The following is a 72,089-nucleotide window of genomic DNA, read 5'->3' on the forward strand; positions in this document are numbered from 1 at the left end:
GAAAATTTTTCCATTTTTAAACTTTTCATGGCTCTTGAGTTGCTTTCCTTGCCTCAAATGCTTGGAGATCATGCAAACTGTCTTGGAACTCAAATCCTTTATAATAAGGGATGCAACTGAACCTGTTGTTCGAAACCTCATGGCCTTAGAGCAGTGTCATTATCCACGGGAAGCTTACGTATGTAATTATATTGTATTGTTGGATCATCTTATCAACACTAGAGAAGATGTGGATCTACTTGTTGAGAAAAACATTATCGTTAACTGGCTAGGCAACAATAAGGCAGTGGCAGTTCTGATCAACCGCCTTTGCCTACAAATTACAGAAGGTAATCATTCCTGTTACTTTGACCTCAGTGAAAAGATTAATGATCACTATACCAGCCGTTGGAGCAAACTCATGGCATCATTAACAAATCTATATTTCAAAGATTTTTGGAGAGGAACAGCAACTGTTGTTGGAATCATGGTCCTGCTTTTCGCTGTCTGGAATTTCGTTAAGCCTTTTGTCTTTCACACTTGAACTTCTGTGTGCTTCAGCGTTTGTTGGAGACTTGGTGCTTTGCTTCTGCTTATTTAGATGCATTCTGAACTTTGTAATAATGCTTTGCTTCTAGCTTAGCAAATGTTTTGTTGTAAGTTTGTGGTGTTTCGACATCTATAAACTGGTGTGGTGAGTCTGTAGTTTAGCAAATGAAGCTATATGCTATGTTAATGAATCTTGTGACATGCATCTACGCTAATATCATTAATTATTCTTGTTTTGCTCCAAAAATCTTTTATTTCACATGTAAAATTTCTTTTGCTGAATTTTTTCCCCTTAGAATTTTATATATAGCCACTTTAATTGTTGGGCAGTTTGGTTCACAAAAAAATTGCAACCATTACAACATTACACAAATGTGACGTACGGTTCGTTTATATACGTACATCTTACATTACGGAATATAAAATTATCAAGAGATTTGCATTACAATAGTTTATCGTAATTAATGTGATTATCTATTGAGATGATGATAATCTTATATACAATGTAATAATGTATTTTTATCAAAAAGAAAAATGTCCATGCTTTAACTTGTAATGACAAAATTATCTTCGGATAAAATGACAAAAATGTTGGGTGCCGACACCCCCATGTCCAGCCCACTCTTTTGCTTAGCTCATTAAATCATTGTTATTAATTCCATTCCATTCCGGCCAGAATGGCCGGAAAATTTCGTACCGGCATGTAAACCGGAATAATAGTCCCCCTGTTTCACCTCGGATCAAATTTTGGCCTGCTCCGGTGAGTTTCGTGTGTTCCGGGCTATTTCGGTCAATTTCGGCCGAAATACAAGATTCGGCCGGCATGAGTTGAAGTTATGGGTCTGAATATAGAGAGAGTAAGAGAGAGGTTTTGAGGTATAGGTGTGATGTGAGAGAGTGCTTTGTGTGAGATAGAGAGAAAACAAAAGGGGAAAACAAGTTTAATACATGCTTATCTGCATTCAGCATCAAGACAGAAGCAACGAGCAAAAGGAGTGCTGTAGCTGTTTCGGTCTGTTCTCCATTGTTCTTCAAAGTTTTGAGAGAGATAAGATTTTGAACTTGAAATATGCAGAACGGGTTGTGGGGTAGGTAGGGTAATAAATGGGGGAAGATATTTAAACAATTTTATTACTCCCTCCGTCCCACTTTGTTTGTCCTGTATTCCATTTTGAGATATCCCAAAATATTGTCATGTTTCTAAAAATAAAAGTTATTAGTTTACTAATATTCCTATTATACCCCTAAGCCTCATTAAGAATAACTCTTTTTAAAAAAAGTTGATAAATTTATTTAAGGATAGTTTTGTAAACTTATACATTTTTATAAGACAGACAAGACAATAAATGATGTTCCCTTAAAATATTTGACTTTTCAAACAGGACAAACAAAGTGGGACGGAGGGAGTACTTTTTTATTCGACCAACTGTTACTTTAAGTGCTTTTATCTATTTTTTTATTTATATAATTGGGATACGTATGGAACACGTGATAGGTAGCTTAAGTTTCACACAATCTCAACGATGAATGTAGCACTAATGGGTTATTCAGGGGAAAAAAAATTAAGGCTGTGTTTGGTTGCTGTAAAACGTTTTCTGGAAAATACATATTTTTTGGAAATGCTAATTTCCGGAAAAGGAAAATATTTTCATGGTGTTTGGTTGCACTTCAAAAAATTTTCCGGAAAATATTTTCTGGTATTTGGAAAAGAAGAAGGAAAACACAAATTCAGAAAAACACAAGCCACAACCCAGAAAAAAATCATCCACGACGACAAATTCAGTCCAACGACCGCGCCGTCGATCGCGATCCGAGATCGTGATCTCGCCTTCTTCGCGAGATCGCGATCCACGGCACGATCGCGATTCGAGATCGCGATCTCGTTGCGTCGATTGCGATCTCCGCGATCGCGATCCGAGATCACGATCGACGCAGCGAGATCGCGATCGCGATCCGAGATCGCGATCGCGATCCGAGATCGCGATCGACGCGGCGAGATCGCAATCTCGCGAAGCACGGTACGATCGCGATCGACGCTTAGCAATCGGCGGCGCGGACTGGAGCTCGACTGGGTTCGCCGGCAATCATCAGACTGGACTGGAGCTCGCCTTCCTCACGCGCGCTCGCTCTCTCCCTTTTTCCGGAATTCATTTGAAGTGAACATAGGAACGGAAATTCATTTCCGTGGTCAAAGCCTTTTTTTTTTAGTCAACGGATTTCAATTTCCGAAAAATAGAATTTTTCGGACCAACCAAACACACCTATTTTCCGGAAAATCATTTCCGGAATCACTTTGAAATCGATTCAAACGCAGCCTAAATCTGAAAAAAGAGAGAAGAATAAGGAAAAAAAAAAAACTAATAAGATGGTTCTAATTAGTTAATTAAGCACTTTTTTAATATTTATTTCATTAACTTGTATTATTATTATTTAACTAAATAAAAATAAAAATATGTAATACATTTTTTTGATGTTAAGACTTCAGACTAAATAATTTGTATTATTTGATATTTAGTTATTTACTTCTTTGAATTGCTAATTTTATATTGAATAACAATATATATATTTATTTATTTTAGGCAATCTGAAACACTTTGAAATGGTACGTTAAAATAGGCCGATACTGAAATATTTCATTCTACTGGACAAACCAAAACAAGGTCTGAAATGATATTAATAACAATGCATTAAATGAGCTTGTTGGACAAGAGTGCTGAGAAGTCAGCAAAGTGAAGTGAATTTGCTGGAGAAGTTTGCCAAAAAGAGGAGTTGAAGTCATCTTTGTTATGTACAAAAGTGAAGGTGCATTTATTGTGACTTGAGGTGAAGAGTGTGGAAGGAAGAAAAAATGGAAAATGTGAAGAAATAAAAGGATTGGTCATTCGGCCATTTGAGAGAGAGAGAGAGAGGACAGTGTAGCCTGGGAGAATTGTGTGAGTGAAAGCAAGCAAAAGGAAAGAGAAAAATATAGAGAGCAGGAGAAAATTGTGAGGGACATACAATAAGAAAAAAAGTAAAGAGTGAAAATTTTTTTTTTTCTTTTTTTCTCAATAAGTTATATCTCTAAGGGTTGTTTTCTCTATTTAATATAATAAAATTTTTTGGAGTTTATCCCATAGTTTTTCCCTTCAATGATAAAAGGTTTCCACATTAATTTTTTTATTCTTATGTGGTTGTACTTTCACCGTACTTGTTGAAATTTATTCCCATTTATATATAATTTTTCCCAACAAAAAATGAACTCAAAACATTGAAAAATGTCCAAATAACTTTGAAATCTTCAAGGCCTGTTTGGTAACGTTGTTTGAACAGCAGTTTTCGTTGTTTAAACAACACAACACGTATTTCCACAACACTTTTTCACCCACACGTATTTCCATAATATTTAAACAATGTTATTAGAAAAATATTACCAAACGAACCCTCAACATGACCAAAATACATTCAATATCTCTAAACTAACCAATAATAAAAACACCCCAAAAAAAACCAATAATAAAATACATAAATATCTTTAAAATGACAAAAAAATTCCTAAAATCTCTAAAGTGACCAAAATACCATATTAACTCCAAAATCACCTAAAATACCATCGTGACCTCCAAAAGAACCAAATTAACCCTAAAAATTTAAAATGACCGAATATCCTTATATCTCTCAAAAATTATATTAAAAATGAAAACCCAAAAAATAACAAAAATGATAAAATAGCATCTAAACTCTCCAAAATGACTAAATAAATACCCCTAAAACCTCCAAAACTACCACTATGAATCTAAAAAATAACTAAAATACCCTATAAACCTCCAAAATTACCAAGAATAGCATCAAAACCTCCAAAATGACAAAATACATAAGAAACCAACACCCCCCCCCCCCCAAAATTGACCAAAATACCCCTAAAGTATTAAAAAAATTGTCAAAATATGCTCAAAACCTCCAAATTGACCATAATATCTCCAAAATATTGAAAATGACCAATATACCTACCAAAACCTCCAAAATTCCTGAAATACCTCCAGTAACTCTGAAATATAGAAAATACCCTAAATTTTCTAAAATGTTGTATGAAGAAAAAATGAATAATATAGTATCACTATATAGATATGTCAAGTTTGATTGGATTTGAGGTATTTTTCAACTCAACCAATTTAGGTTTATTTGATTGTTGCATTGAGGCGATTTTGTAGTGTGTGACAAAAAAAGGACTCTCATTGAAACATTTAAGTATGATTTTCAGATCCGGATCATTTAATGTACTGTAAAATAAAGAGATTCAAGATTTTTTAGGTCAAACCGAAGTTGAACCGTAATGACATCATAATTGATTTAATAATTATTTAAATATAAATAAATATATTAAATTAGTATAAATAGAAAAATTAAATAAAATTATCCCATTAAATATAGAAATCTATCTTTCAAATGTATTTTTTCATATTATAACTTTCACTGGACAAATAAGAATTATTAAATCCTAAACATACATAGATATAATATTTCTTTATTTATTTATATGTTGACTAGTTAAACTTGTGATGAAAATAATAATAGTAATATTATAATAATATAGGAATTATAAGGACACTTACATTAAGTAAAATAGAAAATTTAAATTACTTAGTAATTTTAAATTAAAATAATTATTTAATAATTATTATATACTGAATTGTATTTGCTGCCTTAAAAAAAAAAAAAAAAATTAGTTCACGCTATTTTATAATAGAGACTAAATTCAAAAAGAATGAAGTGTAAACTTTTTGATTTATACCAGTAAATAAAGGCATGCCACATCAAACGATACATCTTAATATACCTAAAAATAGGGATGGCCATGGGTAGGGTATGGATCGGGTATACACATACCCGACCCGAAAAGTTTACCCATGAATACCCGATTATCAATACCCGATAATATCCATACCCAAATCTTACCCGAACATATTATCCATGGATATCCATACCCTACCCGAAACCCGAAACCCTTTTTTTTTTTTTTTTGGTATTCGAAACATTATAACATAAAAAGTAACCAATCTTAAAACACATTCATATATCAAAACATAAAGATTGCAAATAAGAGAAGAAAGCATAAGAAGCTTATAACTTTGAGTTGACAAATAGCTCCTTCACCATATAAGATATCTCATCATCTCACATTTTTAAGACATATAAGAATCTAGCCAAATATGATCACTTCCATAACCATCTCAGTAAGATTCTGTTAAGAGAAACAGAGAGAGAATGGAGCAAATAGGTTGAAAAATAAATCAATCCAAAGAAAACAACGAGAAAAGAAATGGAGCAACACAATTAATTAGCATCTTAAGGTGCTTGAAATGGACTATATCATTTGTAGTCTAACACCATCCGAACAAGATACATATATTAATTCAATGCTCCAATTCGAACCATACCTTAACTAATACTCTGTAATTACACAACAGAACAGATGCTAGCTTAATGTGAAGATATGCTAAAAGATCTGTTAGCGTTACATGCATCCAATTTCACTTGCAAAAAGTACTAGAGTTATGTCTTTCTTTCTTTTTTTGTTGAGAAATTACTAGAGTTATGTCTTTGGTAACTCATTATACTATTTATCTTCAAACACGAACAAACAATAATCTTCCCAGATAACCAAAGTCTCCATTTCCGATAAAGAATACAAGCATTAAGAAGAATAACTAAAGTTTTATCTTGCTCAACTCGCAACTTACTTATTTAAGAATGCATCCCTTTTAAGTGGTTGGTTATTTAGTTGGGCTGTGATTCCATAATGAATCAGAGGATTAGTGGAAATGAGCTTCAGCAAAACTCATATCCTAAGTGACAGACTCATATCGTATTTACTTCAATGTATATGGGTCCACGTCATTTCTTTAAAATCTAAACTACAACTGCAAAAGCCAATACACGGACAGTGATTCAAAAACTCAGTTGCTACTAAATTAAACTGCAAAAACAAGCATAAAAGTTGAATATATACTCTAATAGGACAAAAAGATAGTTTTATAAATGCAAAGCTACACATGAATAATCTAAAGAATCGTATTTACTTCAATGTATATGGGTCCACGTCATTTCTTTAAAATCTAAACTACAACTGCAAAAGCCAATACACGGACAGTGATTCAAAAACTCAGTTGCTACTAAATTAAACTGCAAAAACAAGCATAAAAGTTGAATATATACTCTAATAGGTTTCTTTCAACCTTTCATATTTAACAAACAAAAAGATAGTTTTATAAATGCAAAGCTACACATGAATAATCTAAAGAATAACAAAATTTTATATAAAAAAAAAATGTTGTCTTTTACATGCATATCAGCCACTCAGGGTCTAAGAACATAAAAGTAGAAAACCAGTATCCCTAAGCTAGATTTTTTTTTTTTTTTTTTTTTTTAATAAAAGGCCTAAACTCAGAATACCCAGGTGCACACCCATCTGCACCATGAAAATCAAATTCAAAAGCACCCAGATGCTAGCCAAAACCCAAAAAGCAACAATAATCAAAGAACCCAGAAACCCAAAGGAAAAGATGGGAAATTTTGAACCCATATGCAGAAATCAAGACTAAATAGTGAAACAGTTTCATATTCACATACACAAACACAAATCATTTCATGAAAATCTTACAATTACGCCTCTCTCTACTTAGCATATCATTCTAACTCTACCGTGGAGGAGGTCGTAAACGCGATCGGCGATTTGGAGGAAGGTAGGGGCGGAAACGACGGCGAGGAGAGGCGGAGACTGGAGAGAGTGACAGTGAGGAGAGGAGGAGATTGGAGAGCTCTGAGACAGAGAGAGAGTGACGGTGAGGACTGAGTGACCTTTTTACACAAATATTGGCAGAGAGAGTCTGAGACTGAGCGACGGTGAGAGCACTGAGATAGGTTTAGGGAATTTTTTTTTTTTTTTTTTTTGTGGGTCGGGTATGGATAATATCCATACCCTACCGATTAAGCTCTACCCATTAAAAACCGAGTATTATCCGAAATATTTGAATCGGATAGAATTGGATATCCATTACCCAATGGGTATGGCCATCCCTACCTAAAAACATCTATACACACACACACTCTGTCGCTGAGCTTCACTTCAATTACCTTCCCACTGACATCGCGCTTCACCTCGATTGACATGCAAAAAGATCAATTTTAGATTGTTGCCTCAGTCCCACAAGATGGAATTGATTGACAAAAAAACAATTTTGACTGTTACTCTTTTTTTTTTTTTACTTAATTTGTTGTTTTCTGAAATGAATTCTCTTTCTCTTTGGATATAAATCAAAGAAAAGAATAAAAACTAAGAGAGTGTGGTTCATGGCTATGAATCTGCAGGTGGACTTGATGAGTTTGGATATTTCTCTCTGGCATTAAAATTGAAGAAAAATGTTGATATTTTCAGCTATCTAGATGACTCAGGAATCAAGCCATAGTCCAAGGTACTGTACAAAAGCAGTGAGATCAGTGAAATAGGTTTTTTTTTTTTTTTAAAAAAATGATATTAGGTGTATTAGGATGTATTCATTTGACAATGAGTTTAAGTAAAAATTTGATGTGACATGTCTTTATTAGTTGGTGTAAACTAAAGGGTTTACACTCCATCCTTCTTAAATTTAATTTTTTTATAATATTTTGTTATAATTATGACATGACCTACTATTTTTCCTCTACCGTTCACACTTTGCTACACTATAATTGTGACAAAAAAGTTGTGAAATATTTTGTAACACTAAATTTTCTAGTTAAAAAAATGGTAAATATTAATTAAAAGTACTTATAATATTTTATTTGTTACATATCAATCTATCAATATAAGTCACATAGGCTCAAAGTTGCAAAAATCTTACAACTGAAACATTTTGCCATCTTTAATTCAAAAATAAAAAAATTTCTTCCTACAAGTCACGTGAAGGGCTTTGGAAACATAAAAAAGAATACAAAACAAATAGAGGGAAGGTGAGAAACCACAGCAGTGGAGATGGAAAGAAGAAAGAGAAGAGGGGGAAAAAGAAGAAATAGAAGCTCAAGACGAAGATAAAGGCCATGACTGTCAATCTGTGCTAGGTTGCTAGCTTGCTGCTTCAACTTCAGATAGCCCTTACTTTATCGTCTTCTTCTTCTCAGTTTTTTTTTTTTTTCCTCACAAATCTTTTGGTTCCAAATTTGAAAAAAGTCCAAAGCGCATGCCGGCCGAATCTTTAATTTCGGATGGTATTTGCTAAAAAGAAAAAAAAAAAAAAAAACCGTGAAAACCATTCACAGTTTTAAGAACCATGCGGTTCAACCGTGGTTCACACAAATCCATCCTTTTCTTGCATAGAAAGGGTCTTAAGGCTAAAAGAACTACAAAGAAGAGGGGTTCATGATTAACCGGGTTAGACTGTATGGTCTGGTCAAGATTTCAAAACCATGCATTTAAGCACATTATTCTATAAGAGATTACAAATTTACATGATTTAATATGAAAATTTTACCAATCTAATCATGACCCAAGTTTTAAAAAGAAATTACAACCCAACCCATCAATTCACAAAAAACCAACCTATGGTATCTAAAACAGTCAAGTTTGTTAGATTGGTGGGTTGAATACACACTCCTAGAGTAAATAAATCTATTAAGCATTAGGTCCCGAACATAAAAAGAAAGAAATTGTAACCTGAAAGTTCAAATATGTGTATAAACACCCCTGAACGTTTAGACCCCCAATTTACAAATTAACCAATTCAAGCTATATGTCAAACAACTAGTGTGCGGAAAATGAATATAAGCTATAATATAGAATTGGAAAAACTATCTAAACCAAATTAAAATCACAACTCACAGCAGATAATAAAAAGCAAAGATAAAAGGGAAGGAAGATGCAAACACAAAGACAACACACGATGTGTTATCGAAGAGGAAACCGAAGCCCTCAGCGTAAAACCTCTCCGCCGCCCTCCAAGCGATAAACAGTCCACTAGAAAATGTAGTTGGGATACATGGACAACAATAGACCCTCCAAGCCTAATCTACTCAGTGCACCTAAGCCCTCCAAGCTTCTTGCTCCAACGAGGTTGCGCCGAACCTTTTTCTTTTCTAGCTTTCTGGATTCCGCTACTAGACCGTAGCATTAACCAATGTAGATTGGTTCCTTCCTAACTGCTTCCCAAAACACCAAACAGCCCTCTTACAGTGATGAATATGATGAAAACAAGGTTTTGGTAAAGTGCCTCTCAAGGGTTTGACAATGGAGAGGAAGAGAGTTGAGGAATTTGAAGAGACTCTAATGTATAGATTGTAGGTGAATCAATCTTGTTTTTTTTTAGGGTTTCTCTCTCAAAATTCTCTCTGGAAGCTCTTTTTCATTTGTGGGTATAAGGGGTATTTATACTGAGGTTAGAGGAGAATGTGAAACGTCAGGTTTTACAAAACAGGGGTGGCTCGCGGCTTGGCCTCGCGACTTGACTGAGTCGCAAGATCTAGTCGCGAGATAACCGTATAGCCAGTTGTCCTGTTTTGTCCTGTAGTGCTCCAGCTAGCATAACTGTTCACCTTCTGGCATGCTTGGCACATGTGCTTCGTTTGACGGCTTGCAGCCACTAGCCACCCGCGAGATCAAGCTGCGAGTCTTTGTTTTCTTGCATACTCTTGAGTAATTAACACTCTATCTCACTCACTACCCTTACAACAAACCTACCTAAATACAGGGTTACTAAATGCTGAAATACAAGTAAATTTGGCATGGAATAAAGCCAATAAGATGGTTGATTAAATTCAACCTTACATAACCCAATTAGAAATTTATATAAGTTGCCAGCTCAATTCTTGGAAGGTTGTTTCTTTTACAAAGTATAAATGATGTCATTATCTTACCCTATAGGGTGAAAGCCCAATAAGAGCACATAGTTGAAAGCCTAACAAAATGACAGATCCCCATGTAGGTAGAAAGCCCAATTTAAGCCCATACAAAGAATGGGAAAAGAAAGAATGTACAACAATTTTGGATAGCTGTGGGAAGAGCAAGAGAGCAGAGTTGGGATTAGCCATATTTTTCTGACATCCACAAGTTCCGCCTCTCTCTCTCTCTCTCTCTCTCTCTCTCTCTCTCTCTCTCTCTCTCTCTCTCTCTCTCTCTCTCTCTCTCTCTCTCTCTCTCAGGGATTTTTAGTCTTTTCTGAAAGAACTCAAGGCTGTCTAATTTTTTTATTTATTTTTTTATAAACTAGAAATTTTATTAAGAGAGAAAACAAACTACACAGGCATACAAGCCCCACCTTGAATAATAGAAACAAAAGAAGAGGTGTTGCTGCAACTTAAATAATGCTTCCAAGTGCTGGATTGTCGCGAAGTAATAACTTGGTAAGTCCGAGGTTGAATCCATAGGGAAAAGGGAATTAATTAGCAAACCACAAGAGAATAAAACTAAAATAATAAAATTTAATTGAAGATATTTTTGATCGTTTAGTAAAGTTAATTTAAATTGAGAGAAAATAACAATATATTAAGGTGTTAAGGTTTAGGGATCCACACACAACACATATATTGGTAGTCTTAAGTTCTTAACAACATTTATTTTATAACTCAACTAAAATTCATATGAAGGATGATCTTAGTTGGATGATTTAACAATAAAAACCCAAGAATTAATTGTCTAAGGTAGTTTTATGAAATTGATTGATTTTAGGCAAAACAAAACTAATGAATTAGTTTGCACCCAGACTCTACGATAAATTAAAGGATTATATAGAACTAAACACTTTTCTAAATGAGTAATACAATAAAAGATATAAATACATAAGAATTAAAGTCATAAAATAATTGTTAAGAACATACCAATAAATGGTTGGGTTTCACCCCTTGGCTTAGTAAGGCTTCTAGCAAGCCATAACATGAATAAAATTCTAAAATTGTACATAAACCTTAAGAAAACCTAAATTATGTTCTACAGCAGCTCTCCTGAATTTTTTCCTAAGGAGCCTTTAAATTGGTCAAGGAATCCTATTACAAGTTGAATTCCCATTTGGAGAAAATCTCAGGTTTTTAGGCTTCACTTAACCGACATTTATGGCCAATTTAACTTCATAATTCAGACTTTTGGTAAACTACAAAGTTGTAGCCCGTTAAGTTAGCTTTCCATCCCAACTTGAATCATCTTGATTGGATATCTGAAGCAAAAGTTATGCTCCGAATACTAACTGGTGCACAGGCTGGAATCCTAATCCGAATTGGACTTGGATTTGGTATAAATTTCCTTTGATTCCTTGCTTCAATTGGACTCGAATTTAATCGGGTTGGCTTTCTTTGACTTCATCATGGCCCCTGTAAAAGTGAAGTCCATTAGTTTTCTTATTTGCACAAATCCACTTATTTAATTTCATTATCCTACAAAAAACAAATTCACGCATTAAAATTCAATTAAGCACAAAATTGATTATTCAGCACTATTCCAAAACCAACTATAAAATGTATGAATTAATTCAAAATAAGTATGATAAGGCTTTCTAATCATGATATTAAATATGCAAAATTAAGCTATTATCAGGTGTTGTTACTAATATCAAAAGAACCAAAAAGACCACTTTACAAGCCACATTGCACAACCTAGGCACCCAACAAATAGAAACCTTAGGAGAAGATGCCAAGAGAGCTCGAGAGTCAGTACAAATAGATTTGATTCTCCGAAAGGGGGGGGGGGGGGGCTGATTCCCAATTAGAAAGAAGTTTGGAACAAACTAGGGAGTCTGATTCTATGATAATCCTCAAACTCCAAGTTAGCTGCTAAGGATAGAGCCCATTTATAATAGCTTCAACTTCTGCCTGAAGAGGGAATATGGTATTCACTCTCTTAGAACAAGCAAAAATTAGCTCTCCTCTCCAGTCTCTAGCGACAAATGCAATGGAAGAATAGCGAGAGCCCACAACAGCATCAACATTAATCTTAATTGAAGAAATGGAGGGGTCCATTGCTATGAAGGAGCCAAGGTAGCCTATCTTGAGACTAGGGACAAATGTTATTTTAATTTTTATTTTATACTAGACTTAGTCCACATAATTTTTGGTGCATGAAATTCGTAATTTTTAGTCTATACTAGACTTTAATTTATTTTATTTACTTTTGAGTTTAAGCTTAGCTTATTAGGATTGTTGTTTCGTACCAGCCAAATGGCCAAAAAAATTAACTTATTGTCACATATATTAAATTTAGTTTTTAATTTTACAAGCAACTCACTAAATTCTTCATTGAACCTACCAATCTGGATTTTGGAAGTAAACCCTTGAGGTGAGTTTTTTCTCTATTTTTTTTTTCCCCGTATATTTGATTGTCTGGAAGTAACATCTTTAGCTCAGCTCTATCCAAAATGATTAATATTCAAGTCTTCTAAGCTTGATATAGCATTTGAAGACACACAAAACTGTCACCAAGAGTAAAGTCATTGAATAAAATGATAGCCATATTACAACTTACGTAGGATAAAGCTAGGTTTAATCCCTTTTTCTATTTTTATTTTTTTATAAATGAATTGAGTGAGAATTTCATTGATCAACAAACATGTAAAGAGAGCAACAATTGTTGCAGCCAAGAGCAGCTAACAAGAATTAATCAAACACCGAAATATGGATTTTGAAAAATTGGGAAAGAGTCCTATTATTAATTAATTTTCATAATTCACATAAGACTTGGTTGAGTTCCAACAAGTGGTATCAAAGCTTGGTTAATTTAGTGAATGATTTATAAGCGTGAATTAATATTTATTTTTTATTTTTTATTTTTTTTTGAGAATAAAGTATGAATTAAAATGGATGAGACGTCTAGAACTATTATATAATTGGTTTGTCCTAGTGGAATCTCGGAGAGGATTATGTTTCATACAAGTTTGCAATCTAGACATACAAGAGTATAATAAATTAAGTTATGGAAGTAATTTATATTACTTCATATATCCACCTTCCAGTAGAAAGTAAAATAATAATAAAATAGAATAGTCTTTGGGAATGGGAGGTGGTATAGCGATTGATATCTCTATTCTTTTTTTTTTCTTTTTTTTTCCCAGTAAAAGTTTGATTTGATTGTGGTAGAACCATACCTTTTTTTTGTGTAGAATAAAAAATTAATTTGATTTTTTTTTTTTTTGGTGGAACAAAATGCTTTTTTTTTTGGAGTGGGATGTAAATCAATTAATTGCCAAATAAGTAATGTATTTCTTGTCTACAATGGAATTGGAATTGAATTATTATAAATAGACCATGCTTTAATAAATTTAAAAGACAAAGGAATAAATTAAGCAGATTTAAAATTACATTACTAAATTAAATTTTAGCCGAAATTATAAGGTGTAATTTGTAATTTACTTATATTTTATTTACAATTTAAGTGTGTGACTGTATTCAACTTATCAACCAAACCAATCTTCTAAATCCAGTGCCAAAACAAAGTTTGAAATTAAGGAAAAAAATATTGTTGAACATTCCTTGCATTCTCTTTCTTTGTATGGGCATAACTTGGGCTTTATAGCGGTGGGGGATGAGTCTGTCTTTTTGTTGGGTTTTCAATGGTGCATTAATGGGCTTTACATGGATTAATTAATTTATGGGTTTGACAATGTCACCACTACTTTGTAAAACAACCAACCCATCAACCACGTAACAATTTTCGGGTTTTTTATAATATAAATTTTTAGAACTAAATACACTCATCCTTTAAAGTTTAGCTTATAAGTAATTTATTTTATTTTATTTTATTTTTTATTTTTATACAAGATAGAATTTCTACTTTAACATAATCTAAGTGTATATATGTGTGAATCCTAGTCTTTGCTCCCCACACCTCACAAACACTCATACTTGTGGAGTGATCATCACACCAACGGTGTGGGGTGATGCCTATAAGTGATTTTTAATCCCTATAAGATGATGGCATATCAATTTTCATTTTGACTCTAGCATTTATGGCACTGAAACTGATCGTTTTAACTATGTGGCATCATCTTATAGGGACTAAAACTGATTTTTTTTTTTTTTTTTTGGATTGCTCTATTATGGAAGCAAAGACTCCAAGCTTTTCTTCACATGCTTGGAAAAGTATTACGAAAGGGAGAGATGTTATTAGAGAAGGTGGGCTTTGGAGAATTGGAGATGGAAGAGCAATCAGTTTTTGGGGAGATAATTTGATTCTTGTCAAGCATAGGCCAAAGATTGTATCAATCCAAAATATGGACATAGGAATGAAGGTATGGCAGTTTATAGACCAGGAAAATGGGGTATGGAAGGACGAGTTGCTTGACCAATGCCTACTAGATTTTGAAGCAGCTGCGTTGAGAAAAATACCTGTCTGTCGCACTCAATAGAGTGACATCTTAACCTGGACTTTTAATGCAGATGGGGAGTAAACCGTGAAGTTTGGATACCAATTTTTATTAGCAAGAATTCACAGGCAACAACCGGGTCCCTCAAGTTTCGATTCATTAAAACCATTGTGGCAGGCTATATGGCAACTGAAAGTACTTGGCAAAGTAAAAAATCTGGTTTGGAGAGCATGCCAAAACTCCCTTCCAACAAAGATGAATCTGGTGAAATGACGGGTTATCACGGATGACAGATGTGATCTATGCAAAGATGGAAGATGTTCATCATGCCCTGCACCTCTGTTTGAAACTCGCTGAATTATGGCAAGATGTCCCCCTATGGAATCATAGTAGATTGAAACAGTGTGATAACTTTATTGATTTACTTGGCCGCATATTGATTGAAAATCGGGATCCCACTCTCTTCTCAATGGTCATCTATGCAGTGTGGAACCGAAGAAACAATATACGCCTAGATAAACAAACTATTACACCGAGACAGCTTCTTCAACAAGCCAAGGATTGGTTTCAGGAGTTCTCGGCATTACTAGCAAACCCAGCTCCACAGTGGATCCCCCCAGCAGCTTCTTGGTGACCTCCAAACGCTTCATGGTATAAAATTAATTCTAATGGCATCGCTAAAGAAAACTGTGCAGGAATCAGGGCAGTGACAAGAAATGAGCAAGGCTTGGTGATGGCATCTCTCTCCCAAAAAGTTCCTTTGCCATTCACGATTGTAAAGGTGGAAGCACTCATAGGTTGAAGGGCAGTGGAATTTGCAGCAGAATTTGATTTGGATCGGATTATATTGGAAGGGGACTCCCTGATTCTCATCAACGCCCTATGAAGTGGCTGTAGATCCCTTGCACAGTTTAGTCACATAGCAATTGATGTGCAACACATTGTCTCCCAATCTTTCATTAATTTTAATTTTTCTCATGTAAGCAGACTTTGTAATACTGAAGCACATTCACATTCACTTGCACGAAGAGCTATTTGTTCTTCCCATATGATTGTCTTGATGGATGATGTTCCATTTGATGTTATTCCTATTCTTCAAGTTGATTTCAACAGCCTCCTTTATTAATAATATGCAAGGTCTTTCTTCTCAAAACAACAAAAAAAAGAAAAAAAGAAAAAAGAATTCTAGGTCTTAAAAAAATGTTCCCTTGAATTAGGTTTGTTAGGCACTAAAAAAGCCACAACTTTAAATTGCAGGAACTAATATTGATTATGTGTTAATTTTAGGGACAATGGTATATTTTAGTAATTTTTTTAGCATTTACAACTCAGTCCTTATGTTAATCTTACACTCAAATAAATATATTTTTTCAGCAAAAAAAAAAAAAAAAAAGGAATATATATATATATATATAGTGTAAGTGGGAATTGAACCCCAGATCTCTTCTTCAGAGCATTCACATCAAGAATGCTAAAAAATATCGGGGGTGTTTGGATTTGCTGTTTCTATAATTCATAACTCTGTTTCCATAACTCATAACTCAAAAATGGTGGGACCCATGACTCAAAAGGTTGTTTGGATTTCAATAATTCTGTTTCCATAATTTTGTTTCCATCATTCAATGGCATTTTGTAATTAAAATTACATATGGGTCCCACGGTCAGACTTTTTGCACTGACTTTATCTTTTTTTTTTTTTTTTTTTTTTTTTTTTTTTTTTCACAGATCTGTCTCTCTCTATTCCTCTCTTCTTCTTCTTCTTCTTTTTTTCTTCTTTTCTTTTCACTTTCTGGGTTTGGTTCTTCCTTTTTTCTTCTTTTCTTTTCTATTCTCCTTTTCTTTTTTTCTTCTTTTCTTTTCTTTTCACATTGGTTTCTGGGCTTGGGTTTTTTTTTTTTTTTTTTTTTTTTTTTTTTTTTTTCTTTTCTCTTTTCTCTTGTTTTCTTTCTTTTCTTTTCATGTGGTTTCTGGTTTGGTTTATGGGCTTGGGTTTTTTTTTTTTTTTTCTTCTTCTTCTTTTCTTTTTCTTTTCACGCTGGTTTCTGGGTTTGGTTTCTAGACTTGGATTTTTATTTTTTTTATTTTTTTTTTCACTGGGTTTCCATTCCTTTTTTTTCTTCTCGAGTTCGTCGAAGTTGTCACCAGTGTTGATGTCGAAGTTGTCATTGCTATTGATGTTGATGTTGTTGCTGTTGTCACTATAGGTTGTAGCGGCGGTTGCGGCAGTGGTTTTTTTTTTTTTTTTTTTGGTTTTTGGAAAAGAAAAATACTGGATAGCCTAATAAATTACTGGATAGCCATTTGGTTATATTATAGATCTAGGAAAAGTATGAAAATAAAGATCATGGTGGGCTTGATTAAAATATGTGTTAACATGGATGAAGAGAAAAGCAAAGAAAAATAGGGGAAAATGAAGAGAAAAACGAAGGGAAGAGGCAAGGAAAAAAGAGAGAGAGAGAGAAGTCAACTGACATTGGGTTAGTAGGTGGGTCCCACAAACAGTTGAAAAATATTGAGTGAGGACAAGTGAGTGATGGTGCCAAACGGGGTAGGGTGTTTTAAGTGATGAGTGACGGAAATTGAGTGAGGAGTGATGAGTGATCAAAAAAAAAAAAACTCCAAACAAGGCCATAGCTTTTAGCATCTCAAAATACTATTTTATCTATTTTAACACTCCACTTTATAATAAACCCAACATCAAAGGTTTTATTTTTTTTAACACTTCATTAAAATATTATTTATTAATGATTTATAATTCTTTTTTATTCTTACCACCCACTCACCTTTACCACCCAAGCCACCACAAACCTAGAATCAACAACCTCAATTGATCGGGCTCAACCCACGACACAACCAACTACCATTCTCACCCACAGCACAACCCATGACACAACCAACTTGAAAGTTCAAATATGTGTATAAAACACTCTTGAACGTTTAGACCCCCAACTACAAAACAACCAATTCAAGCTTTATGACAAACACAAAGTGTGCGGAAAATGAACACAAGCTTTAAACAGAATTGGTAAACAATCTAAGACAATTAAAATCACATCCACAGTAGAAAATAAAAGGCAAAGATTAAGGGAAGAGAGATGCAAACACAAGGACAACACACGATGTGTTATCGAAGAGGAAACCGAAGCGCTCGACGTAAAACCTCTCCGCCGTCCTCCAAGCGGTCAATAATCCACTAGAAAATGTAGTTGGGATACATGAACAGCAATAGACCCTCCAAGCCTAATCTACCCGATGTACCTAAGCCCTCCAAGCTTCTTACTCCAATGAGGTTGCGCCGAAACTTTTTCTTTTCTAGTTTACCGGATTCCGCTATAATCCATAGCATCTTCCAATGCTTCCCAAAACTCCAAAAACATTCAACACTCTAAATGGGTGTGGATAGTGTTTGGATAGAAATCTCCTCTCAATAGGTATGACAGTGAGAGAGGGAATGAGAAGAGACTACAAAAATTTCTCTCTAAGAATGAGTAGCTCTCTCTAATTGGGTGAGTGTTTTGAAGAAACCTCTCTTAGGATTTTTCTTTCTCAATAGCCACACATATTTTGTGGGAAAGAGGGGTATTTATACTAGTGTGAGAATAGAATGCGAAGAGTCAGTCTAGATTTTTGTCCTGTAGTGCTCCAGCTGGCATGACTGTTCAGCTCCTCTGCATGCTCTGCGTGTGTGCAACTTTTGGCGGCTTGCAAGCCGCGAGCCTCTCACGAGATCCAGCCGCGAGTCCCTGCTTCACTGCACAGTCTTGAGCATTTCTTCACACTCTCTCACACACGACCCTTACATGATTCCCACCTAAATATAGGGTTTCTAAGTGCCGTATTACAAGCAAATTTGTCATGGAATAAAGCCAACACATAGTTGATTAAATTCAACCTTACACAACTCAACCCACTCACCCTCACCACCCAAGCCACCACAAACCCATAACCAACAGCCTCAGCCCACCTTAACCCATCGACCTCAACTCATAGCACAACCCACAACACAACCAACCACGGCACCATCGAGACCCATTGGGCAACGCAACAACCCACTGCCGTTGAGAAACACCATTAAGCCAAAAACAACTAAGACCCACCAAATTAGACCCACAAAACCCACCAAATCAAACTCACGAACCACCGAACCACAATCAACGAACCACAATTGACGAACCTAGGCACGAGAGAGAGAGAGAGAGAAAAGAGAAGTAATTTTGTAGAGAGATGAGAGAAGTGAGACACATGTCAAAGAGAAATAAATAAATTAATTAAAAAACATAGCAACTTGCTATAGTAAATTGCTACTACTAACAAGTTTGTAAAAAATTTTAGGTTTAGTAACATTGGTGTAGAGGGTTTTGCCAAAATAGGAAATTGGCACCGTTTGCCAAACATTATAATTAGTAGGTCACATTTTCAAACTATATTTTTTACTAGCATCTTGAGTCTAGAAGACTCGATTTAGGGTTTATAAATCGAGTCTCAAATACTCGATTTTCATGGTCTAATCATGTCTGATGTGGTATTTTTTCCCATGTGGCGACCATCTGGAAATCGAGTCTTAGAGACTCAATTTATAAGAGCAATTTTTCTTTAGCCTTGACCATGAAATAAAACACCAAGAGTGTTGTTCATCCAAATTACACAAAATCTAAACCTTCGTTAGTGCATTCATTGGTAGAAAACCTCATGAGAATTCTTTGAAGCACCAGACCACGCCATCATCGCACCATCATGCGAGACCTAGGCCGCAGCGTGACCAAGACCCAGGTTGCGTGAGACCTAGGCTGCAGCGCAACCCAGGCCGCGAGAGACCCATGTCTCTTTCTGGGATTTCTTTTTTTTTTTGGGTATTTTTGGGAATGGCAAGATGAGAGACTTGAGACTTAAAATTTTTTTGGTTTGTAAATCGAGTCTTAGAGACTCGATTTTCAAGTGTACACAATGTGAAAAAAATACAACATCAGACGTGATTAAACTATAAAAATTGAGTCTCTTAAACTCAAGATATTAGTAAAAAATATTAGTTTAAAAATAATACTTACTGATGATATTGTTTGGCAAAAAGGTGTTAATTTCCTATTTTGACTTTTTTTTTTTTTTTTTTTTTTGGTGCTAAAATAGCTTTTTAGCATTTTTCATATTTTTAATGTAAATACTCTTAAACTCATCCCAAACTCTTGAAGATATCTCTCTCTCTCTCTACTCCAGTATCTCCATGGCTACTGTCAAGGGGCGGCGGCCACAGCAGGCCAACGTTAGCCACTTCTCATGGTGTCTCTTTTGGGTTCTCTCTTCTCAGTGAAGTCTAGCCCAGGCCTGAAAGGCTGAAAGCCCATGAGCTCTGCCACAATCGTAGGCAACAAAGCACACCGCTCCTCCTCTTCCTCCTCCTCTGTTTGTTCTTTAGTTTCCTTTGATTTATCTTTTCTCCTCTCCTCGTTTTTGATTTTATGTGGGTTTGGGGATTGGGTTCTAAACATGGGGTTTTGGGGTTCCAAACATATGAAATTGTTCATTGGTTGTCATGAAATTGTTCATTGTCTCACAGATAGAAACTGAAAACAAAAGTGAAGATAGAAAGAAAAAGATAAACAGACGGTAACTGTACATAGATATACACAACAAAACCACAGTACCACACCTCTCAACCAGCTTAAACCCTAATCTTAAACCCCCAGAGAAGGACCAAACCAAACCAAACCCACCACTTCTTCTTCTCCGGTCGTCCTCGGTTCCAACAAGCAAAATCCAAGGTACCCTTTTTCTCTTTCGGTTTTCCTTTACCCAAAATTGGATTGTTTTTATTATGTGCCATGATGAAATGTGTGTGAAATTTTGGGTAATGGATGATGGGGTATGATGCTCTGTTTTGTGTGTGTGTTCTAAGTGTATTTGTTGATATTTATGTTTGAATTGGGTAATTGCCATTTGCTTGTGTTGTGCCACCTCTTACTAAAATTGTTCAAGGATTCATTATCATACATGTCTTGCGCTTCTGTTTTTGCTTCTTTGGATGTTATGATATGTGTGTTTATGTTAGTTTAGTTCTCTTTCAACTTGGGTTTATTTTATTTATGGTTTAGCAATATTTTCCTGTAAGTGTCTCTTTGGTACAACTCATTTCTCCGTTTTTTTTTTTTTTTTTTGATTGCAAAAGTGGTACTTTACCAAATTTATTGAATTCAAACACAGCGATATTGAATTTTATTGTCCTTAGAAATGATAATTTTTCTTCATTAGTCAAGGGCAACCATGTGTTTGATTATAATTGGGATTCTAATATATTGCACATAAAGAACTGTACTTAAGTATTACTTGTTTGAAAAAGGTGTACCTAGAAAAAAAAAAAAAAACAGAGGTTTTCAAAAGATTAATCTTGTGCTTATTAGTGTTAGTTGGTACAACTTATTTTTTAGCTTTTTGCAAAAGTCATGTTTGAAAAAGGTGTACCCAGAAAAATGTGAGTTTTTATAAAGATTAATCTTTGGCTAATTAAGTGCCAGCTTGGTACAAATTTTTTTTTCAGTACCCTTTTGGAAAAATGGTATTTGAAACAGTTGTATCTAGAAAATAGTGAGGTTTTAAATAGCTATTGTTTGAAAGAACAGAAACAAATAGACCTAGTTGGTTGATTTGATATTATTGCCCTTTTATTTTTGTCTGTGTATGTTGCAGATGGCCAGGTGGGACGAGATTCTATCCCTTCCTGTACAAAATCCTCCAACCTTGGAATTTTCTGTGGCTGACCTTGTGTGGTCAAAGGTGGAAGGTTGGTGTGACAAAATCGATAGAGTTGCTCTAAATTCCCTTTGCTAGAGTGAATGATTTTGTAAAGGGTGAATCAGAAAATAAAGACTGTTCATCAAGAATTCATGTAGAAGCAAGGCGATGACGACGACGTCCAGAGATGACATGCAAGCCAAAGGTTGATGGCATTCTTGAATATATTCTGTAAGTTCAAACTTGTTCCTTTAGAGGAGTTCCTGGTAACTAGTACATCATGAGTTTTCACATAGCTTGTTGATTGTGAAGGTATTGGTGTTCCTTTGGTACTGATGACTGCCGTAAGGGTGGCATTGTACGACCTTAGTAGGACAACTTATGTCCCAAAGAAGAAAAATGCTGGCCAACCAAATACTAAGAGAGGGTGCACATGCCACTTTATCGTGAAGCGCTTAATTGCTGAACCATCAGTAGCACTAATCATATATACTGAAGATAAGCATGTAGATAAGAAGGGGTTGCCATGCCATGGTCCACAGGATACTAAGGCTGCTAGAACGCGTGCTATGTTTGCTCCATACATATCAGAGAATCTCCGTCTGCGGGTCTTATCTCTACTACATTTTGGGGTTTCTGTGGAGACAATAATGCAAAGACACAGTGAATCAGTAGTAAGACAAGGTGGGCCAAGTAACCGTGATGACCAGTTAAGCCATCAGTATATTTGAAGACAGGAGAGGAGCATCCGATGTTCTACATATGAACTTGATGCAGATGATGTAGTCAGCATCAGCATGTGGGTTGCAAGCCATCAGAATCATGTTTTCTTTTATGAAGATTTCTCTGATTCAGAACCTTTCACTTTGGGCTACATCATGAACTTGATGCAGATGATGCAAATGTCAGCATCAGCATGTGGGTTGCAAGCCATCAGAATCATGTTTTCTTTTATGAAGATTTCTCTGATTCAGAACCTTTCACTTTGGGCATTCAAACAGAGTGGCAGTTACAGCAAATGATTCAGTTTGGCAATTGCAGCCTTCTGGTTTATGATTCAAGGTTTGGAACAAACAAATTGAAGGTCTGATTTTATTTCATTATTTTATTTTTTAATTTTATGTAGACTAAGTCCTTATTATCCTTAGAAACTAAGTGTGTGCTTTTTGCAAATTCATCTAGTATGCGATTCACAGTCTTGTTGTATTCAACTTGGATAAGAAGGCAATCCCTGTAGCTTGGATTATTGCACCAAGTTTTGCAAGTTCAGATGTGCATAGATGGATGAGGGCTCTTTACAATAGAGTTTGCACAAAAGATCCTTCTTGGAAATTGGCTGGGTTCATTGTTGATGATCCTCTAGTTGATGTCCTATCAATCAGGTTGGTTGGGAAGTTGACCACTCACATTCCAAACTGTATATTAATAACTATATGATTTAATAAACATTTGGTAGAAAATTGTTCCATGGATCATATTGGCTTATAGGGGAGAAATTATTCAGTCATCTAAGAGGACCAGTTCAGCAATGCCTATTGGTCCTTTCACTCAATAATAAAATGCCCTGTTTTTACCTGTCCAAAAACTAAAATAAAATAAAATTCCATGTGTTCAAACTAATTAAGTCAAATCCTAATCACAACGTTTACTAAGTAAAAATAAATAAATAAATAAATAAAAATCCACGGCAATACCTACTATCACCGCTGCCTCCTTCAACTTTCACACCTGCAAGTTCGTTACACCACAATGCTGGTGTGGGTTGGCTTTTAGTTTGCTTTATCCGAGTGTTCTTGTGTAAGGAATCTGCAAACACCAGAGTTGAAGAAGGCAACAATGATGTTAGCTGTTCTCGTGAAAGGTTTTTATTTATTTATTTTAATTCAATTTCGTGATTAGGGTTGTGATTAAGATACACATGAAATTTTATTATTGGATGGGAGGACCATTAGGCATTGCTAACATGGTCCTCTAGGAGGACTTAATAATTTCTCCATATAGAGGTGGTGGTGTAGACACCAAATATGCCCATTAACCTGATTGATCACAGTTAACATAGATTGATGCTAATGGATGGTAACACTTTTTAACATTTAATTTAAAAAAAAAAATTTAAGGTAATCAATTTCAATTTATTTCCTTTCCTTCTATGATGTAGTTTGGGAGGCCTATTATAAGGCTTTGAAAATGCAGTTGATCCTAAATTAATGAAATTTGTTTTGGAAGATTACTTCTAGTGCTTGGTGATGATTCCAAGGAAGCCTAGATTCCTAGGTTCCTACCTTTATCTCTCCATTATGTTTTGGAAACATGCATCCTCTCCCTCACAAGAGGGTGGACCCCACAAGTATACTCTCTCCTTAATCTCATGTTTGGTGATGATTCCAAGTAACCCTAGGTGTCGATTCATACTTCTCTATTTTCTACTTTCATCACTTAATGGTGATTTCAAGCAAACCCTATGCGGTGATTCCTAGGGTCCTACCTATCCTTTTGTTCTTTTGTTTCCTAAAGCACCAGGTCCCCTTTTGAGAGTTCATTGTCCTGCATCAATGGGAAGTTGGTTACACAATAACTTGATTCGCATGTTTATAAAGCACTTGCTTGAGTTTTATCATAAATATAGGTAGGGTTTTGGTACACAAAATCAAAATCAGTGACCAACCCTTAACATTCCCATTTCAAAGCTCCTAAATATAGGATGTACATGCTTATTGATTCAGACCATCTTGTTGATGCTCCATCTCTTATTGTATTCTATGGCTCAAAAGTAGCTTTAGTAATGTGTTTCTAACCATTGGAACTATTATATTTCATATAAAGTTGCATATGACAAAAGATTTGCATTGATCAAGCTGAAAGGTCAAATTAACAATAATTTTTGGGGGTTCTAATCCAATATATGAGTTTGGCTTGGGTAGCCTGGATTAATAAGCATGCGAAAATTTACTGTAGTGGAGCCAGACCTTTTAGCGTGGTGGCTGTGATTTCTTCTATATTCTTAATGAATTGGACATGCTTGAATTGTTGAATTTATATATGCTTTATGCATTTTTATCAGGGATGTGTTTGAGTGCTGTGTACTGATATGCTTCTGGCGGGTCTGTCATGTGTGGCATAAAAACTTAGTAAAGAAATGTTTGGAAACTAAGATGCGAGTCGAGATATCAAGATAGCTTGAGCAGGCAGTGGATAACATCTGCCGAGGACAAGGAACTGTTAATTTGTTTGAGGATTTATTGCAAGATTTTATTGATGAGTCAGATTTTACTTTAAGGCGATATGGTATCCTAGAATAGGTTGGTCACTGTCTTTTCTAAATGGAGGAATTCTTTCCCTTGTGTGAGGGAAGTGAAAAAATATGTCGTTTTGCAGTCTTCCACATTCACTGCCAAACTGCTAATTCACACTGTTGAATAGGTGACCATTTCTTAGAATGGACCACTAACCTCCAATTATTGATCAAGATTTGTTTTATGTATGAGTGTGTATGTGTAGGTATGCATTTATGTATGTTTGTACTTGGTTTGGGGTTCCTAAGATTTGGTCACCCGATGAATTAGTAATCTTAATTATTAAAGATCAACTTGATCATATGAGGTGAAAGATATGAAGTCTTGCTCTGAAATAGTATGGAGTCCATTGGCTTTTCTATGTGAGTCTGTTTTCTTTTATTAAGAAATTACTGACTTGAGACTTTGTTCTGACTCAGAAGCATGGACTGTGGCACTAAAATCTCTTCCACTTGCCAGCCAGGAGACATGTGCAGCAATGGAGTTTTACCACGGACCTTGGTGTTTATCAACGTGCTGATTGGTTGGTTGATAAGTTGGGTACAAAAGTGTATTCTTACTTCTGGCTTAATGAGTACTCGGGGAAGGATGATTTTGCACGATATTGGAAAGATGAGAGGATGAGTGGCTTAACATCTTGGTGCAATGCATTGAAGATTCCAGACTCTGATGTTGTCATACAAGGTAGATGTGCAAAAGTTGCCGACCAGCTTGTTAAGGATAAAGTATATGTTTTCTGGAATCCTGGTTCACAGTTTGGTATTTGGAATTGCACTTGGCAGAAATGGGCAATATGTGTGAGCATATGTTCAGAGTTACTAATCTTTGCCGTAAACGAGGGTCTACTATGCCATCTATCGGCATATTCCAGTACCACAAGGCATTGATTGACATGCTACACTGCCCACCCCATGATTCTTTGATTCATGATCATGCTATTTCTTTAGCAGTTTGTGTACAGAAACAGTTAAATGTACTTGTTGATTTAGATAGCAGTCAGACTGCTTTAGATCCCATTCAGAGTCAAACTGTAGATAACATCGAGCAATAAACTGTTGAGATGGTTCTTACTAACCAAGATACAGAATTAGTAAATGAAAAGTAACTGTATGAATGAGGATGTAACAGCTCATGATGAGAATTGTGGGGCTGTAAATGATGCTCCTCGCGTTATTAACGGTGATGTGTGTGATGAACTGAATGATTTAGCTACTAGTGGAAATTGCATCTCTGGTGAGAATGTTGGAGAAGAAATTCGTTGTGCCAAGATGGATGTTGAGCCATCGTCCGTATATATATCCCCGCCTGGACTAAATTCTGTTGATGAGGTTGTTGCAAGCAATGTCTTTTCAGGGAATGGAAACAGAGGTTTGGACAATACAAGAAGCAAGCATCTCCCATCCAAATTTGATTCCAGTGATGTAAATGAGTTTCAAGATAAAGATTGCGATGAAAATATGATGGATGTGGAGCCACTATCTATTGATTTTCCTCCATCAACTAGGGAGTTTCTGGAGCAATGCATAGTGACCCATCAAGATGGTCTTGCAGATAATGAAAAGTGGGAACGAAGGAATGGAATTGAAAAGTGGGAATGACAGCATGGAAGAAAACCTACTCTCCGCGGATAATGATGTCCAAGATGATGGTAACATTTCAGATGATTCTGGTAATGGTCATGATGCAAAGGCAGTTGACAGCATGATGACTGAATAGTCAGAATTGCCGCTAAGATGCTTATGGACAGCACATTGCATTGAGGACAACAACCTCCACAGATTTCAGCTCATGAAACCGGTTTTTGTGAGAAACCCTTTTTAATTGCCGGCTCTTTTTAGATTAGATGTAAATCTCAGAAGGGTGCTGGAAATAGAGACTCTGAAAATGAGGTAATTTGTCAGCAATTAGTTGCTATTGGTGTCAATGGCACTGCTGGAGAGAACTATTTCATGGGGGACTTGATGCATGCCTCTCCGGCAAGTACAGGGTCCATCAAACACTACAGGGTCCATCAAACACTACGGGGATTCTGGTGTTGCAGTTAGTAATGGCTGAAATTGGTGCTCCATCTCACACATTTACTTGATGTAAATATTTGTCAATCAATCCAATTGTTTCAATTTTGCTGATTTACCTGAGTATTTTTTTTCTAATTTATATCTTAATAGTTACACATGATCTCCAGAAGTTGTCTATAATGGCCAACATATTATGATCTTCCATATGGATGGGGCAAGAAAATGCCTCAGTTTTGACAAGATTGGGAAATATGACCACATTATTAATATTGGCCTAAACTTATGATTGACCACAATTTTTTAATACTAATTTCTTGGATATCTTGTATCATTTCTGCCTTTTAACACAAAATCCATTGTTGTCAAACAAGCATATTTCCTGTACCGGGAAGAAATAATTTCGTTGCCATCTTTGCTAGTTTATTTACACACTGCTTTGCTTTTCTGTAGATAAACACTAGAAATTGTACATTGCCCAACTGGAAAATTGTTTTGTCTTTGGAAAAGTCGAAGGGTGTACTCAAGTTATTTGGAATAATAACCAGTCAACCACAGGAAACGTTGATATATATATAAATCTAGTAAGTGCTAGTTCTCTTAGCAACCTCATTTAGGAGGAAGGAGTAAAATGGAAAGAAATAAAGAGAATAATTTTAAAATATTCTTTACATCCTTTGTTCGGGAATTTTAATGGAATGAATAGAAAATTCATTCTTTTATTTGAGAGTTTAAATAGGAGAGAATGAAATGACTAAAAGGGAATATCAATTCCTCTCTATTTCATTAAAACTTTAAATCTTCACCCTCTCGAAATTGAGAGGAATTGGAATGAATAGAATTAGATTTAATAAATTTTTTACAAAAATTCCCAAAATATCCTTATATATTCAGCATTTTTTTTTAAAATAGGGGTCTAATGGTAATATTGTCATAAAATAATTTCATTTATTTTTTTCTATATTACTCCTAAATAGGATTACTTACATTTCATTTCATTTCCATTCTTTTATTTTAAAATATCCAAATAAGATTACTTAATTCCATTCTATTTCATTCCTTTGTTTAAATACATTCCATTCAATTCTTTTTCATTTTTTTTTTATAATTCCATTCTATTCTCTTATGAACTCTCAAATGAAACCTTAATGTGGGTTTGAAAGCAGCTTTTTATCACTTATTTATTTACTAAAAATTGGTGTAAGTATAATTGTGTATATATATAAAATAAAATAAGAAGTGAAAGTTCTAAAAATTTGTGTTTAAAAAAAAACCTATTAAAACTGATTGGTAAATGAAGTTATTGTTTCAAAATTAAAATTAATATTTAAGAGGTTGATTTTAATTTTCAATAAAGTTATCATAACACGTGAATAAAGCATAAAATATGTTACATATATCATATAAATGCTCAATTTAAATTGATAGCTTATAAATATTTCATTTACTCAGTAATATATTATTCAATTTTATAAAAAAAAATATAGTATCTAAAAAACATTTATGATTTATTCAATTTTATATAAAAAAAAAAAATTGTCTCTCAAAAAAACATTTATGATGTTAAAAAAATCGAAAGTATGAAATTGAATCAAGAAATATTCTATAATTTTATTTGAGCTTTAAAATTTTCCAATTACTCAATAATACATGAATTATTCAATTTTATATCAAATGTAACATCGAAAACAAAATTTATGATACTAAAAAATCTATAAAAAAAATTGAATTAATTTTTTTTCCTTAATTTTAAGTTTAGTAATATTTTAAAAAATGTTAAATTTTTTGCTCACCTTTCATTCAAAATAGCAAACACATGTATAACTACGTTCAAGCATGTATGTGTAATTAAATCAATTTTGAGAAAAGAAAAAAAGACCTCAATTATAAACTAACTTGAATTTGTATCATTAAAAAAAAAAAAAAAACGATTTGTTGCTATTCTGAGGACTAAATAATATACTAAATTTTTATTTGATAAACGGAAAAAGTTATTTAAAAAAAAAAAAAGAAATACCAAACTCAATTACGTATAAAGCAAGCAAGCAAGCAAGTCTCGTAATAAAAAAAAATAAAAAATAAAAAAATTATAAAGCAAGCAAAGGGTTGGGCGGGAGGGCTGTCCCTTTATTTGAAACAAGGGCTATTTCTGTCTTTTCTCATTACCATTATCGAAACTGGGCTTATTTAGTGGAGGGTAGTGGGAATAACTGCCTTAACCGTCAAAGATAAAAAGGCAAACACACACTCAGAAACAGTGTTTCAGAACCAAAAAATAAATAAATAAACACAATACTTAGTGAAAAAAGCCTTTCAGAGAACTTAAAAAAAAAAAAATTTATTTTGTTTCCTTAAAAAAAAAAAAAAAAAAATCCTTAGAAAAGTGAAAGGGTTTGTGAAAAATGTTTGGAATTTGAGAGTGAGAAGAAAAAAAAATGGAAGTGAAAAGAGATGAAGGTATAAGAAAAGGGCCATGGAAGGCAGAGGAAGATGAAGTGTTGCTAAACCATGTGAAGAAGTATGGTCCTAGAGACTGGAGCTCCATTCGATCCAAAGGCCTTTTGCAGAGACCGGAAAGTCGTGCCGCCTTCGTTGGGTCAATAAGCTTCGACCCAACTTGAAGAAGTAAGCCCCCATTCTCTTTATTTTTATATGTACAAGTTAACGAGATAGAATTTTGTTGATGGGTTTCTCTCCAATTGGGGTTATATGTACAAGAATGTATGTAATTGTGTATGCAAGTTCCTCACATGTAGTGGTATTTGATGAAAATTTTGATCATGGTTTTTTTTTTTTCATTTTTTTTTCCAGTTTGTTGTCAAGACTATGTTTTGTCACTTCTATGATGTACAACATGATGCTTTAGATGGATGTTCTCTAACATTTTTTTTTTCTGGCGTGGGGTGTGTCTTTCCCTAAGTGGGTGCAAATTTTCAGTAGAGGAGGAGAGGGTGGTGATAGAGTTGCAGGCACAGTTTGGGAACAAATGGGCGAGAATCGCTACATATCTGCCCGGAAGAACTGATAATGATGTGAAGAATTTTTGGAGTAGCAGGCAGAAAAGGCTGGCAAGGATTCTGCAGACTTCAGGGACAGCCAACAAACCACAGAAAAACAAAAGGGCGGTTCAGACTTGTCATGATGTTTCTGCTTCGCAGGTAAATGTATTTTGAGAACCTTTTTTCCCTCTTAAGTTAGACTTATTTTGATTTTAGGGTGTTTGAACCAAAATCATATGTGTTCTCTGGGTTTTTTAAAAGTAAACATTCTTTGCAGGAACTTGGAATTTTAAATAAGTTTTTGTGTTTTATTTGCATGTGAGAAAATGCCATTTCACAGGCATTGGTTTATTGTTCTGATTTTTTAAGTTTGATTGTTGGATAATTTAGCTTCTTTAATTTTAGGCTGCAAAGTTCAGTTCTTCATCTGAGGGAGAATCTTCATCAAAGGCTCAATCAGGCTCATCATCCTGCATAGAGAACTATGAAATGATCAAAATGGTGCCATTGACGGATCTTCTTAACCCAAACTTGGTTTATTTCGGAAAAGACCTTGCACATCAAGAGTTGTCCCAGGATGAGAAGAACTCATGCACTGAGTCCCAATCACAAATCCCATTTTCTGAAATCCCACAACCCAAACCAGACCTCACATTCTCACCAGAAAGTCAAGAACTCTTGGCTAAACTTGAAGACCCCAACATTTTTGATATGTTTGGAACATTGGATGCTTGTGAACTTGGAAATGGAGCACAACTTCCCATTGGGGCACAATTATTTGAACCAGTAGGAAGTTGTAGAAGTGATGCTAAGGAAAATATTGACGACCCCATTACCCCAGACAGCTTCTTTGATGACTTCCCAACAGATGTGTTTGATCATATTGAGCCTCATCAAAGCCCCTCAGAGCGATAATTTGTCATAGCCATTGTTGTTATCTTCTGGTGTTAGAGGCTGAACTTTGTAGTTGTGACTTTTAGTTAGAAATTGACAAGGTCCTTGTGGCATTGTAATTCTTGTAACTACTATTATTTGTATTAAGACTCTGTGGCTTACATATATAATAGTTTGTTAATTTGCTTCTCTAGTCTGTTAATGTTCATCTAGTCACCAGCATCCTCATTATTTACATTTTTGTTTGGATTGCAACTAAACCCAGGGAAAACAATTGCCAAAGCATGTTGTAGATCTGCATAATGTAGAGTAAGTTCCCAACAACTTCAAATATTTATCCTCTAAAAAGAGCAACATAGATGGTGGCAACTATCACCATTTCATGCTTGTAAGCTCCTTGCAAAAGAACAGATCGCTAAGTGCGTTAAAAGAGATGTTAAAGCTCGGATGGACACTGGCTCCATTTATAATGACTCATTCTTAATAATCGTATGTAGGAATCGGAGCCTCAATTCTAGTATCCTTAAAGTCCAAGTGATGGAATGGACTGGACTCAACTAGGATCCAGGGGATCTGAATGGCACTGTTTGTATGCATAATGGATTTAACCATTAATCCTTAGTGTGTACTATTGAGGCTTGTAGGCTACCTTCTGTATTGGCTTGTCCACTGAACTTTGCAGGGGGTATTTCTTCTTTGCTGCTTTGGGTAGTTTCTTAGGGGATTGAGAATCTCTTTGTACAGGGAGTTTTGCTGTAACTGGGATTTTCCTTTGTTACTTTGCAAGATTTTAGGCTGTGTGTATCTATTAAGGCTAGGTATCAGAGAAGCTGTAATTTGCTGTACTGTATGATGCAGATCTTGCTCTGCTGTCTACTGGTTTGGCTTTTGCCAGTTTTCTCTTTTGTTGAATAAAATTTCTTTCTGATTCCTCAAAAATATATATATATATATATATATTGAGAAAATTTTGGCATTTTCTGTAATACAGTTGAAATTTATACCATCATTTGGATTTGTTTTCACAGTGACAATCCTATGCTTTGTTTTTTATTTCAACATTTTGTGAGGCCTCTTCCTTTTCTTTCTTTTGTTTGTGGTTGGATTTGATATAAGTAATAGCTGCTGCGCCATTTTATGAAGGTATGAACCAGCATTCAAGAACTTAGTCAGTCATTACTCAGGAGAGTAGATTCGCAGGCACTATGTTGAATGTTTTGGCTTGGTAGGCTTAACAGTGTTCTTGGCAGAATTTATTGTTTTGTGCGGGATATGAAGTGCTTGGATAAGCACGTAGGTTGGATGCAGAATTTTAAGAAAAGCCACTTCCATGCATAACTTTTTAGTGCTTTAAATTCTTTGGTATCAATAGGGCTAGATAAAGTGCTTCCGAAAACCATCATAATCACACTTGAATTCAAGTGACCTACTAGTCACTTTCCTATTGGAGTCATTGGACAGAGTTGTAAGATTTCAAGTCTCAAAACTTTTTTTCTTCTTTGGCATTGTTACTATTTGCTGTTTTATCTCAATATACTAATAAACGGTGTCTCCATATTACAACTCCATTCCAAAAACTTGAGTCAGAAAGAAAACTCAACCATGACAAATCAAGGAAGAAACTGAAAGTGATTACTTTCTTAAGTTATTTAATTAATCACAGTTGCACAGCACATGCAGTTCCCAATGAAAGAAGACCTAGGCTTGCACTTCTCTTTAGTCTTTACCTTTTGGTGCAGTTGATGCAGCTTCCTCACTAGATGAGTTATACAGTTCTCTACTTGCCTTTTTAGGAACAGCTTGGTTTTCTTGTTTCTTTGGTGTGACTACAATAGCTGCTTCCTCTTCCATCAAGAAGCCTAGGAATGTAATTTTTGACTTCTCAGTAGTTCTTTCCAATGTGATAACTTTCTCTTCCACAGGCATTGCTTGATACCGTTAACATCTGTTGGCTGTACTTGTACGGTTGTACAGTTGTACCTTGTACCCAACTGGGTTTCCAAGACTAATATCAGCCTGGCTTGATGAGCCCTCCATCTATAGCCTTATCCTGAAGCAGTTGTGGCATTTGATCCAGACTCTTCGCCACTAGCTTCTCGGAGATCAAGATCAAAGCTTGGTGATTTTCACATATGAACATGAGTGTTCTTTTTATCAGAACTGGACTTATAGCTAAGCCTTCCCACACTTTCTTGTGCTACAGTACTCCAATTTATAAATGCAGATACGTCACCTTGACACCTTTGACACCTTCTACACTGGACTGACTAGCTGAAGTTCTAGTTACTGTTATTGTCAACTCAACTGCAGAGATTAAATTTTCTATGTTCAAGCTTGTGGAATTGAAAGTGGAAGCTTTCACAACAAAGAAATCATCACATATTTCTTGTTTCATCTCAGGGATAGGCTTAATGATGCTTTGAATAATAGTCTCCTTCTAAGTCCCTGCAGCTTTCTTCAGAATTCTTATTCTGGTTGCTAACAAGCTTGTCCTCAAATTAGAGTATTCTTAATAATCTTATATTCTTTTGGCAAAAAATTAAAGCTAGTTCATGGAACACCATTCATCATTCTGTTTTTGTTTTGCTTTTTTCCCAATCATCCTCGAAGTTTTAAATCATTTAACTGACACCAAAAGATAAAAAGGGACGTTTCACAGACCCGGTGGATAAATAAAAGTAGAGGAAGAAGATGGGGCAAAAAAGATCCAAACAACTGAGAGTCTTAAAATAATTTTTCATTATCGGGAAAATTTTATAATTTTCAGAATGCATCTTTTACAAGAAATAATCAGTACACGCGTCTATATTAGTACTTTAATCTGAATGGATCTGGTCATTCCATTACCCAATCCATGTTGCTTCCCCTGTAAAATAATTCTGTGTAGCATGATAATGAAGGTGTCATAAGTGCAATACTCAAGCTTTGGCAATAACAATGTTGGCATCAAAACAGGCCTTGCTGTGCAGTGTTAGTTGCTAGGAAGCACAGCACTTAATTTGGGGTGTCGTAACCGTCGTGTCATATTATAATTTTTAAGAAATTGCTTGTATCACCGTATCATGTTATAAATTTTTAGAAATTGCCCGTGTTGCCATATCGTATCTGTGTCCATGCTAATTGTATTCTATCTACTCAAAGTTGAATCTTATAGTGCAATATATTTTTTCATATTGGTGTTATCAAATGTCAGTATATTGCACAGTTATAATATGCTCATCCTACCATACATACTAACGATGCACATTGAATGGAATACACTTATGGTCTCAATTCACATGATTTTCATCGTTATCTTCTTTTTTTTCAATTCTTTTTTTCCCAAGGGTTGGCCAAGTAGTTCCTAAGACTCATGATATCTATGAGATCCTGATTTCAAAATATCTTACTAGCATCTTAGGGTCACCTTCAAGGGAATCCTCCCTATAATAACTTGGTGTGTGTGGAATGGGAGGACTACATACACCCAAGAGAATAGTCAGATATTCGAAGAGGTCTAGATAACCTTTGTCTATGAAAATAAATAAATAAATCCAATAAGTCATCTTAAACAATTTTAACTAGTCCTAGACCCGTAAAATGCGAGGAAAAATTTGACGATTTTTTTTATTAAGTGAAAAATGAAAATGATAGACGAGACTAATAAGTGTTAGTCTCAAATCATTCTTAAGATGGTGTGATTATTTTTTAACAAAATATAGTTGATACAATATATTAGATTTCAATTAAACTATTTATATTTGTTATTTGAAAGTGTTTTAAATTTTGTAAGTTTTTTATTTTTTATTTTATTTTTTAAGAAAACATAAAACATTTTACGTTCAATTATTATATAATTAAGGCGAGATATTTTTATAAATAATTTAATGTGTTGTTAGAATTTGTTTCTAGTACTGCTTACAATTCATCCTCTATACATTTTGAATGGCCTAAAGAGGAAACATATATAAGTAAATCCATAACTTATTAAAAAAAAAAAATACAAGAATTTAAGTAAATAAGAAAATTTTAATTTTATTAAGAACCTACTAACATTGCCCTAAGAATATAACATAATTGTCAATGAAGCAATTCTTCTTTTTACATAAACCTCTCATCCCAAAGCACCATCGAACAAAATGGATTGAAGTGGATTGAATGGACCCAAGTGGAATAATGGACTGTACTAGACTAAAGTTGAACGAACAGATCAAAATGGAATTAATGGGCCAAAATGGACTGAAGAAGAATGGGTTCTCTTTTTGTTGTTTACTTTCCTGTTAAAGGGACCAAATGAACCAAAAAGGACCGAAATGGACTGAATTAACCGAAGTGGACCGAATTATCCAAAGTGGACCGAAGTGGACTAAATAGACCAAAACAAACCAAAGTAAACTTAAGTGAACTAAATGAACCTAAGTAAACCGAAATGCTATGTTATTATGTCTCAACAAGAGCTAAACATAGCAACAATAAATTTTTGATGGCAAAGCAATGAATGACTTTATTTATTTTTCGTATTTTTTCAAAAAAATAATAAGAAATTTTATTGATGTAAAGAAAGAAGAGCTGGTGGCAAAAATGGTACAACCATTCCCAGTATCCAAACAAGAGCATCTATTATCCACACTAGGAACTTTTCAGGATTAAGAGCAATCATAAACAAAGAATTTGCTACCTAATTAGTTTATTTTATTCTATTTTATCAGACTACCTAATTAGTTACTGTCATGTTTGTTGGATAAAGAAAAGTGTACAGCAATTATGCTTCTTTTTCTTTCTTTTTTTGGGGGGATGGGAGCAATTATGCTTCTTGAAGAAAAACCAAACAAACCTTGAAATTATCGTCTCCCATTCATTCATCGAACATGTTATCTTTAAAATTCGTTTTGTCTGAAACTTTTTCTAAAGAAGAGTTTTGTCTGCAACTTGATGTGACTTTGATTTGCATTATAAATTTAAGAGATTTGACTTTATTTTAGTACTTTTAAAAATCAGCTTTATTTTATTTTAACGAAAATTGTCATATCATTCTATTAACAAAATAAAATGTAGGGATTAAAATTCACTACCACTTAATATTATATATTTATTTTCAGTGCTTTTTAGGCATAAATGTTCTTTTCGTCCCCATTTTGGGGGTCATTTTTCTTTTGATCCCTACACATATCTATTTTATCACTTTTAGTTCCTCTCTAATCCAACGCTTGCTTGTTATTTTTTAATCCTTTCCGTCACTCAACTAACAGAAAAAGCTGACGTGGCAAACGGAGTACACTGTTGACACAGTAAATACTGACGTGCGAATAAAATAATAATAAAAAAATTATTTATTATTTAATAAATGTCAAGTCAGCATAATAATATAATAATAATAAATGCCACCTCAGGTTCATGTCAGTTTAGAATTTTAAATTTTAATTGATCAATTTAAAAAAAAAAAAACAGAATTAAAAATAAAAAACACATGAATTTAGATCTAACATCCTCTTCATCAAGAACACAGAAGAGCACAACCTAGAAAAAATCATACAAACCCAGAAAATCAAACACAAGAACACAAGAAAATCAAACTTAGAAAAATCATAAATGAATATAGAAATTAAATAAAAATAATAATAAAAAAGTCTTCTACAAGCTCCAAGCTCTCTCTCCGTGAATAATATAGAAATTAGAATCTCTAATTTATCAATTTCTAGTCTCCAAGCTCTCTTTCTCTTGGTGAAAATCTCAAGCGCTCTCTCAAGGTGAAGGTGGAGGTGGCTGATGGTGGTTTTGGGTTAAGTTGGATCGGAGGTGACTGAAGGTGGTTTCCGTTGAAGGTGAGCTCTCTCTCTCTCTCTCTAAATCCATGGCCGAAATCCCAACTCTCTCTCTAAATTCATGGCCGAAAACCCAGCTTTCTCTCTCTCTAAACCTTAGCCAAAACCCAACTCTCTTAGACCGAAAACCCGGCCTTTTCTCTCTCAACCTTGGCCGAAAACCCAACTCTCTCTCTTTGTAAATCTGTGGCTATTTGTAGTTTCTGATCTTGGGTTTTGTTCATCGATTTGGGATTTGAGTTTTGAGTTTGGTTTCTTAGAAAGCATAAGAAAATCTATGTTGAGTTTTGTGTTTGGGGCCAAAAAATCTGGGTTTGAGTTTTGTCTTTGTGTAATTGTTGAATGTCTTTAAGTTTTGTCTCTACGTAATTGGTGAAAAAAAATTGGGTTGAGTTTTGGGTTTGGGTTTTGAAATTTTGTCTATGTAATCGTGGGTTATGATTTTGCTGATATGGGTTTCCACCTTGTTCAGATTTGGTTATAATTGTTGTATTCATGGGTTGCTGTTAGATTCAAAGCCCAACTTTAGATTTGTTTTGTTTCTTTTCTGTGTTTGAGAGAGAGAGATGAAGATGGAGAAACCAACGAATTACCAGATCTAAAGAGCTTTATGATGTTTCTAAGTTTGATTTTCTTGTATTCTTGTGTTTGATTTTTGGATTTGTATGATTTTTTCTGGGTTGTGCCTTCTATGTTCTTGATGAAGAGGATGTTAGATCTAAATTCATGTGTTTTTTTATTTCTAGTTCTTTTTTTTTTTTTTAAATTGATCAATTAAAATTTAAAATTCTAAACTGACATGGATCTGAGGTGGCATTTATTATTATTTTTTATTATTTTATGCTGACTTGGCATTTATTAAATAATAAATAATTTTTTTATTATTATTTTATTTGCCATGTCAGCATTTATTGTGTCAACAGTGCACTCCGTTTGCCACGTCAGCTTTTTCTGTTAGTTGAGTGACGGAAAGGACTAAAATAACAAGCGTTAATTGGATCAGAGATTAAAAGTGGTAAAATAGAAATGTAGGGACCAAAATAAAAATGACCCAAAAATGTAGGGACGAAAAGAGCATTTACACCTACTTTTTAAAAATGAATCTCATTTTATTTTAATGAAAAATTATTACACCACCCACTAATAAAATAAAATATAAAGATTAAAATTAATTACCACTTAACTTTATATATTTAAAATAAAATAACATATCTAATTAAAAAAAAATACAGAGCCAAATCCTATTTGTCTACTGCGCAGAGCTGACGTGATGAAGCATTAAATCAAAGAGGATTTGGTATGTTTATTTTGGTCACATCAATCAATACACATGTCTGTCTTCAAGTTCTTGGTTTCTTCGAAGAATCATATGTTACGACAAGTCTGTCTGTTCCAATTTCCTTTCTACCAACCTGAAATAGTAAACAATATTAGATTCTAAAAGTAGGACTTTTACTCTAATTGTTAGATTAGGTCTTTCTTTTATTTATATATTTTTAATGAGATAATAATTGATATTTTTTAGGCTAAAATATTGTTCTTGTCTCTAAAATTTGTATGAATATCTTTTTTTTCTCTTAAATTAATTTTTTTTTTTATTTTTATATCTCTAAACTTTCAAAAGAGTTTTTTTAAATTTTTCTTTACCTTAGTTATTTAAGGGCAAAAATAATGATGAAAAAAAAAAAAACTTCTTTCAATAGTTTATAGAAAAAGAACGAACTTCATGAAATTTCAAGAATGTAAACAATTGTATATTGTACTAGTTTTGATGGAAAAATTTATGTGAAAATATTTTTTTTGCATTTTCTTGTATTTGGTAATATTATAAAAAAAAAATAAGTAAAAAAAACTATGTCTTGATTTCCCTTATTTGGTTTTGCTTGAGATAAAGTTATTTTCCAAAAATATTGCTTGAGATAGAGTTGTTTTCCAAAAAAATTTTGGAAAACAACTTTATCTCAAACAAAGTTAATGAATAAGGAAAGTCAAGAAATAAATTTCCAACTCATTTTTAGGTTGCTATCAAATATAGGAAAATAAGATAATTTTCTAGAAAATGCTTTTTACAAAATTATTCATTTCCAAAAAATAAAAAATGTTAATGTTGAAACAAATAGGGAATTAAAACTTCTTGAGAACCTTCCCAGCTCCAACTTATGCTCTTGGTCATAATACACTAGAGATGCATAAATGATCGTTAGTTCCAGCCAATTAGTGAAGCATAGGATTTGTTAGGTCACCAATTTGGTTTAAAAAGTAAATTTGGGTTTTGGACATGATTTGACTACAACTCACACTAAAAAAATTAACATGGTTACATATTTTGAAAATCTAATCCCTGAATTACATGTTCTTTATGTTCTTAACACGCATGTCAAACTTCGTGTCAATTAGATGTTATACTATTCAAAAACTTGTTTTTTATGCACAATTTAAGACTATTATAAGGACTCAAAAATCAAACAGCACAAACCCATTTAGACTAGTGAGGTTTGTGCAACTCAACTAGGCCCAAACCAGTATATTTGTAAGAGAGTGGATCAAACAAAAAGGGGGAGGGCTTAGCCCGAGGACAAAAATAGGGAAGAAAAACTAAAGATCATGGATTAATGTATATAACAGGCTTATTACAAGCTTGCCTGAGGAGGCAAATCTTACCTAGAAGGAAACACTATTCACTCTTTTCTCTCTATGTTCTTGTTTTAGATTCTATTCTTTTCTTTCTCTTTTTTGCGAAACCCTTTCTTCTGAAATTTTCTTTTTCTTATATACTTCTCAGCACTTCATATCTTGGCCCCTCATCTCTACATACCCAAATTCTCATCATGACACCTGTTCCCTTAAACTTCTAATAAAGGTGGTAGAAAAGTTGCTTACTTGTGATCTCCACTATTCAGGTCACTTCTTCATCAATGTAGTTGATAAAGTTGTTACCAGCCATTTAATGTAGAGGCAGTTTGCTACTTCTCACTAGAAACTTCCCTTACCCTCCATGATTCTCTCTCCATAGCTTGTCCTTCCCAATTGGAGCTCTCAAGAGTCTTTTGTCTCTTCTCCTCCTCCGGTGGAATCTCTTGTCGGGCTTATGATGCCTTAATAATAATGATAACAACTCAACAATCCCTTCCTTGGTCCTCGGGCGCCCACAACTACAAAAACTTGAAATTTAATCACTTGATTGATGACATAACTATTGATTTTTTTTTTTTTTTTTTGGTTGAAAATTTTGTAATCCTAGAGGATATAAAAGGAAAATATAATTTAATAGTAAATTTGTCAAAATTCACAACAATAGAAAGATATTGAATAGAGTTGTAACCAATTTACAAATTAGTTTGTACCTAAACTTTTTCTTTTAGATTTTCTTTCCTTCATTTTTATTTTACTTATTTTTAGTGTTATTTCAGTGATTGTCCATTGAAAATTCTATTTGCAATCTCCTTTGAAAATGAAAATGAGAAAAAAATAGAAAGAATGACAAGATGGAATTACAACGAAAGAAGGAAGAGCTTTATAAGTAACAAAAAGTGGTTTGAATGAGGGGTAAAAACAGAAAGTGGGGAATGCAGAGTTCAATTTTTAACTTCTACTTTAAAAATATCTAGTTTAGCTTTAACATCTGTCTCTAGACAAGCGAGTAGGTTAGAGGGACATGGATAATCAATCTTTTACTTTAGTCGCTGGACTAGCGAGTAGGTTAATGGCATATGATAAGAGTGCAAACCAATGAATAATTGAAAAATGTGTCTTTTTCCTCAAAAATGATACACAACAACCCATAATTGATTATTTATTAATTCTTAACGTTTGGTTTTGAAATATTTGTGAACTGTACTCTTTAAAGCTTCTTAAAATATCCATTTTTTTTAATAAACTAAATATTGTAATTTCAAACGACTCTTCTTCCAAACTAATCTTAATAAGAAAAACATATCTTATGAGGTAGGTGTATCATTCCTTTCACAAGTATGTAGAGTTTAGCTATATAGTTCCACTTACATGTGAAAGTTCCTTTTACAAGTACGTAATATTGGGTGTGTAGATTCTACTTACAGATGAAAGTCACCACATAATTAAAATAAAGTAGAATCTTAAGATAAAGTTTAAATTTTAGGTGGGTATGGTTCAAATGTTTGAAACGTGACTATTTTAAGATTTTTGTTTTTCAACAAATGGAGAAGGGAATGTGAACCTGATTCTCCTTATTAAAAAAAGAAAAAGAAAAAAAAGAAGAAGAAAGTAATACTGTTGAATTAGAAGTCTCTTGACAACTTTATTTTAATATTTAAAGCTCTAAACTGGTGTCATAGTTTAGTAGATTCGTATGATTTCTAGTCATAATTGGTCTTTGGCCAAAAATTTCACTTTAAATGGATTTTTCTTTCCTTCCACGTGGCCTAAGAAAAATTTATTAGTAAGATAAATACTAGTAATAAATTCTCTCATTTCCTTACTCCCTCTCTATTTCTCTGAAAATTTTCCAATTTGATCAGATGCATTCAACCGAATCGATGAATGACCATCATCAAGTCAACATTCAAACAAGAAGAAAATTCCAAAGCTAAGGCTTCAAGAGAAAAACAAATAAACAAAGACACGTACACACAGCCCCATGTTCTGGTGTATTTAGATTCTTTTTAAGTTCTTTCTATTATTTTATGTTTCAATTCTCAAACAGGGCTAGAAACAGAGTGGCCTAAAACAGAGAAAGCCCCCAAAACCATCATCTGCGCATCTCACATTAGGAACAATATATTCACACATACATTCACCTGATCTACTAGTCACTTTGCGATTAGACTGATTTTTGGAAGATTCCAAATTTTCCTTTCTTTTTGGCAAGCAGATAGAGTGATTCTTATATTCTTCAGGCAAAATGTTCAAGCAAGATTACAAAATACCCTTTGATCATTTTATTTTGTACTTCATAAACTTTTATTTTAAAGATAAACAGATGACAATTGAAGTTTCAGAAGAGCAATGGAATCCAAGAAATTGCACTGAAAATTCCTCATGTTTTATCCTGTTCTGCCACTACTAAGAGACAAAAAGGGACATTTAATGAAAGGAAGCTTCATTCATTTCTTTGCTTCTCCCATTGATTTTCAAAGCAGAAAACAATAACTAAATAAAGAAAACACGTGTTATCTAATAAACTTGTACACCCAAAGAACCTCAAGACTAAAACAATTCAATTCAAACGACTCTCACGTAAAATCCCAGCAGACATCAAAAGAAACTGTGTTATGCATGACCACTATGACATTCCATTGATATCATCTTTCACATTCTGAATGTATTCGATACCAGTCTTTCCATTGTGTGTAAGCACCTCAAAATTTCCTGCAGTAAATGACTGGTCTTTGTGGAAGATGGGTCTTCTTAGTTCTGTATATGCACAATACTCTACTGCATAAACAGTAGTATCCTTCATGAATGTAGAAACTGCCACCCCAACTCCTTCCCCTGCATAAACACAAGTCAATAACAACTCACCGCTTGAAGTTTGAACTGCAAAACTAATTCTTGATACAATGACATGGATTGAAATTCGAGAGATGGTGTAGCGAAGAGTGAATTATACCATGTGTGATAAGTAGCAAGTTTTCTGTAGGATATTTATCTGCCAATGCCTGAAAAATATGAGCATATCTAGTCCTTGCACCTGGCACAGTCTCTTCCCACTGCGGCAACTATGATTCCTCCAGCAAAAACCTCAATTAGCCATAATCATCGTGCAGATGTATGTATCCATGCCTATTGTACCAGAAAATTCCCGATGGAAAATAAAAATATGAAAAGGATATTAAAAAAAAAATACCTCTTTATACACTGGTTCCACAGTGTTGTCCACTGTTCCAGCAGGAAACTTTCCTTCAAGCTCTGAGATATTGAAGCCCCAGTTCCCATCTTTAGGAGCCAAACCAGGTCTGATTGCTTCAGTGTTTAGCATTTCACATAATCCATACTCGATAGAGACCTGAAAATCGGAGAAATAAAGAGATTCATGAAGGTAGTTGATTAGCCAACAGTGATCCAATTACATTTCTATGAAAAGTATCAGAAGCCCAGTAATTAAATAATTCATAGATAGAATTTCGACTTTCAAGTATAGCATGACTATAGAACAACTCTATGTTTAAACAGCTCATTTAGCAACTTTTAATGATGTCTACATCAATGGACGAAACTCATCAAGCAATAATAAATTCTGAAAAAAATTGACTGGTAGACAAATTATGTTAGTATCCTTAAATTAAACTTATCAAATCAAATCCTCTACCAATCCATGTATAATTCCATCTATTGCACCCCCCAGTAATCAAGCATAGTCAAAACAGGACAAGATAACGAAAAGTCCATTGGTCCAATATTCAAGCCTTTGAAAAATAACAATGATGGTACTAGTACCCCGCCTTGCTACGCTATGTGTAATATGACTCTGTCTATTACAGAGCTGGTCATGAAGTCAGTGATCAACACCCAACTCTAAGTTCAAACCAATTATAACCAAAAAAAAAAAAAAAAAATCAAATCAAATCAAATAACTTGGTGTAAATACAATTTCTCACAAATACCAGATTTTACAATAAACTTTACCCATTTTTCTTTTTTCTTTTTCTTTTTTTGGTTTACACAAAAAAAAAATCGTTCAAATTTACATCTCTGTTTAAAAAAATCACAATTATGCAACAAATAATCCTGATTATAATTCAATTAAACATTAAACTCATAAATTAATTCATAATAAAGTAACCAAATTTTACGCTAGCCGTCAACCTACGCAACCTTCTTGTTTTTTCTGGCGTTACAAAACAAAATATATGACACTAAACACAGACAAGAGTTTTTGTTGTATTAAACTAAACAAATCAATCTTGATTTTACAACATCAACAACTACTCAAATTAATCAAATAAGAAACGTCACATCTAACCATCAAAAATATCAAAATGAAAAGACTCCTGTATTCTTAAAACAATTGTTAATAAATTACTTTAAAAAAATTTTGACGCCTACTTTCATAAAAAATAAGTAAATATTAAAACCCGTCAAAAAAAACTAATTACTTTTTATTTTTCATATAAAAAATTTCTAAAAATATTTTCTAAACCAACATACAGTCAAATATCAATCGAAAGTTATATATATAAATATATATATATATATATATATATATAAAACATCAACAACTACTCAAATTAATCAAATAAAAAAAGTTCTGACGTAACTTTTATTAGAAATAAGTAAATAACAAAACTCATAAAACAATTTAATTACTTTTTTTCCATCTCAAATGCAAAATTTCTAAAAATATTATATAAACTAATGCATCATTAAAATTAAAACATATGGCCATACAATCAAAATATCAAGTGAAAGCTATATATGTGGAGAGAGAGAGAGAGGAGGAATGTGAAAAGACAGAAAAGACCTTGAGTTTGGAGGGATCGATGGAGACGTTGTCGCCAGTGAGATTGTTGGGATCATCGTGAAGGGCACAAAGAGCAGAGACGACTTGAGATGCGGTCTCGACGCAGCGGACGAAAGGGGACACGAAGACCCGGTGGATTGGGAACCCGAGTTGATTTCGGATCTTCCGACCGGTGCAAAAGGCCCGGACCCGACCCCCCTCCACGAGAGGTGGATCCCACGGCCTCTCAGCGGTGGTCACCCACAATGGCTCGAAGTTGTCCTTGCGGTCTCCGTGTCGCATTACGACGACGTTTTGGTGCTGCTGCTCCTGCTGTTGATGGTTTTCCTGGGATTCCGAGGACGGAGGCTCCATTTGTTGTTTTTTTTTAGAATTTTTATTTATTAGACACAGAGAGAGAAAGAAAGAGAAACGGTATTCGATCAGTTGTGTTTTGTTGAAGTATACAATGTTCATTTTCTTGGATGCGTTTAGAGCTTCTATTTATAGGTATAAAAGGAAGGCGGCTATTTTTTTTTTCTTCCAATTAATAGAAAAAAAAAAAAAAAAAAAAAAAAAAAGGGAAAGGGACTAGAAATTATATAAAGTTGGATGAGGTTACTTTCTTAAAGACATTTCTATTTATAGGTAAATGGGAAGGGATATATATTTTTTTTTCTTTCTTCTAATTAATAGAAAAAAGAAACAAAGAAACAAAGGAAAGGGGCTAAAAATTATATAAAGTTGGATGTGGTTACTTACTTTCTTATAAATAAAAAAAAACTAGCCTATGAGCCCTGACGTGCATGCCTAAAGGCTTTTATAATTTTTATGGTAAAAATTAATAATTTGTATTTACTATAATTTAGAAGTATATTTTTTAATTTTTCAAATAAATAAAAATAATAAATTTTAGAGATAAGTAGTAACTGTATTTTTTTTTTGTTTAAACGTGAAAAAAAAAATCATAAATTTAAGGAGTTTTCTTTTTGAATTCAAAATGAAATTTGTTATTTGAGATTTATGACCATATTTTTAATGAAGCAACCCTTTATTAATGAGGGTATTTTTGAACCACATAAAAATCCAGTTGAAAGAGGGGAATCCTCTTATATATAGTATAAATAAAATATTAGAAAAGTGTTACATCCATAACATTTTCACAACACTTTTACAATAAATTATTTTTTTGTTAACCCGTAACAATCAATAATAAATTACCATTTATGATTTTATTATGAAGGTGTTATGAAGATGTTGTGAAGAACGTTTTTTCTATAATATATCATATTGCCACCATTTATTAATGATAGTGTTATGTATGTTACTACATGTATTGCGTGTAAAAAAATTAACCTTCTTGGCCTCTGACGGAATGCTCCCATTGGATCCATCAGAGGCCAGGAAGGTTAAAGTTAGGTTGTTCAAGTTCACTGTCTTGAACGATGAGTTGTACAAAAAGGGTTTTTTGCTACCCTACCTAAAGTGTCTAAACTCAGAGGATGTAATGTATGTGTTGCGAGAAGTCCACGAAGGAATATGTGAAAACCACTCAGGTCCACGATCACTGGTGGGAAAGGTGGTATGAGCAGGATATTTGTGGCCAACCATGCAGAAATATGTAGTTAAGGTCATCTAGAAGTGAGACAAATGCCAGCAGTTTGGGAATGTGCAACATGTTTCAGCAGAGCACTTGATGAGTATCTCATTCCTCTGGCCATTCTTGACATGGGGGATCGACATTTTTAGCCCACTACCACAAAGTAAGAAGCAAGTCAAATTTTTGCTTGTCATTATTGACTATTTCACGAAATGGGTCGAGGCAGAACTTTTGGCAATAATCACAAAGGCCAAGATATAGAATTTCATCTGGAAAAACATCGTCTGCAGGTTTGGAATCCCTAGGGTGATCATCTCTAATAATGGACAACAGTTTGACAGCCACAAATCTAGAGAATTTTGCAGGGAGTTGGGAATAAAAAACCATTATTCTTCACCTGGACATCCACAAGCCAATGGTCAGATAGAAGTCACAAATTGAACTTTGCTCAAAATCATCAAAGCCCGACTTAAGGGGGCAAAGGGAGTATGGCCTGAGGAGCTACCAGGTGTCTTATAGGCCTACTAAACAACTGCAAGGACACTAACGGGGGAAACACCATTCAAGTAAGCATTTGGTACTAAAGCAGTGACCCTTGTTGAAGTTGGGTTGTCAAGCCTCAGACAAAATTATTATGACAACTACAACAACAACGAGGAGTTGAAATTAGCTCTAGATTGCTTGTCTGAGGTCAGAGACGATGCGGCTCAAAGGATGGCTATGTAGTAGCAAAAAAATGTCAAAGTACCATGATCAAAGGGTGAAGCTTAGAAGATTTAATCCTAGAGATATGGTTCTACAAAAAGTTTCATAGGCCACCAAAGACCTAACCTAGGGAAAGCTAGGCCCTAATTGGGAAGGTCCATACAAGGTTATCCGTTACTCAAGATGAGGAAGTTACTACTTGGAAGACCTCGACGGGAGTCTTTTACCTTGTCCTTGGAATGTAGAACACCTCAAGAAGTACTACTAGTAAAAGTACTGACGCCAATATATTCCAGCACTTGGAATACCTCATCTTACTCACTGACAAATAAGATAGACTTTACTTTTCATGTAAGCATTTTCTATTTTTTGCATTTTACTTTGTTAAGTTATACCTTTGTAATACCTTTGTAAGCAAGGGTGAATAAAGCAAATAAGGTGTCTCTAAGCCATTTCTTTCCAAAGACCAGGTCTTTAATACGTGTATCTAATAACTAAGTGCAAGCTATACATAGTGAGCATATTGATAGAGTCTTTGAAAGATTTCATCGATGGTAAAAACTCATGAATGACGAGTTTAGATCATAATCATCAATGGTAAAAAATCTGCTCACAAATGACGAGTTTAAATCATAATGTTCAATGGTGAAAGCTTTACTCACAAATGACGAGTTTAAATCATAATCCTCAATGGTAAAAACTCTGCTCACAAATGATGAGTTTAAATCATAATGTTCAATGGTAAAAACTCTACTCACAAATGAAGAGTTTAAATCATAATTGTCAAAGGTAAAAACTCTATTCACAAATGACGAGTTTAAATCATAATTGTAAGTAATAAACACTTCGCTCATGAAAAGGCAAGTTTAAATCATGATTGTCAACGGTAAAAAACTTCGCTCATGAATGACGAGGTCAAATCATAATGATAAAAGCTCCACTCACGAATGACAAGTTTAAATCACAATTATTAGTGGTAAAAAATCCCCTCACAAGTGAATGAGTTAAAATCATAAAAACTCTGCAGACAAGCTACAAGTTCAAAATTCTTATAAGCAAGTTCAAAGTGAGAAGTTCTAAGTAACTTATGATAAAAATTCTGCCAACGAATCTAAATCGTTGATTATTCTATTGGTAAGCATTGACCACTAATAATGATGAGCTCAAGTCATTCTCGAAGATACAAACTCTATAGACAAGTTTAAGTCATGAAGGGAATTGTTAAGGAAAATGCTAGTGGTACATACTCCATAGGTGAGTTTAAATCATGAAGGCTAGATCGTGAGTAAGTCATGAAGATAAATGGTATAAATTCTGTGAACAGATTTAAAGCATATGAGAATTTCTAAGGAAAAGTCATTAATAGACAAAAAACTCTGTTAGTATAAATACCCAAAATCGTCAATATTTAGACGAAATATGCAGTCAATAGCAAATAAGTAAAAGCCTCAAAACAAAGAGGCAACTAGTGTTTTTAAACCAAAAAGTAGAAGCCTCAAAACAAGGAGGCAACCATTGTTTAAAAGAAGAAGGCATAAATCTTACTAAGCAGGAGGAGCAATGGCCTCATCCCCCTGGCCAGGATCTGCTCGTCTAGCATCAGCAACACCCCCTCCTTCTGCAGCAGCAATAGTTGTTTCTTCTTGCTCCTTAGCTTCGTCAGCAAGAACCTTGGTGTCAATAGCTTCGAAATCAAGATTGGAGAAGTCCACAACTTGGTTGTGATGCTTCATTGTCCATTTGCAAAAAAGCTCAAAACCCTTATAGTATTGGATGAATTAAAGATTAGAAAAGTGTTTAGATTTCATGAATTGTTGAACGACCATCTCATGTTCAGCATCAGTCCTTAAAAGAGCAGCCTGGATCTCCTCATCCTTTTGAATGACGAGCATCTTCTCCACCCTCAATTCCTCGCTAAGCTCCTTGATCTTCTCCTTTGCCTTGTCAATCTCGTCTATAGCTTCAATCAAGTCCTTCCTCAACTTTGAACTTTCCACTTCAACAGACTTGAGTTTAGAGTTGGCCACCACGACTTTCTTCTCACTGTTGAGATAATTTGTTGTTAAGCGTAAGGATTCTCTAAGAACTTGAAAGAAAGATTTAAAAGTTAAAAATGACGGCTATGGTGAGATTGGTGAATAAGGTCAAAATGGTATACCTACACCAACTTGTGGATATAACGGCTAACTAGCTCATGGGAAGGAATGGAAGTTAGGCCTTTGAGCTCGTCATCTGTAATCACATTGTGAGCTCATCCAAAGGTAGTAGCTGGGTCGTCCTAAACATTTTTCCCAACTTTGCTCTTCCCCTTTGAATGAGTAGTAGGAGGGGTAGAAGTTGTGTCTTCAAGAGACGGGGTTGGAGATGATGGGATAATCTGGATAGACGAAGAGATCACCATGTCACCCTTCTCATCGTGTAAATTTTGTCTCTTTGGATCCTCGGCAAGCTAGGACAAGGGTTCATTTTTCATCCCTTTAATACAAGCATACTTCTCCTTGTTGCACCTAGTAGCCATCTCTACTAATAAAAGAGGAAATGTGAGTAATTAGAGGAAGGAAGGAGAAAAACACGAGAAGTCTTCTAAAGACGAACTTACTTTTTTCTTCTCGATAAATCCTCTCCAGCACGTACTCAGTGGGCTCGAGTCCAAGGCAATAGTCAAAAAAATGACAAAGGTTGACTGAGTTGTCAAAGTCCTAGATCTCTCGAGCAAAAGCAAGGGCAGTCTAAACTCGGTCGCAGTACTGACTCTCCAACTCAGGAAGATCAGAAGCTGTAGAACAAAAAGAGGAGCAATGTTTATACAAGTAAATTCTTGACGAGGGAATCAAGAAAAAAGGATAAAAAGTACGCATCAAGCGACAAAACTTCCCATTTTCGCAATAACCTCGAGACTTCACCCCATAGATTGTCAGACATGGTTTCCCAGCCAATTCCAAAGATAAAAAAAGTATCGTGATTTTCAGTCACGAAAGGAGGAAACCTAGAGACGACCCTAGATTTTCTATCCCAGGGTAAAAGCTTAAAATACCCATAATGGGTGAAGGGTTTTAGATGGTATAAATACAAAAATTCGTTCAAGGTTATCATGTCCCCTTCACAGGCGGACATCCAAATCAACATGCAACTTACAATCGTCCTCCAAGCATTAGGGACAAGCTAACCAAGGGCAATTTGGAAATTAAAAAGAAGACCCATGATGAATGGATGGATGGGAAACGAAGGCCGCACAGAAAAGCAGCTTTGTAGAAGCACACTTCACCATGGGAAAAGTGCAAGACTTTTTGTTGGAATGAGGCAAGCAAGTGATGGTACCTTTAGGAAATTGAAACCTTTTTCTAAAGCCTTTAAAGTGCTTCCCTTTTATAGAGCAAGACTTGGAGAGAGCATGTAAAAGGGTTGAAGAAGAGGATGAAGGCGATTTTGGCAAAACTATGTCAACCTCCTTACTTAGAGATTTAGCATTTGATGATTACTCTATTTCTAACTCACTTGACCTAACGTCATCATCCCTATACTTTATGGTGGTCATCTCTAAATGATGTTAATCAAAGAGTAGCGAATCAAAGGATAAAGGGTAAGTAAAACGGGTTTGAAAGCAGTAAAATGAGATACGAATAAACCTGCTTGAGGACACCAACCAGAAGAGTATTCAAGGTAGACTCCTAATCTAGCAAAGAAGAAGGAGATAGAAAGGCACTCTTGTCTACAAAATCAAAATCAACCATCAAGAGAGCATAAAGAAAAGAAACCTTACTAGGGAAAAAAATGTTTGAAAGTTTGAAATTCTTCAGAGCTTCAAGCACAGGGGAAATAAGGAAGAAGAAGGGGAACTGTTTTTTTTTTTTTTTTTTTTTTCTAGAAAAGAAAAATTGAAGTTAAGACATGCCAAAATCTAGGAAATTTCACACATATCATGTGTAGGAGGAAGACACATGTCCATGACCTGACGAAGGAGTTGCTTCACATTTATTGTGAAAGAAGAGTTTCAAGAAACGGGGAAAAACACGAACCATCACAACTGATTGTATTCCTATGCTCATTCAAGATCTGGACGACAAAGGAATGGGGCAACTGACGAGTAGTGATTAAATAGTCGTTCGTTCCAATGGACAACTATAAACACATTAAAGTCAGATATAACTCCACCAATCCATCTAGCAATGAGAGACTTCTTGATCCGCCGCCCAAATGTTACAAACACCCATTTCAGGAGAGACTTCATTGCCATTAATGAAGTCATTCACTCAAGTGCAACGTCCAAGGGAGATCAATGGACAAATGCCTTAACTTGAGTAATGGTTATATAAAGCCAGCTAGCTCAAGTAAGTGATCTCAGACACATCATATTGTAGTATATGCTATAGATTCCTAAAGAGAGATTATCTAACTTAAGTATCGAAGGGCTCTTGGTTGGCACCACCCTGGTCTCTTTCACCTCTATTCTCTTTGTTCTCAACAAGAAATTAGGTTTGCCCATCGACACCGTCGAGGCAATTTTGTGCTTCATCATGTATAAAATAAGAAATTATTATATATTTTAGAAATGTATGGTTTTAAAAAAGTATAAACTAATACCATGTATAATTTGAATCTCTTCTAAAAAAAATAATTTAAACCATATAATTATAATTATTGTTAACTGTATTTGTGTATGTACACGGAACTACACACTAGTAGTAAATAAAGATGATGACCACACTATTGATTGTGGTTGGATTGCTTACCTTTGCCGCATTGTTGGGGATGACTCAATGATGCATATTTAATCAAAGTGGATTCGTTATTTTTTGTATGTTGAGAATATTTGTTTGTGTGATTGGAGAGGTAGGTCAATAGGTCATCAAGCCCTATATTATATTATATAGTAGAATAATACTCAAGTGTTTAATATCGTCAGTGAATCACTTGGTTGCATAGTTAAATGGTAGACAAAGACATGACTACTACCTAAACAAATAGTGATTAGATGAATACCGATTGCCTTTCATAAATGAAAAGTTCTGTCTTGTTTCTCAAAAAATAAAATAAATAAATAAATACCGATTTGATGTACAGTTGCAAATTTTCTAATGCTTAATTTAGTGAATATTTGTTAGGCAATTTGAATGGAGTGTAGTTCTTTTCTCTTCTTATAATCTTTATGGTGTGGTTAATCTATACTATTATTTAAGAGACTTATCTTATTTGGATTTCTCATTTTTTAGTTTAAGAATACCCTTACATCCCTATGTTTAAGTCGTAGAGACAAAACTAAAGGATAATTCAGTAAAATTAACATTACCTAAAAAATAGGATCACTCTCCTATTAATTTTCAAATTGGTTTATTCACTTATAAATTAGATTTTCAAAAAAAAAAAATATATATATATATATATTATTATTTTGGATTTTATTTTTTTGCTTTTCCTCTTTCTTCCTTTTTTTTTTTTTTTTTTTTTTTTTTTTTTTTTTTTTTTTTTTTTCTTCCATAATGTGCCTAGTGAAGCTAGTTCAATTTCTCATAAAATCAAATTTTTTATTTGAAAAAAAAAAAAAAAACCATAGCTCGTCAGGGGAAAGGATAGGGGAAGAGAATCAGAGAAACCAGTTAAGCCAAAGCCCCCGAGTAGTAAAGATCAGTCCATATATGGACGTTAGCTTGATTAAATATGGAGGCTTCATAGAGATACAAAATGAATAAATAAAAAATTGGACATGAACTTTTTATTATTTGATTTTTAGATGTCCATGGAACTTTTATATATTAAGCCACACAAAAAAATAAAAAATAAATATCACGTGCCTCTTGAACTAAAGTTGGAGGGAATTGGAAGACCCAAAATTTGAATAGAGCATCTTTTCTTTATGTTGGAGAAATAATAATAAGATTCATATCTTGTCTTCCCTTACTCCCATAAGTTTTTAATTTTTCTTTTCAAAAGAAAATTGAATACTTTTTATTAAGTTAAAATGATAGCGTGCATCAGCCTACAATATAGAATAAAATTGTGGTGGAATATCCTTCATTCACACTAACAAGTTTGGAATACTAATAGTATATCTAGAGATCTGAGTTGGACCGCACCGCATCCAATTCCTCGAAATTCCACAAGGCATGTAATGGAGTTTCATGGATTATATGGCAGCAGTCACACAGCACCTACTCCCAAAAGTTGGAGGGAATTGGAAGACCCAAAGTTTATTTATTTTAAAGAATGATATATCTAATTAAACCTGAAAAATGCTTCAAATTTATTTATTAAAAAAAAATCAAATTGATTAGTTCAAGAGAGAAATTGAATCAATAATCTTAATCTTTATATAGTGTTGGTTTATTTTCTTTTCTTTGAAAGCATGATATTTGAATTTGATATTTCTCACTATCATTTAAGCGCACGCATGCATCCCAATATTAGTGGGCCACTATGCATCCTTATTTTTTTGATGATGACCGTAGCTTATGCCTTTATTTCTTTTCCTTTGTTTTTTTTTTATTCTCACTTTCTACAATGTGGGGCATAAAAAAAAAAAAAAAAAAAATCATTCTAATACAATGTATGAAATTATGAATAATGGGATGTTTCGTTTATTTATTTATTTGAAATTTTTGATAGCAGCGTTCGTTTATTTTCTTTTCTCTGAAAGCATGATATTTGATATTTCTCACTATCATCCCACTAATAGTGGGCCATTATGCATCCTTATTTTTTTGATGATGACCGCAGCTTATGCATTTATTTTCTTTTCCTTTGTTTTTATTTTATTTATTTTTATTTTTATATTCTCTCACTTTCTACAATGTGGGGCATAAAAAAAAAAAAATCATTCTAATACAATGTATGAATAATGGGATTTAGCGTTCGTTATGCAAATAGTTATGTAAAATATGATACAAATTATACAATAGCTTTTTTGTTTTGGTGAGCTAAAATGTTTTTTTTTTTTTTTTTAATTACCAGATAGGAATGCTTACAAGGGTGTTAGCTTATTTGCACCATTCTTAAAAAAACATGTAACATTGATTTAAAAAAAAGAAAAAAAAAGAAAAAGAAAGACCTAGTACAACATAATTTTCATTGACCTGTAGCCCCGTTTTTAAAACGCGACTACTATAGATTAGTAGTTTAAGATGCATTTCTTAAAAACGCAGCTATAGATTGACTATAGCTGCCTTATTTTGTAAACATGGCTAAGAAAAACATAACTATAGCCCATGTTTTTAGTAGTAACTATTTATTTCTTTGTATAATCTCCTGACCTATAATATAAACCAATGTGTGATTCATTTTATTCTTCATGAGTTTCACCACGTGACGTAAATTTTAGAGGTAAACAGATATATACCTATATATGAGACTTAATAGATTGCATAAAAGTCTTTAATATGACGTTAATATGCTTACGATTTTGGCTTCACAAAAGCAAGACGTAAACCTTTGTCCAAAATTTCTTCCTTTTCTCAACGTATTAATCATGTAAAACTTTTGCGTAGGGGCAAGTCGTCTATCGCTTTAGGACCAAGACCCTAGCTAGTCATCCAATTTGTTAAGCCTAGCTTGCTTACCTGTATCTGGGACCAACTTGTTTCTCAAATGTCTAATTTGTACAGCTCACGTTTTGTTTAAGAGTAATTTATAAGTGTCCGTTTGGTTAGAGATTTTTTAGGTGAAAATCACGTTGACAGTTTCAAATCACTACTTTTAAGCGTTTGGTAAGATTTTAAAATCGTGCTTTTTAACCTTGTAAAGATGGAGAAATTATAAGATTCTCATGGTGAACCACGTTACTTGTCCACCATTTCACTAAAAAACTCCCACATATTTAAAATTGTTGAGTTTGATTTTAAAAAAAAAAAAAAAAAAAACAGAAACTAATTATTGACTAAGCAATTTTAAATAGGTGGGAGTCTTTCAGTGGAATGATAGACAAATGACGTGGTCCATTATGAGAACTATATAATTTCTTGTAAAGGTGATAGAGTGTGTTTTCGTGTTACATTCCCTAAATAGCAGTTGTACTAATTAAATCGTTGCTCTTTCAAAAAGCTCATAGTTGAAAGGATGAACCTAACTCATCCTAAGCCGTGTAACAACCAGAGACTAAATTGGGTTTTATAATTTCTTTCATTTATTATTTTTTTTCTTAGGCATTTAACTATCTATTAAACCAGTAAATATCCCTTAATTATCCTTTGTATGGAACGGGTACAAGATACCTTCTCCCATATTTTTAAAAAAGCACGAAAACGTTTACAATTTTTTGCATATTTGTTATCATTTATTGGTTGTTTTAGTCTCTCTAATCTATTTAGATACAACCTTAAAATTTTTTTTTTTCTAAATATAATTTATTAAAATATCCCTTAGCAAATCGAGTCATACTTTCAAAATAAAAATTGCCCATAATAAACCATCCCAGCTTTTAATTGGTTTGGATGATTTTTATGAAAAGGAAAAAAAATGGTTTAGATGATGAAACTTAAGCAAGAAAACAAAAAAGAGTTTGAATGACGACAAAAAGTTTATTTTTTAAAGTTCCGACTTATAGAATCTGTTTTTCGTATTATTATTATTATTTTTTTACCATTAAATCAAGATGTTAATTGATGGTCTAGAAAGTCTAGTCCTCGGTATATATTACAAAAACTAAACATTAATTAGTTTTGCCTTTACATGGGTCGTTGGACTAGTGGCAGCACATCGAGATCAATTTCCTATCAACTTCCAAAAGTATTCATTAAATAGTTTGGAATTTACGGCAATCGTGAGGTGCGGGGTGGACATCGATGTCAACTTCTATATACGTCAAAAGCCTTTTTGGTTCTTGCGTAAGTTCTGGGATGTAGACTGCAGTAAACGCTTAATAGTATTTTGGCACTTAAGGGAAAGTGTTTGGCACTTGCGACTCTTGCAAAAGACAATGTGTGCATTCCTCTTTTTGTTTTTAAAGAAAAAGAAGACATGATTTGGAAAAAACAGAAGAAGAAGAGAAACTTTACCTTCTCAGAAATTGTCACTTGAATTACAAGTGAATTCTCCTCAAAAGAATTACAAATGAATAATGTTTTCCTTTGGTTTTAAGAATCTCCATTAAGGACTAAGGAGTATTGCACCCTTGAATTAGAGCACTCACATTTGGCTCAACAAACCAATGTTTTGGCTAATATGATAACTAATTTAACCTACCTAAACAGCTCCACATTAGGCTCAATTAATCTTCGAACCAAAATAATTTATGTAGAGTAACTCGAACTCGATACACTGAGGCAGAGACAGAAATAGATCTTTGGAAGGACCAATGTGTGACTATTTTTGTTTTTATATAATATAAACAATATGTTATATTTCGTAGTATAAAAAATTATAGACATAGTGCTACATGAAATGTAGTATTTTATAAACAAAAAAATTTATAACAATAAGTGTTTATCAGAATTATTAAATATGTGCTAAGATAAAGAAAAATTTAGACACTCTTTCCCTATATTTTATGCAGTACCCAATATATATATATTAATACTAAGTATTTTAATACACATATACAGGGTGAGAGAAGAAGGTCTTAAAGAAACTGATAGTGGTGTATATCCAAAATGATTTAACTTTTGGATACACAACATATGCTTTAAATCTCTTTAACTCACACTTATTTTCCAATAGATCCTAATAGTAAGTATAATAAGAATTTTTTTTAACAAAAAAAAAAACTAAATATCCCCAATTAAAATTGTAGCCTATGCTAGCTATTTTAGAGAAGTAAAATGAGCAAGCATATATGAAACATGAATTAAAGTTATTAGCCATTTCCTTTTAAATATAGACCAATAATTTATTTGCAAACACTTGTACTTGTAGATTCTTACAATGCTCTTTGGAAATTTCGGCAAAAGAATGGAAATGTTTATTGCTTTCATATTATCAGCATTTTCTTCTAAAGAATGTATCAAATTATCAATACTTCTTAACTTTGAACATGTCAAATTCTTAAAAGTTATACGATATCAAGGATCAATAATAAACCATAATAGTTCTTAGTAATATTATTTAGATTCATTTGATAAGGTTAGATCTAACAAATCATAAGCTTAGTTTAATATATCAAAGTAATAACAGTATATGGAATGAAATCAAGTACTGATAAGAATTCATTTTTTTTTAATTAAAAAAGTACAGATTAGAATTAAAAAATATATTTTTTCCTTGAAAAAAGGAAATAAATTAAAATTTTAGCAATAAGGAGATTAAAAACTTTTGGTATTAAATAAAGCAATGGGAAATATACATACATATTCAAATATTCTTAATATGACCTGAACCCCTTAGTGACTCCGCCACTGTCAAATGTCAATAACTGCTCCATTCGTTTATTTCCTCTTGCTTAAATGTTCTCTCCAATTCTCAATTTTTAGGTAACTTTTTTTTTTCTTCCTTTCTAGAATCAATTATTAGGAATTTATATATTTATATCTATATAATATCTAAAAGTCGAAGGATAGCATTTATTATTGTTATGCTTTTATTGAGCCACACCAGTGTACCATTTCGGTCCATTTTGGTATGTTCACTCTACTAAGATTCATTTGGGACCATTTGGTCCATTTCAGTCCACTTTGGCTTGTTTGGTCCATTATACGCTCTCTCTCTCTCTCTCTCTCTCTCTCTCTCTCTCTCTCTCTCTCTCAATTTTTCATTCCTTATTCTTGTAACTCTACTTTAGGTTGATGAATTTTTTAAGTTTTGTAATATCTCTACTTTGAGTTGATATGTTTTGGTGTTGTGTTTTTTGAGTTCTTTATTACAAGTCTTTTTTCTCCCTCTTATAACTTTGGTTTGATTTTTGTTTGAGTTAATTTTTAGTTTGAATGTGAGAATTTGAGTTTATATCAAAACAAAATCTATATGGTTATATATTTGAATTTGTCTACCAATTATTTAAGTAATAATAATTGTAATTATATGATAAGTTTTGATTATCATGATAATCCCCTTAAGAGAATGAAAAATTTGAAACTTAAAAATTTAGTTGTACAGAAATTAGGAAAATATAATGCATAATAACAATAGTTAGACGAATATGGACCACTTCAAAAAAGAATAATATCAATAAAAATACCAAAAATAATAAAATTATATATTTGTAAAAATAAAGATATAGAAATTACTTTTAGCAAATTTTTAATTTTTAGGGATAAAAAATTATCTACAATAAAATTTAGAAAGAAAATTATACATTATACCATATATTAAAATAATTATATATTCTCATGTATTGCATGGCTGTGCGATTATTGAATGGTAAATATCTCACTATTAATTTAATTAGTAAAATCAATTATTATGTGAGAGCGAAGCGTATTGCTTCACTGTACTCTCGAGAATAATTATTCTTATGGATTTATATATATATATATATGTTGTAGGTAAAGACCTCTAGATAGCATTCTCACACAAGATTTATTGAAAAAATATTGTAGCTATAGAAACATCTCAAAAATAAATAATAAGAACAGAGAAGACCCAAAAGAAAGTATGACATCCCACACATAAAAGATAACACTAAGAATTTATGTGCTTTGACCTGTTCACCGGGTGAGTTGTGACATAAATTTGTGGCAAATTATGTGTCTCTAGTATTACTCTCTCACAAAACCCAAGCTCCAATACACTCACATGGCACAATTACCAAAGAATAGGATCTACAACTCTACACATCAAAAAAATAAAAACAAAAATTTAAAACCAAACACAAATCACCGTAGAGTGCTGCCTAACATATTTGCGGCACTCATAAATGCAAAGTTTTTTTTTTTTTTGGTCAAACCCGTTAGATATAGGTAAGAGCCAACTCGGCTATTATAGCGAGTTGGAATTCCAATTCAGTACATCATGGCACTATTATAGCGTGCACAAACAAAGACTCATTGTGGAAATCTAATAGAAGGCACTGACTCACAATATATGCACTTAAATCCAGCACAATTTCATCATCACTACCTCTCCAACAATCAATCAATCATGGCATCTCATAGTCACTCACTTCTGTCTTTTGCTGCATTGGCAACTTCATTCTCCATTGTCATGCCTTGTAGCTTCTCTGATCTAATTGAGACTCATGATGGGAGCTTTAGTGTGGTTCTCATCCACCGTGACTCTCCGGACTCTCCCTTCTACAACCCTTCAGAAACTCATTCATAGCGCATAGCCAAGGCCTTGCTACATTCCATTAACTGTGTCGATCATTTTAAGCCAACTTGATGTAGAATAGATAGCACAAGTTTTCCTAGAGTAGTAAGGCGCTGGAAGTCACATCGCAAGATGAAAGATGGTGCCAATAGAGGCCATCGAGGTGGTGATGTCAGAATTGCATAAAATTTGGCAGGTTGAAGGGAAATGATATTCTGATCTAGACTCGAGTCTCGAGCATCATCTAAATTTAGGCAAATTCCTTCGTTAAAGTCTCGAAAACAGTGTTTTTGCTATTTATAGTAATATTTGTTTATTCTTAATAACTTTTAGTTTAAAAGTCAAAATAAGATCTCGTCTATTTTAGGACGACCCTTAAGGTCAGTAGTTTCAATTTTCGCAATTATTTATATTTTGCTATTTTTGGCAAAAATCACTATTTTGCCACTTAATTACGTGATTACTGCGAATTAGGGTTTTTGGGCGTCGCCCTAGGTTTCTTTTATTAATTAAACATATTGTAGTATTCAGGGCAATTTAGTTTTCAGATTTATAAAAAATACAAACTTTGTCTATTTCTCTCTAGTGGATTTCAGAACCCTATCACCTTGTAGATTCAATGAATCTCTCATGGATTTGAGGTTTTCATTCAGAAGCTAACTTGTTTAGTTTCCTTTTTCATTCAGAAAGCAATATGTTTATTTTCTTGTAGCTTCTGCAACATTACAACTTCTTTAGTCTTTCCCGATTCAGCCCAATCAGATGTAATCTCAAATAGGGTGAAATGCCTCATGAAATACCCAGTTGGTACGCCACTAGTCCCAATAGTAGGCATTGCTAATATGGGTAGTGATTTGATTTGGCTACAGTGCAAGCCTTGCACTGAGTGCTCCAATCAAACTGCTCCACTTTTTGATCCTGAAATGTCTACAACCTACAAAAGCGTTTCCTGCACTTCATCACAATGTGAATCTCTAGCAAAAATATCATGCTCCAACGATGGAACAAGTTGCCAATATTCCATCTCTTGTGGCGATGGTTCATCATTCTTAAAGGGAGACCCTTCTATGGACACTCTCACTCTGGGATCAACGACAAACCATCCTATGCCTCTCCCTATCAGATGGTGTGGACATGATAATATAGGAAACTTTGATGACAAAGGTTCCGACATTGTTGGCATTGGAGGCGGGGTGGTTTCCCTTGTTTCCCAATTGAGTTCTTCTATTGGTGGCAAGTTCTCCTACTGCTTGGTGCCACTAACTTCAAGAGACAAAAACTCAAGCAAATTGAATTTTGGTAGTGATGCTGTAGTTTCGGGTCATGGAACCGTGTCTACTCCATTAGTCCCCAAAATTCTAGACACCTATTTACTAACACTTGATGTCACACCCTGAACGCAAAAGGATCCAAAGCATGAGAAAAGCATCTAAAAGGTACCTGTAGATTTTTCATTTTTGACAATTCAATCCAAAATTCATTATCGAAGTACCAACATCAAGAATTATCATATTAATTTCATTAATGATACTCCAAAAGTAAGTCAAAGTGATATGCAATAATTACAAGGACTATTGGCCATAAAAGAATGAAGGTCTAAATAAATACCATTACATATCATTAACTTGTTCCATCAGTGAAAATAAAGTCATAACCACTATAATGTAAAAAAGAATGAGTTAAGCCTACTCTAGGATATACATTATCTAAATATCTCCATCACAAAAGTCCAGTCTCCAATAATAGTTAGTCTAACTACTGCTAGCCACAAAACTTGTCTCAAAATGATCGTTACCTACTCTAAAAAAGTTTAAAAGAATGGGATGAGATAGAGCCCAGTAAGTAGCATAATTAATGGGGGTGGGAGAAATGCAAGTTTCATAATGATGAACAGTTTACAAAGCATGATTTATTTTGAGAAATTTCTCAATGAATACTGCAATATCATTTCCAATAATAATGTGACAAAAACGATTAAATAATGAAATACATAGTTTCTCAAAGTAAATACCTTAAAACTATATACCATAATTTGTGAGCACTAACAATATAATTCCAAAGCCATAAAATCTAACATAAGGTAATTTATCACAAATATACCACACTATCACATAGACCGGTTGGGGGATCCACCCATTTACAACTTGCATGATATTGACCTCTCTAGTATGTAGTCTCTTGGCCCTATGGGCAGCAAGGAAAACATGTCAAATGCGACCTCTTTTGCATGTGGTCTTTTGGCCCTATGGGTAGTAGTTTCACCCACACACAATCAAAGAATCTCTTCCCCCCATGGACAGTAGGTAAGAACATGTCATCCAAAGCAAAAGGGCACTGACCCAGATTTGGTTCTGCTGTCACAAAGACTACAGAACCAAATCGGGTGATCACCGGGAAATCACATATGGCATAAGGTTAAAACCACATAAAGATCACATGTTACAGTTACTTTCAAATACATAATTTATATCTAGGTAGTTTCAAAAAAACCTTAAACAACCAAAACTTCCATAAGTTTGTAAGGTTTTCAACTTCATTCTTTGTTAAAAAGATTTTCTATTAGTTTCCCAAATAATACAAGTTGAGACAAAACATCTTTAGTATTTCCAAATAATACCATAAATCCATGAACTCCATTATCAAAGGAATTTCAAGATGCTTTTCTTTTCCATGCCAAATATTCATGCATTTCCCCATATGCAATATTAAACATGATGCTCTTTCTTATATGGTCATAAATAGTAGGGTTACAACACAACACTTTTTAAGAAAACATAATTCCACAAATAATTTTCCAAAATGTGTTTGACCGAAAAACAATGTTTATGCCATATGATTATTTTCCAAAAGAAAAAATTCCATTAAAAAGCTACTTACATTGCACCCTGCAAAAAGCCTAATTCTTCAAGCTCCAAAGGAGACTAGCTAATCTCCTTTGGAGCTTGGAGAATTAGGCTTGAACCTAAACAGTATCAAGCAAATCTATAACAATAAGCATAAAGCTTGAAACTGTATCTCGCTACAAATTAGGAATTGCTAAATAAGCACTTAATTAGGCAAGCCTAGTATTTAGCCTCAAGAATAATGTTTTCCACTTCCATAGTTTCTTAACCAATTTATTTACAAGGCATAGACTCCCATTATACTCATGAATCATCCAAGGTATTATCTTTAACATCAAAACCTCAACAATCTATAAGTAGTTTCCATAAGATTTACGTAATATCAACAACCCATGACATCAAAATCATAATATTGTTCAAGACAAACAATTTGATTCCTAAACTAGCTCCAAATAGTCAATAAAAATTATATTCACCATCTATTTCACATTAAAAAGCCAAACTCCCAAATCTTCATCACTTTGATAGCCACTGTTGTAAAAACTATAAATCCACTCATCAAATAATTCCACTAATACAAAACCCATACATATAAACACATGAATATCACTTCCAAAACTCATAAATCACATGGGTATTATTATCAAAGCTTAGATAAAAATAACCTCAAGCAAAAGTATAAAATCCCACCAAAAAGATTAGAAAATTTTACCTTAAATAAAAGATGTGAAGGTGCTTAGAGGTTCTTAAGATTTTTCTGGTGATCTTGTCGGAAAAATGATGGTGGAGTTGGTGGTGTGGAGTGTACTAGTGGGAGAGTGAGGGAGTGCAAGGAGTGTTTCAGAGAAAAGAAAAGAAAGAAAACAAAACAAGAAGAAAAGGATGACCGGCCAAGAGGATAAGTGATAGTGTGAGAATGCGTGGTGGGGAATGGTGGGGTAGCACCTTTGACACTAAAAATCTGACCACACATTTTTATTTATTTATTTAAACTTGGGACTTTACATTCTTCCCCTCTTATAAAAATTTCGTCCTCGAAATTTTACGCACCTTGATCTTGAAAAAGGTTTGGGTATCTTGACAGCATATCATCCACACACTCCCAAGATGCCTCTTTCACTAAATGATTCTTCCAAAGCACCTTTACCCAAGATATTGTTCTATTGCTTTGCACTTGCTCCTTATGATCCAAAATCTCTACCGGAACTTATTCATATGACAAGTGTCATGCCCCAAACCCAAAAGGGTCCAAAGCATGAGAAAAACATCTCAAAGATACCTATAAAATTTTCCTTTTTGACAATTCAATCCAAATAATTCATATCAAGTACCAACATCAAGAATTATCATAATAATTTCATTAACAGTACTCCCAAAGTAAGTTAGAGTTCTATGCAATAATTACAATGACCATTGGCCACAAAAGAATAAGGTCTGATTAAATATAATTACATATCATTAGCTTGTCCCATTAGTGGGAATAAAGTCATCATCACTATCAAATACAAAAGAATGAGTAAAAGCCTATTCTAGGATGTACATCTAAATATCTCCATAACCAAAGTCTGACCTTCATCAGTAGTTATCTAACTACAGCTAGCCACAAAAACCTATCTCAAAATGATCGTTGCCTACTTTGAAAAAGTTTGTAAAAGAATGGAATGAGATAAAGTCTAGTAAGTAGCATAATTAATGGGGTGGGGGAATTGCAAGTCTAATGATAATGAGCATTTTATAGATCATGCTATAATTTGGGAATTTCCATTTAATTTATGCAAAATATATTTCATTAACAATATGACAAGAATGATAGAAATAATGTAACGCCAAGCTTCCCAAAATAACTATGAAACTACATATTATTCATTGTGAGCCATAAAACTATCCAATACTATTTCAAAATCAAAAACCTCACCCAAGGCAACATGACAAGGTTGTTACATAGACGAACATATACAGGGTCGTCACACAGACGGGTCATCACACAGACGGGGTAATCACTAATATCATGGCACAATGACAAAACCACATCAAAAGCTCATAAGTTAATGTATTTGAAATACATAGTTCACTTCCATGTAGTTTCATAAACTATTTTATCAACCAAATATCCACAATATTCTCAAAAAGTCCTCAAAACCATTTCTTGTCGTAAATATTTTGCATAAATTTCCCAAACAGAACAAGTTAAGATAAAGCATCTTTAGTATTTCCAAATACTACCACAAACCATGAAATCCATTATCAAAAGGAGTTCAAAGATGCTTTTCTTTTCCATGCCAAATATTTATGCTTTTCATATATAATCATATATAGCTGGGTTACAACATGACTCTTTTTAGGAAAACATAGTTCCACAAATAATTTTCCAAAATATGTTTAACCCAAAACAACATTTCATGCAACATGATTATGTTTCTAAAAAAATCCCATTAAGAAGCCACTTACCTTGCAACCCGCAAAAAGCCTAATTCTCCAAGATCCAAAGGAGATTAGCTAGAACCTAAACAATATCAAGCAAACCTAACTCAATAAGCATAAAGCTTGAAATTACGTCTAGCTACGATTTAGGAGTTTCCAAATGAGCAATTAATTAGGCAAGCCTAGTATTTAACTTCACATATAATGTATTCCACTTCCAAAGTTTCTCAACAAATTAATTACAAGGCATAGATTCCAACTTATTCTCATAAATCATTCAAGGTATTATTACAAACATCAAAATCTCAACACTTTATAAGTAGTTTCCACAAGATTTATATAACATCATCAAGAGACTTATGACACCAAAATCATAATATTCTCCAACACAAACAATTAGAATCTTTAACCAGCTCCAAATAATCAATAAAAATTATTCACCATCTATTTCACATTAAGAAGCCAAAACCCCTAAATCTTCACAACTTAGATAGCCACCAATGTAAAAACTATAAACCCACTCATTAAATAATTCCACCAACACAAAACCCATACATATAAATACATGAATATCACTTCCAAAACTCATAAATCACATGGGTATCATTATCAAAGTTTAGATATAGAAAACCTCTAGCAAAAGCATATAAACCCACCAAAAAGATTAGAAGTTTTTACCTTAAATAAAAGATGTGAAGAGGAAAAGGTTCCTAAAAAGTTTTTCTGGTGATCTTGCCAGAAAAATGATGGTGGAGATGGTGGTGTGGAGTGGTACTGGTGGGAGAGTGTGAAGGAGTGGTAGAGAGGAGTTTTTGTTGTGTTGAGAAAAAATTAAAAATAAAAGAAGACCATGAATGAGTGTGGTCGGTCAAGAGAGAAAAGAGATAGTGAGAATGAGTGGTGGGGTAGGTGTGGTGGGGGGGGGGGGGGGCCCCTGTGGGACACCAAAAAATCTAATTTCCTTTTTTTTTTTAATTGGGGTATTATAACGAGTCATCTCCAATCTGAAGAGGCTCATGGCTCAATACTTGTGAAGAGTCAAGAATGTATTTCCTTAAATAGATTCATGGAAAACATTATGAATTCTTGACAGGACTGGGGTAAGGCTTCTATATGCAACTTTGCCCACCCTCTGTAAGACCTCAAAAGGCCCTACAAACCTAGGGCTTAACTTACCATTTTTGCCAAATCTCATTACTCCTTTCATAGGTGAAACCCGTAGGAAAACTTTTTCTGCAATTTCAAGAACCAATGCCTTCCTTTTAATGTCATAATAGCTCTTTTGTCTACTTTGGGCTGCTCGTAGTCTATCACAAATTCAATTTACCTTTTCACAAGTCCTCTGAATAATCTCTGGCCCTAAGATTTTTTCGTTCTCCAACATCATCCCAACAAATTAGGGATCTACACTTTCTCCCATACAAAGCCTCATAAGGTGCCGCTCTAATACTTGAATGGTAACTATTATTGTAAGCAAATTCCACCAAAGGTAAGTGACTAACCCAACTCCCCTTAAAATCCAAAACACATGCTCTAAACATATCTTCTAGAGTTTGAATAGTTCTTTCAAATTGTCCATCTGTTTTGGGGGTGGAAAGTTGTGTTGAAATCCAATCTAGTACCCAAGGCCTTTTGCACACCACCCCAAAAAAGAGAAGTAAACCTTGGATCTCTATCTGAAACAATAGAAGTGGGTTCACCATGAATTCTCACAATCTCATCAACTTAGAGTTGAACTAACTGATCAAAGGAGTAGTTCATCCGAATAGGGAGAGAATGAGCTGATTTTTTCATTCTATCAACAATCACCCAAATAGCATCACGACCCTTACGAGATCTCGGCAATCCTGAAACAAAATCCATAGTAATTTTCTCCCAGTTCCATTGGGGAATAAGAAGTGGTTGCAACAAACCTGAGGGTTGTTGGTGCAACACCTTAACTTGCTAACAAGTCAAGCATTGCTATACAAAGTGGGCAATCTCTCTTTTCATATTATTCCACCAAAAGTTTTCATGAAGATCGTGGTACATCTTTGTACTACCCGGATGCATTGTATTTGGGGAATAGTGAGCCTCCTCTAGAATCTCCTTTTTAATCAATGGATCATTTGGCATGCAAAGTTTGCTCCCAAATCTCAAAGAACCATCCTCATAAATAGAAAATTTAGATTTATTTCCACTATGCACCTCATCCATGATTTTCTTTAAATGTGAGTCATCAGCCTATGACAATTAAGAGCCTGTTTGGGTAAGGATTTTTCATCACTCAATTTCCGTCACTCAATTTCCATCACTCATCACTCATCACTCATCACTCATAACTTATAACTCATCACTCATCACTCATCACTCATTTTTTCACACTCATTTGGCAACATCACTTTTATTTTCATCACTCAATTTTTTCACACTATTCATGGGTCCCACACCTGTCAGCCAGTACAGTTTTTTTTTTAAGTACCCAACTCACCGAAGCTAATATATATATATATATAAAAAACAAACCGAACAGCCAACCCAGGAAAAGAAAAAAAAAAAAAAAAGAACAACGCCAACCCAGAAAAAAAAAAAAAAAAAACCGAACAGCCAACCCAGGAAAAGAAAAAGGAAAAAAAAAAAAAGAACAACGCCAACCCAAAAAAGAGAAAAAAACTAAACGGCAAAGGAAAAGAAAAAAAAAAAGAAAAAATAGCCAACGCCAACCCAAAAAAAAAAAAAGTCAAAAGGTGGTCAAAAGTTGCGACTGTGGGTCCTTCATGTGTGTTTATTTACGAAAATACCATTGAGTTATGAGTTATGGAAACTGAAAACAGCCTTTTGTTGTTTTCAGTTTCCATAACTCATAACTCAAAAATCAGAGAATTGAGTGATAGAAACAGAGTTATGGAAACAGAGTTATCGTTTGACCAAACAACCTTTTAACTATGGGTCCCACCATTTTTTAGTTATGAGTTATGGAAACAGAAAATTGAGTTATCAAAAAACTCAATCCAAACAGCCTCTAAATTCTTCATACCAAAGTTGGTTGAACACTCAAACTAGTCAAGTATGCTTCAAAACTAGTCAATCTCCATCCTTTCAAGATCAAGAATAATTTCCTTTTGAGTGGTTAGCAAAGCAGTTGAAAAACTTGAAGGCTTTATACTAAGAGCATCAACTACAACACTAGCCTTACCAAGATGATAGTTAATAGAGCAATCAAAATCCTTATCCAATTCTAGCCATCTTCATTGCCTCATATTTAACTCCATCTAGGTAAAGAAATACTTTTATGATCAATGAAAATCTCGCATCTTTCCCCATACAAATAATGTCTCCAAATTTTTAAAGCAAAAACAATTGCAGCCAACTCCAAGTCATGAGTGGGATAATGTTTCTCATAATTTTTCAATTGACGAGAGGCATAAGCCACAACCTTCCCATTTTGCATTAACACACAACCCAGTCCCTTACGGGAAGCATCACTATAAATGAAAAAACCCCCTATACCTGATGGGATAGTTAACACTAGAGCTGTGACCAATCTTCACTTTAGCTCTTGGAAGCTTTTCTCACATTCTTCCTTCCATTTGAATTTAACATTCTTTCAAGTTAATTTTGTCAAAGGAGCTGCAATGTAGGAAAATCCCTCTACAAATCTTCTATAGTAACCAGCAAGGCTTGAGAAACTTCTAACCTTACTCACATTTGTAGGCCTATCCCAATTAACTACCGCTTCTATCTTATTAGGATCCACCGTAATTCCATCCTTAGATATCACATGACCCAAGAACACAACTTGATTCAACCAAAATTCACACTTCTTTAGTTTAGCATATAACTTCCTTTCTCTTAGAATTTGTAAGACAATCTTCAGGGGCATTAGTTAATCCAAATGGCATCACTAAAAATTCATAATGATCATATCTAGTCAGAAAGGCTGTCTTGGTATGTCCTCACCCTTAATCTTCAACTGGTGGTAACCAGAACGAAGATCAATCTTAGACAAGACTTGTGCTCTTTGCAACTGGTCAAATAAGTCATCAATACAAGGAAAATGATATTTATTCTTAATGGTAACTTTATTATGCTTACAGTAATCAATAGACATCCTCATAGACCCCTTTTTTTCTTAAAAAATAAAATTGGAACTCCCCAAGGTGAGGCACAAAGGCGAATAAACCCTTTGTCTAGCAATTCTTCCAATTGCACTTTAAGTTGCTTCAACTCTTTGGGTGCCATTATATATGGTGCCTTAGAAATAGGTGCAGTACTAGAAGGAGATCAATAGAGAACTCAACCTCACGATCCGGGGGCAACCCAGATAGATCATCAAGAAAAACATTCGGAAATTCCTGCACAATGGGAATGTTTCCTATCTCTAATCCTTTGCTTTGTAAATCCACTACACTAGCAAGGAATTCTTGGCATCCCTTTCTAAGAAAGTGGTTTGCTTGAATGCATGATATCACACGAGGCATTAGAGGCAAACATGAGGCTTTAAATAGAAATTCAAATTGACCCAGTGGCCTAAACACCACCTCTTTCTCAAAACAATGCACACTAGCATGGTAAGAAGCCAACCAATCCATGCTCGAAGTGATATCAAAATCATGTATATCAGTAACACCAAGTCAGCCAATAACTCTCTACCCTCGATACAAAGAATACAAGACTTAAGCACAAGATTAGTCATTAAAGTATCACCAATAGGGGTAGAAACTGATAACTCAAAATCTAGTAGTTCGGGGCTCTCAATATCTTTTCCATCTTTAGCAACCAATTCTCTATTGCAAATGGGTCAGGCTCACCATTAAAAGTTGGAGGGTTTTGCTTATGGAATTCCCCAAAAGAACAATTCTCCTTCCTACATTCACCACCCTAGACTGATCTAGCAATCCTAGCATAGATCCTGTTTGCCACCTCACATATCTGACCACCTCAGGAATGACAGATCTTTCACACTCTTGGTGTTGCCTAGGGCCATGTCTGGGAGCTGCAACCTCATCTATATGCCTTGCTTTATGTGCTTTCTTTTTAGGGGGTATAGTGTACAAAGGTACTTATACCTATATCCAAGAAACAAAATAGGTAAATTAAGGCAACATAGAAGGTTAGCACAGACAAGCTAGATAAGAATAAAGGAATAGTAGGTGGAAGTTGAAAGAAACGTACAGAATAAGGAAATCATCAAACCCCTAATGCTCTGACTTAGATTAAAATTAATTACTATTTTCAAAGTCTACAGAATCATAATCTAAGCTTTGATACCATAGCTGTCACACCCCGAACCCAAAAGGTTCCAAAGCATGAGAAAAGCATCTAAAATGTACCTGTAGATTTTTCCTTTTTGACAATTCAATCCAAAATTCATTATCAAAGTACCAACATAAAAAATTATCATAATAATTTCATTAATGATACTCCCAAAGTAAGTCAGAGCTCTATGCAATAATTACAAGGGTAAACTATATATTTGATCCCTATCTTTTACACCATATTTCAATTTGATCAATAACCTTTCAATTATGTCAATTTGGTCCCTAATGTTTTAGTGCCGTGTCAATTTAGTCTCTGCCATTATATATTAGATGAAAATTATTGACATAGAAAATGACCAAAATAAATTTTTCGTTTATTATCACATCAATGAAAGCTAATTTTTTATTTTGGCCATTAGACATGTCATCAATTTTCATCCAAAAAATTTGTATTTACCCTAAAAACAATTACATATCATTAGCTTGTCTCATTAGTGAAAATAAAGTTATAATCACTATAATATACAAAAGAATTAGTCAAGCCTACTTTATGATATACATAATCTAAATATCTTTATCACAAAAATCCAGCCTCCATCAGTAGTTAGTCTAATTACTGCTAGCCATAAAACTTGTCTCAAAATGATTGTTGCCTACTCTAAAAAAGTTTGTAAAAGAATGGGATGAGACATAGTGCAATAAGTAGCATAATTAATAGGGGTGGAAGAAATGTAAGTTTCATGATGATGATCAGTTTACAAAGCATGATTTAGTTTGAGAAATTTCTCATTGAATATTGCAATATGATTTTCAATAATAATGTGAGAAAAATGATTAAATAATGAAACACAAAGTTTCTCAAAATTAATACTTTGAAACTATATACCATAATCTGTGAGCACTAACAATATAATTCCAAAGCCATAAAATCTAACATAAGGTAATTTATCACAAATATACCACACTATCACATAGACTGATTAGGGGATCCACCTATTCACAACTGGCATGATATTTTCCTCTCTGGTATGTAGTCTCTTGGCCTCATGGGCAATAGCCTCACCCATATCCTTAAGGTTTTGTTTCTCCTCCCATGGACAGCAGGGAGAACGCGTCAAATAGGGCCTCTTTTGCATGTGGTCTTTTGGCCCCATGGGCAGCAACCTCACCCACACACAATCAAGGAATCTCTTCTCCCCATGGGTAGTAGGGAAGAATGTGTCATCCAAAGTGAAAAGGTATTGACCTAGATCTGGTTCTGTTGTCACAAAGACTATAGAACCAAATCGGGTGATCACCGGGAAATCACACATGGCATAGGGTTAAAACCACACAAAGCTCACATGTTACATTTACTTTCAAATACATAATCTATATCTAGGTAGTTTCAGAAAAATCATAAAAAACCAAAACTTCCATAAGTTTGTAAGGATTTCAACTTCATTCTTTGTCAAAAATATTTTATATCAATTTTCCAAATAATACAAGTTGGGACAAAACATCTTTAGTATTTCTAAATAATACCATAAATTCATGAACTCCATTATCAAAGGAATTTCAAGATGATTTTCTTTTCCACGCCAAATATTCATGCATTTTCCCATATGCAATATTAAACATGATGCTCTTTCATATATAATCATATATTGTTGGGTCACAACACAACACTTTTTAAAAAAACATAGTTCCACAAATAATTTTCCAAAATGTATTTAACCCAAAAACAACGTTTATGTAACATGGTTATTCCCCCACCCCCCCCCCCCCCCCCAAAAAAAATCCCATTAAAAAGCTACTTACATTGCAACCTGCAAAAAGCCTAATTCTCTAAGCTCCAAAGGAGATTAGCTAGAACCTAAACAATATCAAGCAAACTTATCACAATAAGTATAAAGTTTGAAATTGTATCTAGCTACAAATTAGGAATTGTCAAATAAGCACTTAATTAGGCAAGCCTAGTTTTTAGCCTCCCAAATAATATTTTCCACTTCCAAAGTTTCTCAACCAATTTATTTACAAGGCATAGACTCCCATTATACTTATGAATCATCTAAGGTATTATCTCTAATATCAAAACCTCAACAATTTATAAGTAGTTTCCACAGGATTTATGTAATATCAACAAGAGACCCATGACATCAAAATCATAATATTGTTCAAGACAAAAAATTTGAATCTTAAACTAGCTCCAAATAGTTAATAAAAATTATATTCACCATCTATTTCACATTAAAAAGCCAAAACCCCCAAATCTTCACCACTAAGATAGTCATCATTGTAAAAACTATAAAACCACTCATCAAAGAATTCCACTAATACAAAACCCATACATAGAAACACATGAATATCACTTCCAAAACTCATAAATCACATGGGTATCATTATCAAAGCTTAGATAAAAATAACCTCAAGCAACAGTATAAAATCCTATAAAAAAATTAGAAACTTTTATCTCAAATAAAAGATGTGAAGGTGCTTAGAGGTTTTTAAGGATTTTTTGGTGATCTTGCCAAAAAAATGATGGTAGAGATGGTGGTGTGGAGTGTACCAGTGGGAGAATAAGGGAGTGAGAGAAGTGTTGGAGAGAAAAGAAAGAAAGAAAATAGAATAAGAAGAAATGGATGGCTAGCCAAGAGGATAAGTGATAGTGTGAGAATGTGTGGTGGGGAATGGTGGGGTAGGTCGGCTCGTGTGACACTAAAAATCTGGCCACACCCTTTTTTTTTTTACTTAACTTGGGACATTACACTCGAAGCAATGAGCGTTGGCAGCAAAAGATTGAAGTTGAGCAGTTCTTCTAGGTGTGGAGACTTAGAGGGCAATATTATCATTGATTCAGGTACAACTAAGGGTGACAATTTTTATCCATATCCATGAACCCATCCATTACCCACCTTATTTGGATAAGTCTTAACCCAACCCATTTAAATATTTGGGTTATATGGATAAAGACCCATTTGGTTATTTAATTAGATGGATCTAAATGGATAAATCCACTAATATCAACTAAACCCATCTAAAATTTAAATTTAAATAAACTCACAAATACCCACTAAACCCTTTTATGTCAGTGGTACTCTTCCTTCTGATCTTGGCACTCTCACCCAACTCACCACTCTTTCTCTCAATGGAAATTCTCTCTCTGGAT

General features: G+C 33.9%; 4 protein-coding genes and 1 pseudogene across 4 annotated transcripts in view; 4 read left to right on the plus strand and 1 right to left on the minus strand.

The window, feature by feature from the left end:
- The window catches only part of LOC115983514, a 5,880-nt gene extending 5,114 nt beyond the window's left edge, over window positions 1-766 (plus strand). Inside the window, exon 2 of the mRNA XM_031106222.1 lies at window positions 1-766. This exon is cut by the window's left edge and continues 1,144 nt beyond it. Coding sequence (XP_030962082.1) covers window positions 1-523 — 523 coding nt within the window. The 3' untranslated portion in view covers window positions 524-766.
- Window positions 767-19,988: 19,222 nt separating this feature from the next.
- LOC115986455 lies at window positions 19,989-27,135 on the plus strand (annotated as a pseudogene).
- Window positions 27,136-29,236: 2,101 nt separating this feature from the next.
- LOC115987786 (transcription factor DUO1) lies at window positions 29,237-30,896 on the plus strand. The gene is given in 4 exon segments (XM_031111388.1): window positions 29,237-29,415; window positions 29,418-29,478; window positions 29,774-30,011; window positions 30,258-30,896. Coding segments are annotated over 4 exon segments (936 nt in total). The 5' UTR covers window positions 29,237-29,288; the 3' UTR covers window positions 30,768-30,896.
- Window positions 30,897-41,533: 10,637 nt separating this feature from the next.
- LOC115983332 lies at window positions 41,534-44,458 on the minus strand. Its single transcript, XM_031105976.1, has 4 exons — window positions 43,986-44,458; window positions 42,372-42,530; window positions 42,135-42,243; window positions 41,534-42,016 (listed from the first exon to the last, which is right to left on the minus strand). Exons 1-4 carry the CDS (start codon window positions 44,439-44,441, stop codon window positions 41,808-41,810), a joined length of 933 nt encoding a protein of 310 aa, XP_030961836.1. The 5' UTR covers window positions 44,442-44,458; the 3' UTR covers window positions 41,534-41,807.
- Window positions 44,459-59,279: 14,821 nt separating this feature from the next.
- Window positions 59,280-59,834, plus strand: LOC115985073 (aspartic proteinase CDR1-like). The gene has a single exon (XM_031108043.1). It carries the CDS (start codon window positions 59,280-59,282, stop codon window positions 59,832-59,834), a length of 555 nt encoding a protein of 184 aa, XP_030963903.1.
- The last annotated feature ends 12,255 nt before the right edge of the window (window positions 59,835-72,089 follow it).

The sequence above is a fragment of the Quercus lobata genome, chromosome 4 (assembly GCF_001633185.2).
Source record: "Quercus lobata isolate SW786 chromosome 4, ValleyOak3.0 Primary Assembly, whole genome shotgun sequence".
NCBI classification, from domain to species: Eukaryota; Viridiplantae; Streptophyta; class Magnoliopsida; order Fagales; family Fagaceae; genus Quercus; species Quercus lobata.

Coding starts and splice junctions, on each gene's coding strand:
- LOC115983332 (XM_031105976.1), bottom strand. CDS start 44,441: ATGAACATTGTATACTTCAACAAAACACAACTGATCGAATACCGTTTC. Junction 42,531..43,985: donor TCGATCCCTCCAAACTCAAG/GTCTTTTCTGTC, acceptor TCCGATTTTCAG/GTCTCTATCGAGTATGGATT. Junction 42,244..42,371: donor TGGAACCAGTGTATAAAGAG/GTATTTTTTTTT, acceptor GAGGAATCATAG/TTGCCGCAGTGGGAAGAGAC.
- LOC115985073 (XM_031108043.1), top strand. CDS start 59,280: ATGGGTAGTGATTTGATTTGGCTACAGTGCAAGCCTTGCACTGAGTGC.